Genomic DNA, 72,089 nt, shown 5'->3' with positions numbered 1-72,089 from the left:
GCATATATCGCATGCGTTCTAAACTAGAAGCCATAGCATTTGCGTTGAGGGATGATTTGCTATTGTATATGTGTAGCATGATCGCATAACATGAACGCAATCCTAAGAAGTGTTAGCTGAACCTCTTCTCAATCCGTTCCCCTGCATATTCACCGCATCTCTCGTAATATTAACTCTTTTCTTGACTATGTCGCATACATTTTATACTGAAAACAACAACCCAACAACTCTTTGATTTATTTGTTACTGCAAAGTAATCTAAAAATTATTGTTGCATACTGTTTTCCTTAGTCCCTAAGTTCGACCCTGGGATTACCAGGAAACTCGGTAGGATTTATACTTAGGTCCTGCTGATGCTTGAATTTATGAAGTGTGGAAATTATGGATGATAGGTGTTGATGGATAGCATTGTGCACTCAAGTTTTCCCAGCGGAATCCAAGTATAAATTCCTCTGAGTTTCCTGGTAAGTCCAGGGTCGAACACAGGGACTTGTGAAAATAGTTGCGTTGGAGATTTTTATGAAAACTTGTGGTGACCGGTTAAATAAATAAGTGTTGGGTTGTTGTTGTGTTAATGAAAATAATAATGAATACGACAGAGTTCAAAAAGAGTTGGTAAACGAGAAATACGATGAATATGTAGTGAACGGGTTGAGAAGGGTTTTGGCTAACACTCCCTAGGATGCGTTCATGCTTTGCGATCATACAACATGCATACAATAGTAAACTACCTCTCGGTGTGAATGCCATGACTTCTAAGGCTAGAACACATGCAATAAATATGCGATAAGTCTACAGGGTTTACACATAAACCTCTATCTCTATTTATGCGATGACAACATGACATTCACACAAATATGCAACCACATAATATCACTCCTATTCCTAGAATGCACGCGATGCAAGTTGACAAATAGAGCTTATCTTTAAGTCCCTATCTCTCGTTTATGCAAGTCTAATCTTGCTCTTTCAAGTCAGATTCTAACCTAGCTCTCTCAAGACATTAGGTTCTTTCTTTAGATTCTCTCTCAAGTAACTCTAAAGGGATATTTTACATAGTATAAAACAAGACAATCGCAAGCAATGAACTTCCTAGGTCATGTTAGCTTAGTTCCTCTCAACCCATTCAACTAGTTTAGCTACTCATGCGTATTAAGAGAGTGGGTAGATGTAGAAATAGAACTTCCATTGAATAGATAAAAGATGAAGTACAGAATAACAATGCAAGTATAATAAAGAGCCTGTAGCAAATTCTTGTTGCCAGGCGTTACACTATTTTTACTTGTGCTCTAAAGATATTCTCGCTTTCGCGAGAGTCAAGCCGCTCTCTACCCTTACGCCCCAAGGTTCTCTCTCGAGCCGCCTTGGATGATCTTCGGCGTCACCACTCTTCTCTAGTTCCATCATAAAATGAAAAAGAAAACTATGAACAGAGGTATGAACTTGTAAAGGTGATGAAGTAATCGATTACTTAACCCCTTCTCTGAAGAATGCAATTGGTATTTATAAGGCATCAAAGGTGAAAGGCGGCTTCTCTCTCCTGATTGTACAGATAGGACAACTTTAATTCCTGATTGACGCGTCGGATAATTGTCATCGATAAAGCTAGATGAACTTTGTGATCGTTATCAGCTATTAACTTAATTTGGAGTCACCTGCCGTTAGCTTTCTGTCCCATCGATCTTAATTGTCCTTTCGTCCGGATGCGTCCACCATGTTGCGGTGATTCTTCTTAGGTGGATGTTTGCGAGCACAATCAACGCAAAGTCTTGCAGTGAAGTTGCACTCGACCAATGTATTCCTATGATTGCATTCTTTGCATTGTGTTACCACATTATTCTGCACAAAAATATAAAGATCAACTGCTCTAATACATTAGATGCATGCAACCGTAATATTATAGAATTTATGCTTAATGGACACAATTTAACATATTCTATCAATGCAATCCAACATTGTTTAAGAACTTAGCACTATGATAACGTGCATTTCTGCCTGTTATCATCTGCTAAGAAAACTTGTTGCACAATACATTTTCCATCACCACAATTCGTTCCATTATTTCATTGCATAAAATAACGCATCAGGTATCCCTCCTTTATCCTTATACTACAGACCATTTAGGTTATTACTTAAGGCATGATCCACTTGTATGTCTCACGTACATGCTTAAGTTTACATATAGTAACTACGGATCTTAGTTTATTGGATATGAGTAAATGAAAATAAAATAACTCTTATTTTATTAATAACAATGTGTGTACAAAGTGTTTACAAGCTACGAGTCTTCGGGAGAATTAGGACACCAATCCTAACAATCTTCCACTTGTTCTAATGCCTCAAGATACTAATGTACAATATATAAAACAGTACAATATACATAAAATTAGGGCATACTCTATACCCTAGTATCATCTCCCACTTGCCCTAGATAAGATGTCACATGTCCCGTAGACCCAGACTCTCCAGATGACCCTCGAACACTTTAACCATGAGAGCCTTTGTAAACGGATCAACAACGTTGTGCTTCGACGCAATCTTCGTGACTATCACATCACCGCGATGCACAATCTCCCTGGTCAAATGATACTTCTGTTCAATATTCTTGCCTCTACGATGACTCCGAGGTTCCTTAGAAATTGCCACAGTCTTGCTGTTATCACAATAGAGTGTGATCGACAAAGACATATTTAGAACAACTTCTTAATCTATAAGGAACTTCCTAAGTCAAACAACCTCTTTACCAGCTTTACAAGCGGCTACATATATGGCTTCCATAGTAGAGTTCGTGATGCATTCTTGCTTTATGCTTCGCCAAACTACAGCCCCTTCACTCAAAGTTAACACTGACTCTGATGTCGATTACCAAGAATCTTTATCAGTCTGAAAGTCAGAGTCTGTGTATTCTACAAGGATCAAATCCTTATCTCCATACATGAGCATATAGTTTCTTGTTCTTCGAAGATACTTGAGAATCATTTTGACCGCTATTTAGTGATCTAATCTTGGATTAGTCTGATAATGACTGACAATCCCTACGGCATAGCAAATGTCAGGTCTAGTATATAACATTGCATATTAAGCTTCCAACAGCTGAAGCATAGGGAATCCATCTCATTTCCTCAACCTCTTGAGGTGTCTTTGGACACTGTTCCTTAGACAAAACAATTCCATGCCTGAAGGGTAATAAACCCCTCTTGGAATTTTACATCCTGTACCTGATCAACATTTGGTCAATGGACGATGCCTGAGACAAGGCTAACCTCTTGTTTTCTTACGATCCCGAATGATCTGGATCCCTAGAACATACTGCGCCTTTCCCAAATCTTTCATTTGCAACTGGACGGCTAGCCACGATTTAATGTCAGTCAGAAAATCCACATCATTCCCAATGAGTAGGATATCATCCATATACAGTACCAGAAAAGCTACTGAGCTATTGATGATTTTCTTGTAAACACAAGGCTCACTAATATTTTGATCAAAGCCAAACGATTTGATCGCACTATCAAATCTAATGTTCCATGATCAAGACGTCTATTACAGCCCATGATACAGTTGGGTCAAAATTATCGTTTTACCCCTGTAGTTACATCTAACTCCTTAAGTACCACTGATTCCTCTAATGAACAATAAGTCATAGTCCAACTATGACCAAGTCCCTCTCAGGCCAGGGAGGGTGTGGCCATTATGTTCAAGCCTTAGAATCAGTCCTTAAGAGAACAATTTATCTACTTAATCTGACATCGGAAAATGAGTGAATTTCGTCTTGTGTATTTATGTTTCCAGCTCCCCAATCAGACGAATCCCCAAAATGATAGGCTTATTGAGTTGGCAATTTGGTCACTCTCACCCATACAAATCAAAGGATCATCTTGTTGGGATTGGTGTCCTAATTCTCTCAGAGTCTCGTTGTTTTGTAAAGATACACATTGTTAAATGAATAAAATAAGTGTTATTTAATTCTAGCATTTACTCATATCCAATAAACAAAGCTCCTTGATTATCTTATGTGAACTTAACCATATATATGTGATATACAAGTGGATCATGCCTTAAATGATAACCTAAATTGGTCTGTAGTATAAGGATTAAGGTGGGATACCTGATCTTGGTGATACTACGGATACGGCCCGCTTTGTAGAGATTTGCAAATGTTGTAAATTACTACAGATGGTTGATCCAGACCATTCATGTGGAGACATGGAGCAGAGGTGTCCTATATAAAGAGTTTGTATAAGACCTGGACCACGAGATGACTAGACTCTGTATATAACGTCGTTGATACTAGAGACTTGCATCTCACCTAAATGACCATAGGTGACACAACCTCAATCCTGAGTGTTTTATGAATTCCTACCTTTGAGGGCGGTCTTTTGATTAGTATGGGTGAGAGTGGCCAGATTGCCAACTCAACATGCCTTCCTTTTAGGGGACTTGTCTGATCTGGGAGTTGGGAACTCAATCTATAATATGGATTTCACTCCTTTCTCGAAGCAGTTATAAGTAGAGAGATTGCTCCCTTAAGGGCTGATTCCGGGGCTTGAACATAGTGGCCACAGCTTCTTTTTGGAAGAGAAGACTCAGTCATAGTAGGAATATGATTTATGTTCATTAGAGGGATTAATGGTACTTAAAGAGACAGTTGTAACGATAGAGGCATAACAGTTATTGGCCCAGCTGTACTTATGAGCGATCTGTGAAGGGTTGTCTCACTGCTCATTGGTTAAGATGGGAACATAATATATCTGTAGTGAGGAGAGTTCAACTGTTAGTCTTTAGTGGAGTGTCTGACAGTTAACGAATGGTGGATCTCGTGACTAAAGAGTTTAGTCAGTTATTCACGTATCGTTGGAGCTTCAGATATAAAGTCCATGAGGTCCCCTTAGTAGCTTGAATTTATGTTGAAGGATCAAGTTCTTGGTGTTGATTTGAAATGTTCAAATTGACAAGAGGTATCTTGATTATATATGATATAATCGAATTGATATATAAGATACATCTAGTGGAGGATTGATGTAAATGAGATTTACATTAAATACCATGGAATAGGAAAAGAACTATGGTTTATATGTTTCATGAGATAAAATATTAAAACTATAGGTTATAAATATAGTATGATAAGATGCTTATCATTTATATTTATAATAATATAATTATTAGATAATTAATACTTTTTCTTTTAAATAACCAAAAGTAGTGGGTGGTTATTAATCATGGTAACCATGAGGTTTTAAAAGGAAATCGGTTTCCTATTTTGAAAGAAAGAGTTTTCACAAAAAGTTTGAAAAGTTTTGAGCTTTCTCTCTGGTGAAAAGAAACTCACGGAAGTCGTCAAGTAAATACAGATTTACTAAACGATGGTTGGGCTAGCTAAACGATCGTGCAATGCTTACTAAACGACCGCATAGCTTTGCTAGACGATCGCTGGCCCAAGGTAAACGTTCGTGTAGAATCGATAGAGCTAAACGATCGCATAGCTTTTGCTAGACGATCGCATAGTTTTATCTAAACGATTGGGCATCGACCATACGATAGATCTTCGACTTCTCCCATTTTCCCAGTTGTGTACCCGATTGTTGTTTCCTCCATTCGTCTGCCTCACACCAAGTCCGAACAGAGCCCACCCTCTGGATTCTCACATCGAGAATACCAAGGTTGCCTTGTTGGTGGTGTCAGATTCAACTCGACACTGTCGAGTTTATCCGAAGGCCGTTCATGGTGCTGCAGAGGCCATTTGCTGTTGAAGAGGAGAAATATCAATTCACTCCTCTTTGAATTTATAAATAAAATCTTTACCCTTTTTGAATTTGTAAATAAAATCTTTACCCTTTTTTAACCCATTAATTTTATTTAATGATTTTCTTATGAAATAATAAAAATATCAATTCACTCCTCTTTGAATTTATAAAAAGAATATATAAATATCGATATGTTGATGAAAATATAATATTACGAATTTACAAATTTACCCTTTCAATTCACTTCCTCTTTTTTTTTCACTTTTGTTTCAAAAAGTTGAGCCTATAATTTCACACTCATTCTCTTTATCTCTCATGAAATCTTTGCTAATTTATAAATGGTAAATTCATCGTTTGAAACTTTCGCCTTTTCGAGTAAAATAGGTTTACTTTTTCTGATAAGGAATTGACCAATCGAGAAGCTCAACAAGCTTAAACCAGCTCAAATGAAGAGGAAAATGAAGCTCACCAAGCTCAAACTAGCTCAATTGAAGCTCATGCTGAAAATCTATGGGAGAACTTTTCAAGTCACTCCAATCATGAAGCAATCATTATGCCTCAAGGACCAATGACAAGAGTTGTAGCTAAAAGACTTGAAGAGGGATTAAATGCTTGCTTCCAAGTTAAACTACCAATCCATCATGAAGAGTTGCAACCCTTGAAGCTCCAAGAGTTCCTTGGACATCCAAAAATCATAATAAATCTAAAAATTCAGATTCATCCACATATTTAATGATTGATGTATTGATTTATTTTAATGTATTTACATTTATTAAGATTCATGTATGTAGTTGAAGAGTTTTTGTTGAACCTAGTCAATTAGGTGAAAAGTTGTGCCCTTTCAAGTTGTATTTTTCAATTAGAATAAATACCTATATACTTTGGTCATTTGAACAACACTATGAATTTGAATGAAATTTCTTTGAGTTTATTCTCTCAAGCTTTATACTTTTTCTTTGTATTCTTGTGTTTAGAAGGCATGTTTTAGGACTTCTAATCTAGTTTGATCAATTAGATTGTGAAAAATTCGAAATCTTGAAGTTAGGAACAGGTTCTTCTTTCTTCTTGATCATCGATCAATTTTCCAAGCCAAATCTGTTTATCTTTCTTGGGGTTGCTTACTAAATAGTTAATCGGGGTTATTCTTATTACTGTTGTGGGGGTTCACCTTATTTAGGGGGAGTTCTCAAACATATTGAGGTAGTTCTCTTTATCATTTTCCTTCTTTATTATTAACTTTTAAAAATTTGAGTGTAGACTTGATTTAATGGGATTTAAAGAAAAATAATTTTAAACAATAATAAAATACATCTATGCAATATAATCCTTATTGTACTGGCCATATCATCCTTCAAAATTAATATGTTAAAATTAGATTATAAATTTGGATATTTCTAATGCATGGTAGAATAAGAGAAAAAAATCTAAAAATATATTACATTTTTAAAATATTTACAAATATAGATGATTTTTTTAATTTTCAATTTTGCCCTCCTTTGTCTTATTTTGTTGTACAACTTTTTTTTAGTCTTTTTATTTTATTTCTCTTCTTTGATTTTTGCGTCTTCCCTCCCTATTTTCAATTTTTCATTTTATTTTCTTTCTTAGTTTTTTGCTTCTTCTCCTTTTTTTTTATTCTCTCCTTTATCCGATTTTTATTTCTTTCCTTTATTTTTTTTTTATTTTCTTTCATTTCCTTCTTTTTTTTTCCTTTCTTTTTTTTCTTTTTTTTTTTCATTTTCTTTTCTTTCTTTAGTCTTTTATTATTCTTTTTTTTTTTATTTTCTTTGCTCTTACTTATTCCTTTTTTTAATTTTTATGTTCTTCCATTTCTCCGATTTTTGCTTCTTCCCTTATCTTTTTTTATTATTTTATTTTCTTGTCTTTCTCCCTTTTTTTGCTTTTTCTCTTTCTTTTTCTTTTTCTTTTTCTTTTTTAGTTTTTCTTTCATTTTTCCAGTTTTTGCTTCCTTTTTTCTATTTAATTTTCTTTCTTTTTGTTCAGTTTTTGCTTATTCTCTTTCTCTTATTTTTAAAATTTTTCTTTCCTTTATTTGAATTTTTTCTTCTTCCCCTTTTTTTCACAAAAATTACGAGGTTGAGTTCCATACGCATGACTTGAAAGTATTCAATTCATAAGTGACTTAACATCAATAAGCCAATCATTAAGTTTGATTATTATAACAAATAATAAATATAAATAGCAAATGAAAGTCTATCAGTGATAGCCACTAATATTTTCTATCATTGATAGCTTAATCTTTGATTATATTTTCTTAGTTAATAGCCACTTGTAGAAATCTATCATTCATAGCCAACTTAGTGAATTTAATTAATAAAGTTGAATCTCGAACTAAAATGTAAGTGGAATGCCTAGAAGTTATCACTAATAGAATGTTTATCAGTGATAGAAGATATCATCGAAAAGAAAAGAGACTTATAAATGTTTGGGAAGGACAAGAAAGAGGCAAAAAGGTGTTCAGTGGTTATGATTGATAGAAGCTACTACTAATAGCATGTTAGTTTACTCAAATCGATGCTTCACTCGAGCCTCCACCAACTTTCCTGAAAAGAAAACAAAAGAGGAACAAGAACACTCATACACTAATTTATTTGTCCAGACTGAATATACATCAAACCAAAGTTTAATAACAAAAGTCTGTCTATACAAACGATCTAGGCCTGTATTCGGAGTTTCCCTGGGGTAGTTACTAAAAGTTACCAAAATTTGCCAAAGTCAAAACCTGCGAAAGGATGCCGCCGAAAAGAATGGAACGCTGCTTCCTCTGCTGGATGTGTCGGATCCCATATAACAAGCGAGCTTTTTACCCTCAAATTCAAACATGTGGGCGTAAAATGCTATCCTGCTCGATTGTTGCGTAGCAATAGAAGCCTGCTCATGCTGCTTCGGCGGCATTTTTTCGCCTTCTCTTCGCTCTGGACGGGAGGGCTAGTGGACACGGGGAGGGAGCAGGCGAAGCGTGTCGTTCGTAATGGAAAGAAAGAGACCACTACTTCGCTTCTTTGTTGGACCGCCGGCGCGAACACAGTGGTCTCTGACCAGGATTAGGAACCAATTCGAATTTGGATCTTGATATGTCGGTGCTTTTTAACCGTAGGCATCTTGCCAGGAAATTGGTGGGCTCATCATGAATTAGGTCGGGATGGCTGGTGGTTTCGGGATCCCGTAGAAAATGCTTCTTTTATGCCTCGGGTATTAGCCACAGCTCGTATTTATTCAATCATTTTACCCCTTCTTCATTCTTGGACCTCGTTTCTGAATATTGTGACTTTTCCATGCTGTGTCTCAGGAACCTTTTCAATACGGTCCGGATTGCTAGCTCCCGTTCATAGTTTTACTACAGATGATACATGAGGAATCTTTTTATGGCGGTTCTTCCTTCTAATGACACCCCGCACAACACACTTCCAATCTTCAAACTCCGCTACAACCTGAATCTATGACCTAAACATAATGGGTTTTTATTAGAACTAACCAAAAATAAAACAATATTCAAAATTATGCATATAAACTCACAAAAATACCAAACCTTACCCAAAACAAGGATTAGGGGTGTTCGGCTACAGATCTGGGTGGGGCTGAAGCGATGGAAGCGATTAGGGGCATTCGACTATAGATCTGGGCAGGGCTGAAGCGACGGAAGTGACTGACGAAAGTGTTCAACTACAGATCTGGGCGTGGCTGAAGCGACGGAAGCGGTTGGGGGCGTTCGGCTACAAATCTGGGTAGAGCTGAAGACTTGTGAATGACTTGCATAGCTGGCTGGCTGGCGCCGCTGAGCAGACGACGAGGGAGAGGGCTGGCATGACTGAGTAGACGACGGAATGAAAAACTTAATAACAGCGACGCGAATGGAGGCGGGGGGAGAATAAAGGCTGACAATGGCTAGGGCTCTCGGGCACACAGAAGAAGAAAAAAATTGGGGGGAAGGGGAAGGTCGTGAGTGAGATGGTAAAGAAGGAGAGAAAGAGTTTTTAGTTTGAAAGGGAAATGAAAATAAGAGAGAGAAATATTATTTTTATTTGACAATTTTGGTAGGAGGGAAACCAAAATTGACAGGGAAATGAAAATGGGAGAGGGAGGGAAACAAAAAATAAAGTCTCTACACGATCGTTGAATAAAGTAAAGGAGGAGAGAAAGAGTTTTTAATTTGAGAGGAAAATGAAAATAGTAAAGTCTCTACATGATCGCTTAGTAACATTAGACAACTGTCCACAAACACCCCGCGATCGCTTACTCGGAACTACACGATTGCTTACAAAACATTACACGATCACTTACCAGTTTCTATACGATCGCCTACCAAATGCTACACGATCGTTGAGCTCTGCTATACGATCGTTGAGTAACACTAGACGATCGCCCAAAAACACCCCGCGATCGCTTACCCGGAACTACACGATCGCTTATAAAACATTACACGATTGCTTACCAGTTTCTATAAGATCGCCTACCCAAAGTTACATGATCGCTGAGCTCTGCTACACGATCGCTTAGCTCTGCTATACGATCGCTAAGTAACACTAGATGATCGCCCACAAACACCCCGCGATCGCTTACCTGGAACTACATGATCGCTTACAAAATATTACACGATCGCTTACCAGTTTCTATACGATCGTCTACCAAATGCTACACAATCGCTGAGCTCTGCTACACGATCGCTTAGTAGAAGTAGACGATGAGTGGCACATAATTGGAGGCCTATAAAATATCTAAAATATTCCGTCAATCTCCGCTTTTTTAACCCTTTTACTTGACAGGAAAAAATGTCAAGTAAGAGCTTCTTATACTTGACATGTGAAACGTGTCAAGTAAGACCTTAAATTACTTGACACGAAAATTGTATCAAGTAAGGGTTCGCGTGATAATATCTGAAATATTCCGTCAATCTCTGATTTTTTAACCCTTTTACTTGACATGAAAAAAAATGTAAAGTAAGAGCTAGATCTTATATTACTTGACACGAAAATCGTGTCAAGTAAAAGTTTGCGTGAAAATATCTGAAATATTCCGTCAATCTCCGCTTTTTTAACCCTTTTACTTGACTTTTTTTTGTCTAAAATCGACATTTTTTTTCCATAGAAACATCAAGTAATTAAAAGCTACAAGTATCAAGTAATGTAGATTTTATAGTAGTGACCTCAAACACATATTATTATAATCCAAACTAAAATAATCTATATCCCAAATACAAACTATTATAATACAACTATAATAACCTAGGACTACAATAACTAACTTCTTGCTCCAAACATCTTATACTTTATGTTTGGTATATTAGTCAACTAATAAACTTTATATCTAATAGATCGTCCAGTTGTATAATTGAAATACAAAATTTACAAGTTAAAAAGTGTTCATGCTTGTGTTATTATTCGTGGACTTAGTTTGAATTCTTATAAGTATTATCTTTTTAGTACATCATCAATAACTTACAATTATTCAATTTATCTTGTTGATAACCATTCTAAATGTATGTTGAGATAAACTGTGATAGACCAATGTTACACTTAAAATTAAACTTTGATTGAATGATTATCTCTACTATTAATATACTGGAATAAATGTTTTCTTGAGAATGATTGATATACTAATAATATACCAAAGTTCTACTTAAAATAAATTTGAATTGATGTTGATAAATTACTAATACACCAATATTATACTTAAAATTTGATTTAGAATGAACATAATTGATATATCAACATTATACTTGAAATGGACATAGAATGAGTGCTAATATACTACTAAAATATGATATACTTGACAAGAATTTTAGTTAACTACTTATATACTATTGATACAACACTGTTAAATTTTAAATGAGTTTGATAAACTATTGACACACTAATGTAATATTTAGTATATTACATTTTGAATGAATTATAATATACTATTGATACACTAATTATATACTTGAAATGTATTTTGAATTAGTATTGACATAAAATTTAAATACCAAAATTAAAATTTAAGTACATCATTTTGAATGAATACATCATATTTAGTATATTAGTTCACTTATATATGAAATATAAAGTATAGATACTTTACAATTTTTATATCAAATTAAATGTAATTTACGTACCATAAAAATAGTATTAAAATCTTAAAAAAAAATATAACAAATTAATTGATATATTTTATATTTATTATATTAATGGACAAAATGAATGCAATTAAGATATGCTATCAGATAAAAATTTTGAAAAAAATAAGAAAATTAATATCAAAATTTAAAACAGACCATCAAAATCAAATTAATTTAATAAAAACAACTTCATATAAAAAAGAAACAAAAGAACAAAAATAACTCCCACCATAACAAAATTAAAATCATGCTACATAAATCATGTACTTTATATAAGGCCTATCAGTTTAGTGATATATAAAGAGTAAGTATATCCGTTTATTGATATATCAAATATAATATATATTAGATATATCCTCATATAAATGAGGATAAACTTGGAAGACTAAGAAAATATTTTTTTTATTATTATTATTATTGCTATTATTATTTTGGTATATTTTAATATTTTAGAAAAAAATGTATGATTCACCTATTTTGTATATCCCACCCAAATATTATTATCTTAGAAAACTATTTATTTATTGATTGATTGGTTTTTGCTACCCATTGTCATATTTTTTTCAAAAATATTGTAATTAAAGTGTAAGGTGGGAGAATCGAATCTCTGACCTTAAAATCGATAGTAAAAAACTATACCAATTAAACTATGCTCATGTTGGCTAAAAGTATTAGGGGTGGGAATTCAATATTAAACCAATAGGTGGAAAGATAGTCTAGACATGCATGGCTACCTATCCATTGCCATTTCTCTAAATAAAAGAAAAGCCTTCTCACAAACCGTCATTAAATGAGGACCAGAAATTTGTGACTTTGACGCCTCCACGATCTCTCGGTCTCTACTTCCGTATTTTTAACGCCTTATTGGTTCCTTTCCTATAGCAAAATTCTTAGGAGACCTTTTCGACTCCCACATTCCACGCAAGAATTATTCATATTGCCATCTTCATTCTTCAATCACATTTTTCTGCAAAATTTTGTGACTTCATTCACGATATCAATATTCAAAAAGACCATTCCACACGACACTAGTTATATTAATTAGTTAGGTTTAATTACAACTTTAGACTTCAATTTTAACTTTTAAAAAGTACCTATTTTTTCAGTTTTTTGTCTTAAAAGATCTCTCGAAAATTTTAAATTTTGTGTCTAATTAATTAGTCAGTGACTTATTTGGTATTTTTTAAAGTATACAAATCTATTAAAAAAAACAAGATTAAAGGATTTACGTTTTCATTGGACATAAAATTTAACATTTCATGTTTAGATTTTACCTTTTGTTTATTTGGTTCTTTTTTTTTTTCCAGGTAAAAATCAAATATATGTACATAAAACTAAACATATATAAATAAGTATTATTTTTGGAGTCTTGTAATATGAATATAGTTCAATTGGTTATGACATAAATTTTAACTTTGATAACAAAATATATTTTAAAAATTTGAATCCTCAACTCTTACCTATGGTTGAAACCATGGTATACGTCTTAAGTGATTACGAATTGCTAAAAAGTGTTTTTTTTCCTAAATTAACTTTGAAAGTGTGCATATTCAACCATCTTTAACCATTAATTATTGTCTATTTTGAGATGATATTTAATGCTATTACAAATATATTTCAGGTTTATTGAAAGTACATGAGCTTGGAAAATTGACATAACATAAACTAAAATGAAATAATCCAAAAAAAAAAATAATAAAAAATATGATATTTTACCCTTCTTAAAAATAACATCCCAAACTGCGGGTAAATAATAACACCCGAAGGAATAAAGTTGATGTTTCATGGGTCATCTAGTTTAAGCTAAAAAATAAAAAAAAACTCTCCACAAAACTCACACAACAAACATATTGCTTAGCTTGAGTTGCGGAAAATGGGCTGAAGAAACTGATTTACTAACTCTTTTGGGCTTTGACAAAATGATGCCCTTAAACGAATACCAGAAACCACCTTATTTCTTCACACAAACATAAACAACGTGCTGAAAGCACAATCCGTGTGATGAACGATCTCGACCTTACACTTTGATAGTTGAGATTAGAGCTTCACTCTTCTGCTGTAATGCACTTTGAAATACTAACTTTTCTTTTCTTTTTACAGAGAAAGAACGAGAGAAAAGAAAAGAGAGAATCGCCGGAAGGCTGCTGGAAATCGCAGAGGCAATGAGTCTTTAGTCGTCTAGGCGATAAGAGGTAAAGCTAGGGTCGTCTAGACGATAAGGCACAAGTCATCTAAACGATGAAGGCTTTACTGAAGATCGTATAGACAAGGTCGTCTAAACAATGGTTGTCTACATGATGAGGCTTGCAAAAGTAAACGATCATTGGCTAAAAGCTAGACGATCATTTGCTAAAAACTACAAGATCGGTAGGTCAGAGGTATACGATAGAGGAAGACGATAAGAAGAAAAAGAACACGATAGTTTTACGTGGTTCAGCCAAGGGAGGCCTACGTCCACGGAGAAGCTGACGAGAGTTTTATTCAAGATTTCTTCAAGATAAGTGTGATCACTCAATTACAATATGCTCTCTCTCTATACAAATTAGTTATACAAAGTATTTAAAGATAGCTTGATTTGTAACTGCTTCTGTAACTGAATGAAGTTATTTTCATCTTCTGTATAACAATCTCCACCTTGAAATGAACTTCATGCTTTCTTCAGCTTCTCTGATCTGACTGCCTCTTTCCTTTAACCTTTGTCTCTCAGCTCAAACCCTATTATATCAAGGCACTTCTGGAGTTTGAGTTGAGTGACTGTTTTTGTCAACATGTCGGAGGCATTTTCTGAGGTATGAACTTTCAGAACTTCAATTTGTTTAGCTTCTATTTGCTGTCATATGAAATGATATTTCACATCTATATGTTTTGTTCTATTATGGTACTGAGGATACTTTGACAAATGAATTGTACTCTGATTATCACAAAAAATCTTCACTGTGTTCTGTTTAATTCCGAAGTCACTTAGAAGATCCTTTAGCCATAGGCCTTCCTTCACTACTTCTGATAGTGCTATGAAATCTGCTTTAGTAGTAGAAAGGGCTACTACTGATTGTAAGGTAGCCTTCCAGCTTAGGACACACCTTCCAAATAGAAAGATATACCCGATAATGACCTCATTTTGTCTAGATCTCTGACATAATCTGAGTCTACATAACCATTCAGCTCTGGTTCACTGTCTGGTAGCCGTTTGTACATCAGTTTAGCATTAGTAGTACCCTTTAGGTACCTCATAATCTACTTTGTAGTCTCCTAGTGCATCTTACCTAGACTAGCCATGTATCTACTCACCAGGCTAGTAGCATAGGCAATGTCAGGTCTTGTAGACACCATTAAATACATCAAACTTCCCACAACTTGGTAATAAGGAATTGTTGACATGATTTGCTGAATGTCTGATTCTTTGGGTGAATTCTCTGCTGAGAGTTTGAAATGGTTAGCTATAGAAGTAGTTACTGCTTTTGCCTCTGTCATCTGATACTTCTTTAACAATTTAATGCAGTATTGTGACCGATCAATGCTTAGAATACTTGTTTTTCTGTTTCTAATAATGTCAATGCCCAGTATTCTTGTTGCATTTCCCATGTCTTTTATTTCGAACTCTGATTTCAGTAGATCTTTTACTTTATTCAGTTCTTTCATTGTTGCTCCTGCTAGAAGTATATCATCCACATATAGTAACAACTAGATATGATGAGTATAAGACTCTGTATTTATATAAACACAGCTGTCATAGGAGCTTCTATAGAAACCATTCTTCTGAACAAAGTCACTAAACCTTCTGTTCCAGCATCTTGGGGACTATTTAAGGCCATAGATAAATTTTTTCAGTAGGCACACATAATCTTCCTTCCCTTTGACCTCATACCCCTTTGATTGGCTCATGTAGATAACTTCCTCTAGGAAGCCATGTAGAAAAGCTGTTTTGACATCTAGTTTCTCTAGCTCTAGGTTATTTTGAGCCATAATCAACAACAATAATCTAATAGAAGTCTGTTTTACCACTGGAGAAAAAATCTCATTAAAATCAACACTTAGCCTCTTTGTAAAGCCCTTAGCAACCAACCTAGCTTTAAATCTAGGTCCTTGATCATTAGAAAAACCTTCCTTCAACTTGTACACCCATTTGGATGCAATTGGTTTGCATCCTTTAGGCAAAGATGTCAATTCCCATGTATTATTTCTCACCAGTGAATCAATCTCTTCATTCATAGCTTCTATCCACATCTTGGCTTTAGAACAACTCACTGCTTCCTCAAAGGTTGAGGGTTCTGCATCATTAGTTAAATTAGAAGCATTCAAAGCTAAGTAGTCTTCATACCTTGATAGTGGGACAATGTTTCTTCTCTGCCTATCTTTAGCTAGGCTGTAACTTCTCAACTCTGGTTCTTCTTGCTCAGGATCAATAGTAGCATCTTCTACTTCTTCTTCTAGATGAGGTAGCTGATCAAAGTATGATTCAGAGATTGAAGGATCAGAAGTAGGAACTAAAACTTGCTCCACCTCAATTGTATCATTCTTCTCTTGAGATACTGAAACATTAGGGTTAGTTTTCTACATATACATCTCATCTTCCTTGAAAACCACATTTCTACTAGTTATGCATCTTTTCTCAGTAGGGTGCCACATTCTAAACCCCTTAATACCTTCTGTGAAGCCAAAAACATACACTTCACAGCTCTGGCAGCTAATTTCCCTTTACTCTGATGAACAAAGCCAGTGCAGCCAAACACCCTTAGGTTATTTAGGTTAGGTGGTTGTTTAGTCCATCTTTCTTTAGGGTTAGAAGGTTAAGAGATGCATGAGGGCATATATTCAGTGTATAGACTGTATATGAGGCTGCCTTTGCCCAAAATTTCTCAAGAACTATAGCATCAGATAGTAGGCTTCTTACTCATTCCATTATTGTTTTGTTTAACCTCTCTGTTACCCCATTTTGTTGAGGTCTATACCTAACTTTCTTGTATCTAGTTATACCATGTTGTCTGCAATAAACATTGAACTTCTCTACACGGTACTCAAGCCCATTATCTGTTCTAAGACACTTAATCTGATAGTTAGACATTTTTTCAACCATGATCTTCCATTCTATAAACTTTTCAAAAACTAAATCCTTAGATTTAAGGAAATAGATCCAGCTCTTTCTTGAGTAGTCATCAACAAAAGTTAGGAAATACCTGGCACCACTTAATGAATGAAAAGGTGAAGGACCCCATAGGTCTGAATGCACATAGTCAAGGATGGCTTTGGTTGTGTGCTAAGCCTTCACAAAGCTCTGCCTAGTAGCCTTCCCTATTATACAATGTTCACAAAAGGATAGGCTCTGATGAACTCTCTTAGGTAGAATACCTTGGTTGGTTAGAGCTTGTAGACTTTTGGCACTAATGTGTGAGAGTATTTTATGCCATAGGTCTTCTTCAGTAGGTTGGTTTTGAGTCACAATCAAAGCTGGGTGTACCTGATGAACTCCTTGCATTACATACACTCCATTTATCTTCACCCCTCTAAGGATAGGCTTACTGTTTTTCAAAACTTCACAGTAACCTTCCTTGCCTTTGTATTCACAGCCAATAGAATCAAGCATGCCTAGTGAAATTATATTTCTCTTCAGCTTAGGCACATATATGACATTTCTTAAGAGCTTGACTGTTCCATCTTCTAGTTTCAATGAGACTGAACCAATCCCAACCACTGAACATGAGTTATTGTTTCCCATGTAAACTGATCCTTAATCTTTAAGCATATGGATAATGATGAATATGAATCATACAAGCTCATGTCCCCGGCAACAGCGCCATAAACTTGTGCGGATATGGATTGTATATGATGTTATGTTGTGTTTGTTTTATATTGCTTATACACATTACTGATGGATGAATGTAATACAAGCTCATATTGCCATAAACTTGTTGACTATAAAAATGGAATGTTATCTTTATCTATTGCGCTGATGAATGCATGAATGATGCTCCATATGCGCTCAAGTGCTTTGCGATAAAGAAAATTTATGTGATACTACGTTTTAAGTGTATGCGTTGATAGTGTTATGCTCGTAGTATGCGATGAAGTAGTGTGTGTCATAAGTTTTCTTGCGCTGAAACCAAGTATAATTCCAACACAAGTATCTCAGAATGATCCGAGGTCGAACACGGGGATTGTTGTCGTTAAATGCGATACTTATGTGATACATGCGACCAGTTATAATAATGAATAAAGAATTTTGGTTTGTATAGAAATATAAATTGCACTAAAGTAAAAATGCGTTGATAAAGTAAATTCCTAAACTCTATGAGACATGATACAGGGGTCGAGGACTGGCTATGAAGTTGTACAAAAGAATCTATGAATGCGATGGCAAGTCTTCTGAATGAAACAGAAATAGAATGAGTAAAAAGTAAAACATCGCAAGTTCGTCAATCGCGTTAAGGACGCAACTAAGGTTCCGCTTTCCCTTGGCGTATACCTTTCAGTGATTGACCACGTTCCCATACGTCTATGGTGAAACAGAGATGAATGTGATGAACGCAAGGTTGTTTCCATCTCTAGAAATACTTCTCGCTTTAATTAACGCATTCTTCCAACCTTCTCTCGATAGGCAGAATAACATCTTCACTTTTGCTCTCACAGATGAAGATGCCGTCGAACATGCCTTAGCTAAACTTAATTGATTACTTGACACAGATTAACTCACTCGCTTAATTCTCGCTTTTTACCCTAGGGATTAAGAACACATCATAGAGAGAAAATGGATGATAAATGTATGGAAAGAGACAGAGAGATAATAATGATGACGATGATAACATTTAATTCTAAAATTAAGCGTTTGTTACATGTTTGTGAACGAGGGATTAAAGAAGATGAACATAAAAGATGAATTAGATAATAGAAACAAATACGGAAAGAGTGTCAACATCTTGACACAGATCCCGATCGGAGACTTGCGCTTGTCGGCGTATGAATGTGGTGGAGAGGAAAGCTTCCCTCTCAGGCTTGCTTTCCTGGTAGAATTGACCTTGTGCACAGAGCTTCAGCTTCGGGAATCGGAAGAATTCCTTGCTCGAAGACTCACTTTTCAGCCTTCTCTCGTAGTTCTCTTGGATTTACTCTGTAAAGTCTCTTTAGACCAGCCTCTCTCTCCCCGTTTCAGTATATTTTTCAGCGAATTTGAGGAAGCTATTTAGAGACAAGACCTTGGCTCTTTGAATTTGTGGTCCCCACTGTATAATTATGGCAATTCCTACAATGGCGTAACAGAAAATTCATTTCCGTTCCACGATCAATCCGTCATAATTGCACAAGAAAAAGTTGTACACTTGTCAGAATCGCCCACGAATGCGTTGCTCTTCACATCTTCGATCGATCGCCGCATGCGGTGTTGTTTTTTATTACCGCATGCAGTTGAAATGCATTGATCGTTAAAGCTCTTGATCGATTGTCGCATGCCCCGTCATTGCATTGATCATCTCTTCGTTCTTGATTGATGGGCGCATGCGATGTAGATGCATTGTACATTTTGTCTTCGAGCCATTAACGCATGTGGTGACCTATTTCCTGCAAAACAGATACTGAAACATTCTATTTCACCATCGCAATGTTGTTAGTGGATGCATTTACGACATTTCATAATTTTCGTATTTCTTAGCCAATTCTTATACTATCGACGCAACTTTCCTCTCTTTTTGCCACAATATCTAAATAAAACAGCATAAATAACTTATATTTCTACAAGTTATCACAACCCCAAATTTAGATATATGCTTGTCCTTAAGCATATCTTCAACTAAGGCAATTTCGCTCAATTCCTATCCTGACTTTGCGTCGATTGGCTGCTTCGAATGCTCCACCTCTACAACATTACTTAACAATGCAATTTCCTTCTATCCTTTAACAGTTCATCAACATGCTCTACTTTATTCTTTTATACAACAAACCTCTACCCAAAAATTTCCTTCTTGTTTTGAGAAGAATGTTTACCTCTTCTTACAAAAACAACTAGGTGCGTCTTTATGCGGTGGTCTGGTTTGCGTCATTTTATTAGAGACTATTGATCATGGTTACACCCTTCGTTTTGGCTTGCTCTCACAGGTGTCATGCAAGCATCCAACTATAGTTGTGTACCAATCTCAACTTCAACTCTTGATTTTCAGCTAAGTTTTACTTTTGCTGGTCAGAGGAGTTTTCTCTTGTATTCTTATTTTCTCTCTTTTTTTCTCTTTTCATATTGCGTCGATCTTGGAAACCTACCTTCATTCTGACTTGCTCCCATGGGTGACATGCGAACATCCAACTATGAGCAGGTTCCTTTCACGACTTTACTCTTATCAGGTTGGGATTTTCCCTTTGCTGACATTGGAATTTTTATGATTTTTTTTTTTTTGATAATGAATGCATTTGCCTAATGATGATCGCATCCGCTTGATCACATCTGCTCAGACCTTCCCCACCACCAAATTTAGAGATGCGAAAGGTCCTCATTGCGTTGTTTTGGACAGAAAAGGCAAAACACTTAGTCAAAATTTTGAAAAGAAGGTTTGAGCAGAGTCTTGAAATAGAAAAGGTAAAGCAGTGCTATTGTTATGAATTATCTAAGTGTTAGTCAGAAAGTGCAAAGTGTAAGAAATGCTGCTAAGGGTATGCATACTACTCATCATGGCAGCGCAATTAATAACGCAAAATAAAAGACAAGGAATATTGCAATAATTGACAAAGGATGATAAGTAAAGAGGCTAATGCATACGGAAAGAATAGTTACTCAGTTGTATTAAAATTAACTAAGTATACAAAGAATTACAATTATCGCTACATAAAATTTAAGCATGTACAAAAAATCAAGGTATAGCTTCTATACATAAAAATACTGAAATGAATTTATCCTTTGTATTTTATTCAAATGGGCGCAAGGTTAAAGATTAACGCAATGCATCCGTTACCGCAAATGCATAAGTGCAGAGGACGGGCAACAACGCATGCATTAGCGCAACACACCCCTCAACTCAGTGCATTTCTGGAGGACGGGCACATGGTATTTCTACTAGCGTAACACTACCTTGACATAGTGTGTTTTCGCTAAGAACGGGCGCAGAATACATACGCGTGCAACACACCCCTCAACGCAATGCATTTGTGTAAGATGGACGCAAAGTGTATCTTGTCAGCGCAAGATGCACCCATCATCGCAATGCACATCGGATGTTTATTAAAGTTTATTATTATTATTATTTTTCATCAACAACACAAGTCGCTAAGACTTTGCGGTGTTCATTTTCTTTTAGTCAGTCATTCACAGAGATTTAAGAACAACACAACTAATGCAGAAAAGTAAGTAAATTAAATAAGGCATGGAAATAACGCAATTGAATTAAATTGAAAGTAAATTCATAAAGTAGTAAAGGTTAAATTTAGTAAACAGTAAGTAACACAATGTAGAAAGTAGTAAAGGAAAGCTATAAAGAAAGCATTAAACATAGATTTTAGAGATGCAGATTGAAAGAAAAATTTCTCACGATTACCGTAATCCACACCCTTGCAGACGGTCAAGCTTGCCTGCGCAATGTCATCAAGGATATTGTTCCTTCCCATGAGATCATGGGGCTTCTGAGTTAATTGGCAGCGTTCCCGATGTTTTGTTGCGAAGCTCGACTGCCAATTGCCCAACTTGGATCTCCAAGTTCCTTATTGAAGACGGCTGTGACTGCATGACAGCATCGTTTTTCTCAATATACTGTTTCAGCAAGGACTCCAATGATGATGAATTCACAGAGGCGTTCGATGAGGACGGTTGGTTATGCGGTTGCCTTTGATGACTTTGATTCTGATTTTGGTGAAAAGATGGAGGATGTCCTCGATTCCTAGAATTGTTGTTTTGATGATTACTTTGGCCCCCTTAGTTGTGATTCCCTCCCCAACCGAAGTTAGGGTGATTCCGTCAACCACGATAGTAAGTGTTGTTGTAAGGGTTGTTTTGGATAGCAAACACTGACTGCAGGTTCGATGGGCACATCTCTACGGCATGGCCCCCTCCGCATTGGACGCAACTTATTGCGGTCACTTGTGCCGGCGCATTGGGTTGCGCTGAACTTTGAGAGAGGGCACCTTGATTAATTGCCATCGTTTGTAGGAGAGAGATCACCGTGGCCATTTATGCGGCCAAGGTTGTCATTGTATCTGCTGGTACAATGGCGTTGTCAGTTCTTCTTCTCTCGGGGCCTCTTCCCCCATACCCGTCATCCACCCAGTCATCCATGTTTCGTGAAATGCAATCAAGGATGACCTTGGCTTCCGTGTAGGTCCTATCCATAAATCCTCCTACTACGGAGGCATCAGCAACAACTTGCGTTGATCGATTCAAGCTGTTATAAAAAGTTTCCATTAGAACACAATCGGGAATCCCGATATGCGAGAAATTTTTCACCAACCTTCTGAAACGTACCCAGGCGGTGCTTAGAGTCTCATTATCCATCTACTCAAAATTCAGCACATCCTTTCGTCTCCTTGCGTTGACTGCTGGAGGGAAGAATTTCTTCATGAACCATTCCACCAACTGGTCCTATGACATGATTTCATTTGGCTCCAACAAATGAGCCCACCTCTTTGCCTCATTCCTCAGTATGTATGGGAAGAGGTAAAGTTTAATTCCTTTAAGGGTGACGCCAGGGATGGAGAAAGTGTTGCATATCTTCACAAAGTTGATCAGATGGGCGTGCGGGTCTTCACCTTGTAGACCTCTGAATTGTCTCGCATTTTAGATCATTTGAAGCATGACCAGCCTTATCTCAAATCTTGCATTCTCCGCAACCGTGGGTCTTGAAATTTTGGGCGAGAAGTTATAAAGATTCGATGCCGCATAGTACCTCATAAGGATGTTGCGGTCGGCATCAAGAAAAATAGGGTCTTGCGCTAGCCAATTTACCCCTTGATTCACATTGGGCCTCTCATTATTATTTGCCATGTTTCTTTTTCGCCTAATTTGGTTCTGATGTGCTTTTACGCGAAAAATACACTTGATCTCTGCGTCAGCTTCAAATTCTGGATCAGTTTTAATACTCATAAATCGTCAGCCTGCTCTTCGCGATAAACAGACAGTACAACAGAGATCTGTCCTATAAAATACCACAAAAGTATTCAACACTAACCATTACCAATCCCCGGCAATGGTGCCATAAACTTGTAACGGTGAAAATTAATCTTTAAGCATATGGACAATGATGAATATGAATCATACAAGCTCATGTCCCCTGCAACGGCGCCATAAACTTGTGCGGATGTGGATTGTATATGATGTTATGTTGTGTTTGTTTTGTATCACTTATACACACTACTGATGGATGAATGTAATACAAGCTCATGTTGCCATAAACTTGTTGACTGTAAAAATGGAATGTTATCTTTATCTATTGCACTAATGAATGCATGAATGATTCTCTATATGTACTCAAATGCTTTGCGATAAAGATAATTTATGCGATACTACATTTTAAGTGTATGCGTTGATAGTGCTATACTCGTAGTATGCGATGAAGTAGTGTGTGTCATAAGTTTCCTTGCGCTGAAACCAAGTATAATTCCAACGCAAGTTTCTCAGAATGATTCGAGGTCGAACACAGGGATTGTTGTCGTTAAATGCGATACTTATGTGATACATGCGACCGGTTATAATAATGAATAAAGAATTTTGGTTTGTACAAAAATATAAATTACGCTGAAGTAAAAATGCGTTGATAAACTAAATTTCTAAACTCTATGATATATGATACAGGGGTCAAGGGCTGGCTGTGAAGTTGTACAAAAGAATCTATGAATGCGATGACAAGTCTTATGAATGAATTAGAAATAGAATGAGTGTGAGACCCTAACACTAAATCCAAGGTGGAAGGTTATTTGGAGAAAGAAAATCTTAAGTAATAAAGATATTGGGGCAAGGGTGAAAGCATTAGTACTAAATTATAGCAAAAGGTGGCAAGTGGGCCAATGCATATGGAGGGCTTAAGCACATTGAACAAAATAGTGCGTGGGAAGCTAGAAGCAAGAAGACTTGGGCAATGGTCGTGGGCTTGCATGCAACTAACGCAAGGGCATGCCAAGTACACAGCACATGCGTCGAGCAGGTATGCCAAGTGCCCCTTCCTATGCGTCGAGCGGGCATGCCGGTCGTCCATCCTATGCATCAAGCGGGCATGCCGGACGTCCATCCTATGTGTCGAGCGCTGCCAAGCCTGCCGAGTGGCCATACCTATGCGTCGAGCACTGTCGAACCTGCCGAGCAGCCATACGTCGATGCCTTGCGCCAAGCGCACAGTCCATGCGTCGAACGGCCAGCCTACGCTGCGAGCGCATTGTTGAACGGCCATACATCGAAGAGCTCTGCCTAGCATTAATGCGTTGAGGCACGCCCATGCGGCCGAGCAAGCGAGCGATGATCAGCGCCTATACAGCACGTCCATGCGTCAATGGCCAGCGCCTATGCCAAGCACTATGCGTCCATGCCAAGCAAGCCATGCGGACATACCTAGTGAGCCATGTGTCGAAAATGAGTGGCTACCCTATGCGTTGGTGATGACTGACTCATGCGATGGCTAAGTGAGATTTCGATGGAAGTGAGTTGGCTTGCTATGCATTGTGGACAAAAGAAAGGCTAATTGTTGGGGAAAAGAATTTCAAGGGGAGATGGCAATATTTATGAAATGCGTTGATAAGCCTAACAAATTAGATAGATGAACATGTTAAGTATTTAAGTGATTGAGGTGGCAAAAAGAGGTTCACACAAAGCTCTAAGCAGGAGATGGACAAAGGAGATTACATGCAAAAGAGGTCTTATCACCCTAAGCAGGAGGTGGATGAAGGAGGTTGCATGCAAAATGGGGATTTTGGCTGAAAAATTAAGGTGAGAACAACTCAAGGCTGTGCTAGAATAGGCTAAGTGTTGGCAGCTTCAAAAAGGGACAAATGGGAGTTGAGTTGTCACAAGGGGGTGAGTTTGTAATTAGAAGGGTTGAGCGAAAAGAATTTATTCATGCCATCACCAAAATCTCTGTGTTGAGAGCTTATTTAGAGTGTTACGCTTGAGTATTTAGGCTACCAAATTAATTGGGGTCTGAAGGAGCTAAAGTTGCGTTGGTGAAACAATGGAGCCAGCCCGGATGCACAGCCAGCAAATGTATCCAGCATACAATGTGCACACCTTGCACCTTGCAGCGCGGCGTCCGTCCATCAGCGCGCCTCGCACGAATGCATCACGCACGCCAGCCCAACACAGCAGCCACCGTGCGACGCATCACGCATGCCCAACGCAGTAGCCCACTATACGACACAACACGTCCACCCTGCACCCGGCCGAATGCCCAACTATCTGCCACAGTCCAAATAACCTCTAAAGAGGCTAATTTTAGGATTTTGGCTAAGTTTGGAGTGGGGTGAGCTGGTACTTTCATTATATAATGGTATTTTGGCTATTTTTGCATTATTTATTGATATAACAAGTGTTAATTGAGGAATTTTCATTGTTATGGAGGAACTCTTAGGAAGATATTCTCAAAGTGGTTTTAGTAGGAATCTTGCTTACGGTGAGTGGTTATTTAGTTTTATGCATTGATATGTGAATAAATGCATAGGTAAGTACAAGATGCATGCTTATGATGATATGTTACTTGCCATGATATTGTCTGTGTAATTTTTATGGAAACTAAGATTATACCCAAAATACATAAGTTAGCATGCTTAAAAATGGTACTTGGTGGGAAAAATATAGTCGGCCTCGGTCGGCGGGAAATAATAGTCGGTGACGATCGGTGGAAAATATAGTCAAGATACCTAAGCATGACTAGCGGGAAAGAATTGTCGATGTGCACATTGGTGGGGAAAGTGGGTTATAGGAAAGTTTCCATAAAAAGTTTTTATGATTGTTAATATATGCATGATGTGAACATGCCAAGTATAGCATGAGACTGGAAGATAATGATTGAATGAAATTACACATGATCATGCATAGATTATACTGAAATTTTGATTATGTGATTGACTTCCCAAAAATATGTTTTGTAAAGTGATTATTATTTTAAAAGGCACCACTCACTGGGCTTATTAGCTTTTCCAAATGTTTTCCTCTATGCAAAGTGGCGCGTTCAGGAAGGAGTCTACAAGTACCAAAACACCAGGACTTGGTAATTTCTCAGGGCACGACTCGGATCATGTAATAGAATAGTATAGGAAATTGAGCTATATGTATGAAATTTAGATAGATTACTGTAAACATATTAAGGTTTTTAATAGATAAAGGGGAAAATGTTAAATTAAAATGTTGTCTTGGAATGCTACTAGTATATCCTCATGCTCTCTTCCAAGTCTTGGAGCTAAGGCTTGGGAGGGGGTGTGACAATGAGTAAAAAGTAAAACATCGCAAGTTCGTCAATCGCGTTAAGGACGCAACTAAGGTTCCGCTTTCCTTTGGCGTACACCTTTCAGTGATCGGCCGCATTCCTATACGTCTATGGTGAAATAGAGATGAACGTGATGAACACAAGGTTGTTTCCATCTCTGGAAATACTTCTCGCTTTAGTTAACGCATTCTTCCAACCTTCTCTCGATAGGCGGAATAACATCTTCACTTCTGCTCTCACAGGTGAAGATGCCGTCGAGCATACCTTAGCTAAAATTAATTGATTCCTTGACACAGATTAACTCACTCGCATAATTCTTGCTTTTTACCCCAGGGATTAAGAACACATCATGGAGAAAATGGATGATAAATGTATGGAAAGAGACAGAGAGATAATAATGATGACAATGATAACATTTAATTCTAAAATTAAGCGTTTGATACATGTTTGTGAACGAGGGATTAAAGAAGATGAACTAGAGAATAGAAACAAATATGGAAAGAGTGTCAACGTCTTGACACAGATCCCGATTGGAGACTTGTGCTTGCCGGCGAATGGATGTGGTGGAGAGGAAAGCTAGCTAATACTAATAGCATGTCATCAATGATAGAAGTTATCCGATAACACATTATCGATGATAGAAGCTACCACTGATAGCACGTTATCAGTGATAGAGAACTATCACTGATAGCATGATATCAGTGAGATCGTTGATAGTATCTTATTAGTGATGTTATCAGTGAAAGAAGCTATCACTGATAACCACAATATGAGTGATGTTAGTGATATCGGTGATAAAACTTAAGTGATATCTATATATCGAGTTTCTTTCAAAGGTGATAACTAGTTATAGAAATCTATCATTAATAGCCTTAAGTGTTAATATTTCAAGGTTGATTCTAATTGATAAAAGTCTATCAGTGATAATGACTGATAGTTGCTATCAATGATAGTCATGATAAAATATTATTAGCAATAACTACTATGGTAATCAAAGTTGTTGGTTTTCTTTCAAAGTTGACTACTATTTATAAATCTATCATTGATAGCCACTGATAGCCTTAAGTAGTAATATTTCAACGTTGATTCCAATTGATGAAAGTAAATCAATGATAGTTAATAATAATTGATAGCAAATTAAAAGTTAATATTTCAAGATTGTATTAATTTTTCTAAAATTGAAAGTTATCACTGATAGCAACTATCATCAATAGCAATTGATAAAAGCTATCAACAATAGCAGCTGATAGCAGCTATCAGTGATAGCTGCTATCAATGATAGCTTTTAATTTGAGAAAACCGGGAAGAAGTGAAAAAAAATAGTGGCTAGACATGGGTTTTTTAGTCTTTTACCATTTTTTGATCTATATATGCAATTATTTTATCATTGTACTACATATTCAATTATTTTGAGCTTAAATTCTATTTATGCAAGTAGCCCTATAAATTTATCCTTAAACTATAAAATTCATCTCTAGTTGGTCTCTAAATTCTAAAAGTAAAAGAATTGGAAAGGTTCCTAAATTTTCAATTTTATGTCCAATAAATTCCTAAACTTTTAAAAATGTTTAATTGGTCTCAAATTTTTAATTTTATATCTAGTAGATCCTAGATTTTCAAATTTATTTTCAATAAATCCTTAATCTATTTAATATTGTAACTATCATAGATTGATCTAGTGGTAAATAAAGGACACGATTTAGATAAAAAGGGCTAAACGAGAATGAGTTCAATCCATGATTACTATCGATCTAGGATTTAATATTCTATAAATTTTCTTAACACCCAAATATTGTAGGATGACGTAGGTTGTCTAATGAGTTTAGTTGAGGTGTGCGTAAATTGGCCCAAAATTCACGAATAAAAAAGGTACTATTTGGTATTTTTGAGAATTCATGAATCCATTAGACACACAATTAGAAATTTAAAATTTCATTAAACACAAAGCTCAAATTTATATCTAATAGATTAATCAATTTTATTATATACAAATTTGAAAGTTAATTGGAAGTTTAGAAACCTATTAAATATTTTTCAGAAATTTATAGATCAAATAGATACAAAACTAAAAGTTTAGATCCCGTTTAATAAATATTTCGTTTCAAGTTTTATGATTGTGTTTGTTTCTTTTCAATTTTTATATTCACACTTTTCTAAAGAAACATTTGAATTATTAGAGGAAAAATTTGTAAACTCAATTTTAAAAAATAAACCATATAGATTTTGGTAATTAAACTTACCATTTAACCATATTTTTCTTACACGTACTTATTTTTTGGGTTGTTTTCAAATAAGAAAAAAATGAGACGTATTTACAAATACAGCAAAATTTCACTATTTATCAATGACATCTATCGTAATCTATCGATATTTATCAATATCAATAATAAATATCTATTGCAGTCTATCTCAATTTGTCACCGATAGATAGTGAACATTTTACTATAATTGAAAATAATTTCAATATTTTTACCATTTAAAATAATTTTTCTTACTTTTTTTTTTTTTTTTTTTTTGCAATATAATATAGTATACTAAAAGAAATGGTGGCTTATTCTTCCCAAAAAAAAAAAAAAACAAAAGTGCCTTAATTGAACTGGTTTGATCATGTGGTTTATTTGCCGTTTCACCTTTAGTAGAGAATATTCGAATTCGAACGGCGATTTATAAATAAATAAATAATAACAACGACAAAATGTTGGTTTCTTTGTTTCTAAAAAAATAAATAATAACAAAATAATAAAAAGGAACGGCAAGTTGGCCTCTTTTCCGTTCCAACTGCGAATTATTTGGTATGTGGTCACTGGTCAGAGTCAAAAAAGACATTGGAAGTTGGGACTTTTCCTTAGCTTTTGGAGGACAGCTACACCTAAAAATATGAAACTTTTAAAAGATTATTTGTTTTTTTTTTTCTTTTTTTATTAATTTCTCTTAAAAGGAATGATTTTACTTGAAAATTCTTCCAAAATAAATCATTTCTGTAAGAGACAGCTTCATTGGTTTTATGTCTTCATTTCTTTTCATAAAACCAAGCTTTGCATTTCTGTCTTCATTTCATTGTTTACTTTATTCTTCAAGAATAATCGAGGGTTCCCATCATATTCAACCATCATCATTACAAGGAGCATTTTTTGTAAACCCATTGTAATTGTGATTTGGTATGAGTAATAATTTGGAACTTGCTAAGAGAAAATGACACAATATTCATTCATTTTGCCATCATCATTGGAAGACAAGGCCCATTTCACTACTAACAAGTGAAAGAGGATGTGTTTCCAACATGACATTACTGATTGCACCCTACTAATAGACTCAAATCACCCAAAGGTCAGACAGAAATCAACTATAATTGTCCAGAACAGCAAAAAGAATGCCTAACTACTTGCATTTCGACGAGTTGTCAACAAACTAAACTGCTCGAGTTTACAAGCTAGGGGGAATGTTCTTGCGCTGCAGATCATACCAGATTCTGTGAATGGAAAATGATGAGCTTTTTACAAAGTTGGAAATAGACATACTTTTCATCAATCATGATGAGTTTTTGTCTGCAGAACTTCATCCCCACATGTCGCATCCGGATACGCCATGATGGTTGACTTGGATGATGTTAGCATCCTGTATTCTTTCCTTAGCTTCACCCCAAATCAAAGATGCAGTTGCTGAATCCAAGTTAACCATGTTTTTCTTGCTTGCAACAGGAGATTTTTCCATCGCCAGTCCCCCAGGACTCTCGTTAGAGGTTAGGCAGCTTTCAGTTGAACAATCGGCCCTTTGGCAAGGAAGATTAGCCTGCACTTCTTCCGTGCCATTCACTCTTTCCATCTCTTGCGATTGTGAAGGATAGAAACCAAGTGCGTCGATGGAGGAACTTCTTGGGCTCTTACGATCCTGTCCTTGGGACTTCTTGCTGTCTGAGTCCGAAACTGCACCTCCAATGAATTGATCTGCAAGCATTTTACAAGCTCTCTCAAGCATGGCCAAATATCTTCGCTCGGCATCCTGACGAATTCGTAGGTGCTTCTCTGCCTGCCCAACGATGGTAAGGTAAGATAGCCGAAGAATGGACCCTAAGTCTCAGTATTAACACTTGGGAATTCCTATCCTATCAGCAGGTTCAAAAATCTCCATTGCTAGTTTCAAATCAGTAATTCTAAATGTATTTGACCACGAGGACAGTCAACTAAATAAGTATGCAAAACTTGTCTTTCTCCATTCAAATTATGTTTAGGACCCACCCTGGTATGGTATTCAATTCATTAACAAGGTTGAATCTTCAAGGAATCTGTTCAAAACCATCATCAATTTCCATTTTAATGTTAAGGACGAAAAAATTACCTCAACTTGCAGATGTAATTTACTTTGTACTTCCATTTGCGCTCTTAGTGCCTCCTTGACTTCATAACCACTGAAACAGACGTTTAAGTTATAAACACTTTGAACATTATTGAAATCTTATAACACAACATTCAAGGCATTATCATAAATATCTTAAAGGAGGGGAAAAAAACTCTTATCTTACTCGGCCATTTCAGAAATTGGCAAGTCAGGAGAGAAATTATTGGTACTTGGACTTTCTAAAAGATATGCACCTGATGTTCATTGCACCAAGCGATAATTAAAGATTTAAATATTTGGACCAGACAGGTTAAAAACTTTCAAAAATTAGTAGTAGCTAGTGCAAATACTGGTGGTGAAAGGAGAGCAAGCTCTTTTGGATAAGAACTCCATGACCCAACACTAGTTATGTAGTTGAATATCAGCAGACTCATGGAGGCATCACATGATATGCAAGGACAAAAATCGAGATGTATAGCTTACCATCTTTAGATGCCTCACCCATATCCTTCCCTGATTGCTTACCTAATCTGTATTTCTGTAATGAAAAAAACAAGTATACATAAACACAAATTAACCATGAATTCCAACATCAGAATTCCTCCATAAAAAGATGCATTTTCATGTCATTGTGAGTACCTGAAGGTGGCTCTTCAGATGGAAGAGAGTCAGTCCTTTCACATTCATTGTTCGCATTATTGCTTTTGGAGTAGCTTCTGCACCAAGTGTTCAAATGTCAAACCCTTATCATTGATTAGAATTCAAATATGACCCATATACTCCCCACCCTTGTCCCCACCAACAAATTAAAAGAAAGATAGTAAGAAGACCTATCAATCAAAGCATGGAAAGCAGATTCTCCATGCTGCAAACAAATGGACTGATGTTTTTTCATTTTCATTTTTTTTGAAGTACAACAAATGTGGGGAAATATAACTTCAAAGAAAAGAACAGACACCTTAACCGCTGAGCTACATTGGCAACAAGTGAATTAAACGATTACAATCCAAGTTCTGACTTTTGTAAAGCTGGAGTCTTATGGTCAAACATGTCGACCACTCTCCTGAAGAAAAGAAATAACAGGATCTTCGAAGAAAAGCACAGGAGTCCAATTGATTTTTGTCAGATTGTACAATTTAAAACCTTAATTGGAGTGGATCACACAATTCCTGTTATAGTTACTGTGCTCTTATTATCAATCATGATCGCGGTGTTCTGTCTAACCCCTTTCTGCTAGCAAGGAGACACCTTGTCTCCTTGGCCTCTAAGTTGTTCTTTCGAGTGTTTCGATAATGAAAAAGTTTACTTCTTATCCCAGAAGAAATAAAAAGTACAAAATAAAAAGTGAGAAAAAAAAGTGTTTTTTATTTAAAAAAAAAAAAAGAAAAAAGAAAGAAAAAGGAAATAAGAAAAGAAAAGAAAAGGCTCTGGTTTTGAAGAAGTCCATATGTAAAACTGACAGATGGCATGTTAAATGTCTGCCACACAGCACAAACCATATTATGAGGAGATTCACATTGATTCTGATCTGATATTAAAATAGTGTAACAATAATTACTGACTGGCTGAATTGGATAAAAAAAAAAAAAAGAAAAAACTAAATCCATATCAATTTTAAGCAGCTGGTTAATGTGGACCTTAGTTTCATAATGTTAAAATTTTCATGATTTTCCTTATGGTTATATTGTAGTTACAATCCAATCTTTTGGCTGGAGGAGTTGAAATGTTTAAGAGTAACTTCAACGCAAAAATAGAATATGTAAAGATGGAAATGTCGTTCCTATTTAATCCATATAACTTCTTTCAATTGTGAAAACTAGATGGAATCATGATGATATTTTATCCTTTTATATTCTTTCGTGTGCCCTCACCAGCATACAGATGGACTATTTTCACAAACTCAATTAGATCTCAAATCTTTTCACCTTCAATTATCTCTATGGAAAACAAAAACTATCTTCAAACTGATTATGGAATTTCTTGCTGACAAACTGACTTCATACTCCATTAAGGGCCAAAGAGGCTAACAACACCCGTACATTATGATAAAACAGGATAACTTCTGTAATTGGGAAAATTGTACATTAATACCGTTAATTATCACTCCTGAGACATGACCATGAAGGAATCTTGATATGTACCTCACCACCTAAACCATCAAGATAACTTGTGAAGACTTTCAAACTACGAATTACGAAAACCTCAAAGTTGTATACAGTCAACTTCCAAATCAGGCTCAGTTGCATTAACTTTTCTATCAACATCCAAATCTTGTCTGGTTCCATTAACTTTTCTATCAGGCAATTCATTCATGTATAAATTTGAAGACTTGAACAAAGTCAAACAAACTGCAACTGCAATCAGGGTCAGTTGCAGTCAATATGCGAACATGAAAATGATGAGCCATGCTACTACTACTAAGGAATCAATCAAATTTATTTATAGACTTTTTTAGTCTAACTTCAGATCTTTTAGAATTGTATTTTAATGGTTTTCGATGTTTAATAAGGTCATCCTGCCAAATGAAATAGATATCTAGTTGGAAAGAAAATCTAAAGGTGCATTGACATCCTAATTATACATTCGGAATTGGGTTTAATACAAAAAATTTATACAGAATTCTTAGCCGAGATACAATTTAGATTTTTAGAACTAGAGACCCTGCAAGATTTGGAAAGAAGGTAATATAGTTTCCTGGATCAATTTTTTATCCTCTTTCCGTTTTCACCCTTGGAGGTTTTCTCTGCCAGAGTGTCTTTTCGAGCTAATTATCAGATATTTAACTCAAGCATTTCAGCTAAAAACATAGAGAAAACAACTGAATCTACTCAATGAATTGTTGCCTAAAAACTTACTCCAATGAATTTCCCATCAGAATTAAGGTTAGACAAAACAACTGATACGATCAGAAGTTTCTACTCGGTAGTAAAAAGGAAAATAGTAATCAAAGAAAAGAAAAAGATTATAAAAAGAATTCCATGTAAATGACAACTAGCAAGCAATAGTTTATTACATGTGTTGAGAAATGTATTCTTTTTTACAAGAAAAATGAACGATTGTCTTAATTTCCAAAAAAAGAAAAATGAATGATTACACACAAAAGTCATACAAACAGCAGGTTGAAGAAACCAAGGAAGCCAATCAAAAGTTGCAGGGATTCCAATCATCAAAAATAAAAAGCAAAGTGACACCCCTATAATATTTGAAAGCTAGAAAGACTAAAATTTGTCTTTCTGACTACTCTATATGTTACAACAGCAAGATTGAATATCCGCTATCTAAATCTACTCTCAAGTTGTGAGCCAAATAGAGCATACCCTCCCCAAGCAATAATCATTTATGAACATTCTTCAAACCACTCTAACACAGAATCCCCATTCAAACTTGGACCCCAAATTCCTGAAGGAAAAGAGTAGAAACCAACGGAACTTCCATGGCTTCGAAAAAGTCATGAAATTTTGAAGATTGATTTTCTACCGAATTTAACTATTCCAGAGGAATTGAGCTCGGCCTCCATCCCATTTCTCTAAAGTCTAAACCCACGTTTTCTCTTCTGTCATAAGGTACCTAATTTATACTTATTTTTTCACCAGGCTAAATGCTTAATGATTGTCATCGATGGTAATCTTTCAACTGGATAAAACTTCCCATTCACATTGTACGCATAAGTGAATAGCAGAACCAAAATGTCGGCGTTCCAATGGCTGACCATCAGGGGAACACAATTCATTTCAACGCATCAACCATTTCTCCTAATTCAAGAGTACTTAAATGAAAATCGAAATCCTACTCAAAATCATCCCAGAAATAGGTACTAAATAGACCATCGCCGCTATTTCTCAGTAAAAAAAGAGAAACCTAATTCAAGGTAGTTGAGTAAACAGCTAGTCTGATACAAGTAACACGTCTATGGCAGCCAAACAAAAACATCCAGATTAACGAGACTAAAAGCTAAAAAAAAAACTCGAGAAATTAAAGTTAATGGAGAAAGGAGCACTGACTGCCAGCACCGCCGAGTTGAGTGACGGCATCGACGAATCGCTCATGAAGATCGGCAGTCCAGCGGAGGCGAGGTTTGGGATCTGAAGTCAAAACAAGACAAGGGTCTCCTCGGTGAGTGTGGGTGAGGTCGGAAGCAACAGAACCACGATGGCCATGGATCTGAATATCTCCGTCGGGATTAACAAGTCTGGGAAACATAACCCTTGTTGTGAAATGGGCAGAAAGAAATGGAGAAAGTGGAGCTGCAAGAACAGAAGAGAGAATGGATTTTTGTGTTGGTGTGGGAGTTGATTAGAGAAGAAGGAAGGAAGAAGATGAAATCTGGTGATGGGGTATGAATGATTCACAGAGAAATTGAGAGTTCATTGGATTCGTTGACGAAGAAGAAGAAGAAGGTGAAAAAGAAAGAAGTGCGTGAGAGAGAGAAAGAGAGGGAGTTGGCACAGATTTCAAAGCTTTGTCTTTTTCTGTCATCATCGTCTTCGATGCAGCAATTAGTCGTCAAATTTTGGAGAATGTAATAAACGACGACGATTCCACCATGGAAGGGCAAAAACGGAATTAACCCATTTCTTCTTCTTTTTCAATAGTCTATAATTGATTAGGATTATAATTAGTATTCCCGAATGATTAACAAATAATTAATTTTTTAGTACATGTATGATTAGTTTTTTATTAATTAGTATTAATTTATTTTTCAATTTTTGATAGATAGAAGTTGTAAGACTTTGATTTTATTCTCGAAAATTTCTAAATCGAATCCTTTTTTTTCATGCAAAATCTAGCATAGATCAACTTACACAAAATATATTAATAAATTTTCCCTCTCTATTGTACTAAACAAAAAAACAAAAACTTTTTTTTTCCTTTTTTGAAAAAAGCACTTCATTAATAACAAAGAAAAGTGAGATACAAGATAATAAATCTTCCATTAACCAAAGTCGAGGAGATAACAGAACCCCATCAAAAAAAAAAAATTACCTTCCCATATAGAGGGAGGCACCGACTCAAAACACCTAAAGGATTAAACAAGGTGAGGTCTCAAGCTTGCACCCAAGTCTGTACAAACCTTTAAACTTTGAAGTTGCAGTAATTGGTAAGAACTCATCCTTTTGGAGTCAGAGGTTGAACAAATGTGTAGAAACTAATTAATTTTCTTTAAAGATTAAAGTTAAGAATTAGTAATTTTCAACGTTGAAGAACTATATATAAAAATTTCTATTAAATAAATGTGTGGGTCAGTACAAACATAGTTAGATACAGACAACAAAATTTTAAATTAAAGATTTCAATTTGTATTCCCTACATGTACTAAGATATAAAAATAACAAGCTACAAAGTTATATCATCTTTTAATAGAGAGTGTGAGCAATGGTGATTGTGAATATTGTTGATGTCGACCCAATCTTGATAGCTCAGTCACTTTTTTATTTTTAAAAAAATGTTTCTAGGGTTTGGCACCAAATAAAGATTACTTTTTAAAAAAGAAAAAGCTTTTAGGAGAAAAGGAAGAAAAAAGATTGAAAAACGAAACCAATTGATATAAACACAAGATTTTAACTTAACCATAAAAATTTGTACTATCACCTTCAAAATTAGAGCTTAGATTATTCATCTCTATGTATTGTAGAAATACATATATTTTAACTAACATGAACATAACTCAAAATATAAAAATTTATATTATCGTCTACTAAAGTGGAAGTTTCAATTATCCATCATTACATATTTTTAGATAAAAAGATGATATATTTAGTATATTTGTTAAATATGGATACCCCAATATTGAAAAATTGTCGGAAATAATATTATTAAGTATTCATTTTTCAAAATTAATATGTTTTTTGAAAAATCTATTATCCGATCCATCTCGTCCATTGAGATTTTGTTAAAAAAAAAAAATAACTTTTTCTAATTCATATATTGTGTTGGGCATTCTCGGTGAAATCTTGGGCAATTTTTTCAAATGTTATATAATCTTTCCAAATCTTATACCAAATATTATATCTTTTCAAATTTTCTTCAAGTTTGATTATTTTTACCAAATCTTATATCGAAATTTAACATAAATTTTCAAATCTTTACCCTAATTTCTGTTTTCATAATTATAAGAATTTTTAAATTTTCAAATCAATTTACCGTTATGATTTTTCAAATGAATCTCAAGTGCATTGTGTTTTTAAATATTTGTAAAAGATCAAATTTTGAAAATAAAAAATTAAGATTGAAAAATATAAAAAATCTCAATGTCAATATGCTTGAGGTTTCACCGAAAAAACTCAAATATATATAATGGCGGTATTAAGTTTGCTCGAGATACACACAGATTCTTTATATCTCCCAAATCTTACTTGATTTTTTTACAACATTTGATCTTTGGGTGATAGATTTGAAAAATTAGATAAAGTTTAATATAAAATTTGGAAAGATTACATAATATTTAAAAAAATGGATAAAATCTCGATGTTAACGGTTTGAAATTTCACCGAGATAACCCAAAACCATCAATATATTAGAAACAATTAAATTTTTATGTAAATTTCGGTGATCGATCTCAGATAAAATGAACAAAAAATTAATGAATTTTTAAAAAGCTGCTATTTTTGAAAGATAAAAACTTGAGATGATTATTTTTGACAATTTCGCTCTCAATATCATTATACAAGTTATTATTATGTTTCATTTTCATTAGAACAAAATTCCCAATTTATCCCCTATTTTTGTTTCTGTGTCTCCACCAATAATCTTGTCCTATTGATGACATTGTGGAGTGGTAGTTGAATCTTCTTTGCTTTTTGACTTCAAGTTAAGATTTTTTGTTTTTTAGGTAAAATATTAACCAATTATAATCATAATCATTTATTTCATTTATTTGAATCCATTACCATATCATTTCTTGAGCTAAAACCCTCCTTCCCCACATATCTCAACTTCCATCCCTTTCAATTAAAGTCTTTTTACCATTATGCCCACCACCTCAATTTTGTTTGAGTACCCATTTTGATTTTTCAGGTTAATAGGACATTTTTCAGGTTAATATACTTTTTAGTTAAATATATATTTTTAAAAACATTTTAGTTCTTAGTTAATTCCTTTTACTACCAAAATATATATATATATATTTCTTCTGTTTGATTGCCAAAATTTTGGTTGGATTTTTAGGGGAAGTATAGTTTATAAACTTAAACTAAAAATAAAAAACCAAATACGGATCTTAAAGATTTTTCGCTATTATATTTATCATTGTTTTTTTGATAAGGCATCTCTTATATGTTCCTTTAAAAATAGATTTTACACTCATGACCATCTAAAATCACTCAAAAAAAAATAAAAGTATATTAACTAAACTTCAAAACCCCGTTTGATAAGTGAATAAACACGACTTCCACCTCTAAATTTCTTTATTTGTTATCTATTTTTTAACATTGATTTAAAAGATCAAACCAAATTTATAAATTAAAAAAAAAAAAGTAACTTTTAAAAACCTTTATGTCTTTGGAATTTGATTAAATTCAATCATTGTATTTAAGAAATATGCAAAATAATGTAAGTGAGAAGAAAATGGGTTTAGTTTTCAAAAACGAAAAACAAAAAAAGAAATGGTTACCAAACCAAATGAGACTAAGTTATTAGTTTTTTTTTTTTTTTTTTTTTTTTCTCTAAAAGTTGGTTATGAAAAAATAAGTTTTATGTAAAAAGCATTTTGTTTTAAAAAAAATTATTCCAAACACATAATAGATAGAAACACACTATAAATAGAAATCTTAGAACTCAGATATACATATCTTAGAACACCAGGAATCATAATCAAATCCAAACAAAGTTTATATTAATTAAACTTTAGTGGTTGAATCATCACCAATGAATTTTAACCCCTTGATCTGTTAAACAAACATTCCTATCATTAACAAGTATAATAAAGCTCAATTACCAAACATATGGAATAATTTCTCCTTTTTACAATGGCATCTTATGGTTCTGAAATGATAACCAAATCTCAGGAAGTCACACCAAGACTCTATAATGCTGCTGTTTTCCTTCAAGAAGGAAAAAGAATAGCTTAGCATTGAATCTCATGCCACCTCATTATCCAATCACTTCAGTATCAGATATTGTGTTGCTCTAAATTTTGAAGCTCTCTTCTAAAGCTACGTCTGTGTGTTCCATCTCTGAATTTAAAGCCGATAAGAATGCAAATGCTTGGCCCATCTTCTAGCCATGAACGGGTCGTGATACTCCCATCTTTCGACGCTGCTAATCCTCCCGCCCATACTCGCATCCTCTTCCCGGTTTTCACGACCAGCTTCGTCGAAAGTAACAATGTTGCTGCTCTTGTTTCCTATACTTAGCAGGGTTTCGCCTACTTTCATACACTCCCCATCGTTGACCTCCCCATCAACATAGCTGTATCTCACCCTGACATGTCCTTCGTTATCACTGAACAGATTGTCGATTACAATTCTCTTTTCTTCGTCGCCTCTCAATTCTGCAATACCAATGATGGTTGATCTGCTGTTTTCCTCTCCTATTCTTAGTTGGATGTCTCTGATGATTCCTCTCAGTACTTTTGTCATCAGGAACTCTTCGAACTCCTGCATTACAAAACCAGTTGAAATGCTGAACCCCAATCCTACGTGAAACCAATGGATTGGGACAGCGGGCGAGTCCAAGTTGATGAGATGGCACGGCTGAGTTCGGCTATCAGATAGGTGCAGAATGGAGGAGTTGGGATTCTTGTGGATGCTATCCTCAAGTATCTTAACTGCTTTCTTCAGCCCTTCCACGGCATCTGGTTGCCCCATGTAGAAAAGACGGTCAATGACTTGTAAGGCAGCTCTCTTTCCATAAGAAGTCATACGTTTCAAGGGAAACACACGGGTTGCAGCAGACGAGTAGGTAACAATGGCCAGGCGGTCGATGGAACGGAGGGAGGAAACCACCAAGGCCATGGCTTGCTTGAGGAGCCTCAGGTGCGGGCCATTGGCACACACAACCAGGACCAAGTCAGTCGCTTGTTGATGTGCCAATTTTACTGAAAGGTAATATCTCGAACTGTTCCTGGGGTTGCCTGTAATACGTGATGTTTGCCGAGCTGGTGATTGCAATAAGGGAGAGAGGCTTCTGCAGGGGAATTGCTGACGCAGTGGTGGCCGAGTGTGGTGGTTGGAGTATACATAACCGGGGGCGCAACCACTCACTTGAATGGGAGGACAGAAGCTTGATGGGGTCGTATGTACATAGAAAGAGAGGCGAGAATCATGAGCAGGTGTATGGTCAGGCTCAACAGGGTCATCATCATCGTAACGACCGGAGAGCAGGAAGGAGCGACGGTTGATGCGGAATGTGGCGATGGAATCATCAAGAATACGGAGGATGGGATCACTTTGGGTGCAAAGTGGGGCTGAATTCCGGGGCAACTGGGTCCATTGAGCTCGACAAATGGGGCATGTGACACTGCCATGGCGGACGTTGGAGGAGATGCAAGTGAAATGGAATGCATGAGAGCACTGTGCGGTGAAAATGGCCTGCCCTGGACGACTCCCTTTGGTTTTGTAGTTCAGAGGATCAAGGCATATGGCGCACAGATTCTGAGATGCGAATCAAGACAAATATGCAGGTAAGATAATTGATACTGGAAAAGAAAGAACCTTTGACTCAAATTAGAGCTCAACTTTTCATAACTTTTTTTATTCATTTATTAATCATACAAGTGTATTTAATTGCTAAATATTAAATATGTCTCATTTCAATTTGACACGTAAACGATTTTTAAATAATAAAACTATGACATGACAGATTAAGCAAATAATTCTTTTCTGGTCCAAAAATAAAGTTGAATTTTCTCTACTGGATATTCATTTGAAGCAGCAATCGAACAATGGCTTAAGAAAAGCAGGAGAGGATTTGACTGGCTTTTTGCTCAGATATTTAAAGGGTAAATGTAATGCTTAACTCCAGTAACCAGATTCACATCAAAAGCATAAAAACAAAGAGCAAGCAATAGACAAAAAAATCCTCAAATTGATACTGGCTCAAAAGCTGTGCAAGGATTCCACCATAATCAAGAAATATTTTCCATGTTCCAATAATCAAATCTGTATGACAATGTTGGGAAAAACAATAAGAGATTTTAATTCTGGGAACCAGGAGTTTCAAATGTGCATAATTCTGAAGAATAAACTAAAAAAGACAACGACTTATAGTTAAGATTATTATATACTTGAAAACAAGAGAGAACAAATTTCTAAAAACAGTTCATGGAAAATGTTCGCTCAATTGTAATACTAAATAAACAGAATCCTTTAGAAACCATCTTCCAAACAAACCAGACAGGATGCAAGACTAAATGGCTGCAAGAATTGAAATGGGTTTCTACACTTAAACTCAAAAAGCTATAAAGTTACATATGGAGAGCGTACTAGACAAATTGTTCATATGGCCGGTGAAGTACCTTAGAAGGCAGATTGTTCGGTGTTATCGATTCTGTTTCTTCTGCAATTTCACCTTCTCCAACTTCTTCCACAGCGTGCCTTGGTTTTTCAGCAGACAGAGAAGACAAATTCGAGACCTGTCAAACAAAGCAGAGTCGTTACAGAACAAAATCAGGACTCATAAGACATAGTAATCGAAAAAGAAATCCCCCACATGAAGAAATGAAAATTAGGAACGAGAAAACAACGGCATTTCAGACAAAAGAAACGAAAACGATGAATTCACTCATTCAGCCATGAAATCTAACAATTGAAGCAATGTAGGAGCCATAAACGGGAGAAAGAATCTTACAGAGCGAGCTTTTCTGGGAGAGAAGGAGCGGCAAGCGTATGCAGCAACAACAATCTTTCTAGCAGCTTTCTTAAGAATTGAGGCTCCTCGTCCGCCGCCTCCGCCGGCCATTCTGCAAAAGCTTTCACCAATGCACCGCCATCAAAGCTTAAAGAAGAGTAGAAAGAAGCGAATGAAGAAGAAGAAGAAGAAGAAGAAGAAATGAAAATGGCGAATTCTGCAAAATCCCCTGAGAGTGAAAGAAAGGGAAAGGAGAGGAAATGCGCCTGCCTAAGGATGCGAGTGGAGAGGGTCCCCACAGCTTTAAATTATTCAATGGCGTCCTTTCGCTTTAATTATCATTTCCCCCTTTTTTTTCCAATTAATTTATTTTACTTTTTTTTTTTGGCATTTTGTTTTGTCTGTTATAAATTTATAATTAATTTCATTAACAGAATAGTGAGACCTTATTGTTAAAACAGAGCAAACTTATTATTATCAATATGATCAACGCGTTATTGTTTGGAGAAATTAACCTGTACAACTTTACTATGAATATGTGGATACTTTAAAAAAGTCATTCCTTTTATGTTGTATAAAAAAATGATTCAAAATATTTATAAATATAGTAAATTTTTACTATCTATGTGATAGACCGCGATAGATTATTATCTGTATCTATCTTTATCATGATAAACTGTGATATTTTGATATTATTTATAAATATTTCCAGTAATTTTTTATTTAAAATAATTTTTCAATACTTTTAAATATAACAAAATGTTACTGTGTATGAGTGTTTATCAATTGTAAATGATAATAATCCATCACAAATAGACATTGACATTTTACTATATTTGTAAATATTTTTTGTTCATTTTTTATATTGGAAAACAATCCATTTTAAATTTTGTTTTACATTAGTCTTGTATTTTTTTTTTATTTTTCAATTTTCATCTCTATTTCAATAAATATTAAATTTAGTCCTTTGAAGTTTTTTTTAACACTAAACCAGGGGAGTCATGCTTATTGTGGCTTAGTTAGTTCAACTTAATTTTTATCAAAATTAGTTAAATAATAAGAATAATAACTTTCCTGCAAGAAAAACAATATATGAATGTATTTTGTAAATTTATAAAGGGGATAGTAATAATTCCTTTTTTTAAAAAAAAATAACAATAAATTAATTATATAGATTAGTTCTAAAATTTATTTGTAGTACAAGAAGTAAAAATTAGACATTTAAAAGTAGATGGACTAAAATATAATGAAATTCAAAATACATAAATCAAAATAATAATTTAACCAATTTTAAATTAAATTTATAGACTTTCAGATTTGTGTATATTTAATCCTTGATGTTTTAAAATATAAACTTTAGATTATTTTTTTTTTATAAATTCATGTGAGTTCAATTATGTCCATATTGGCAATTGAAAGTTTAGGATTGTATTAGATAAATTTAAAATTTATATATATGATAAATCAAGTAATTTTTGAAAAACAATGAATTTGTTAGATATTTATTACAAAGTTAAATAAATGTTGCACACGTTTTTTGTAACTCAACTCAAATTGGCTGTATATTAGTGTGTGTAATATATATATATATATATATTTCCTTCAGAAAATGCACGATTTTCAAGATCTACTTTATTTTCCCCTCTAAAGTCCAAACTCTGCTTATTTTTAGCCTTTATTTTATTTGCCCATTTTGAAACAAAAGCACTGTTGAAGAAGATGGCCTTTTTCTTTTTTGTTTTTGTTGTACAAATATTCATGAGAAATTATTCTAAATGTCATCCGTTATATTTTTAAATATAATAAAATGTCATCGTCTATTAATAATAAATGTTAATGGATATTTGTAGTATTTATCAATAATAGATGATAGTAGTTTATCAATATCTATCACTATTATGGATGGACAATAATATTTTGTTATATTTTTAATATTTTAATCATTTTTTTCGTATTGAAAAATAACCTAATATATATTTTTTATTATTATTATTATTATTGCAGGAAATGTATTCCAGCCAATGAACCATTGAGAACTCTAAGTTATATGAAAGTTCAATTACAATTTTCACCTTTCATACAATAGTTTTTTAATTTTAATTTTTGAGAAATTAAGCTTATAACATTACTTTCACTCGTGAATTACTTTGTATTGGTATCTATTTTATAGTAAAATTTTCAAAATCATGTTAAAAATTAAAAGAAATTCTTTTTATTTTTGAAATTTAGCTAAATATTCAAATATTTCTTTTTTTTTAAAAAAAAAGTAAAATTGAAAGAAAATTTTCAAGAACAAAAACAAAAAAATATAATTATGATTAAACAAGATGTTAATTGAGAATTTTGAATAATTTTCAACTTTGTGTTAAACTTTTATTGTTGTGGCTAATAGATCGTAACTAATAGATTATGGGTTAATTCACATTATTTGGAATTTTTGGATAAAGTAAACATAAAACTAAAAGTTTAAGATCCTTTTAGACCCAAGATTCAATTTTGATTTAATAAAAATTTGAAATATTGATATAATTAAATTTACTATAATTCCTTAGTTAAACTTTCGAGTTTAGCAATAATTGAACTATTAAAATTTTATAATTTTACAAAACGTGTAATTTAACATAATATTTACGTTTCCTTAGCTTTATAATTCTATTTACCAAACATTTCAATTTCATTGTTTAGTTGAGAATTTTATTTCTACTTTTTTTTTTCCATGAAAAGAAAATAAGAATTGATTCATTATTTTATCCGTAAATGTGAAAAAAATACAATGATGTGATATTGATAAAAAGGGGAATTTGGTAGGCACGAGGATGCGTTTCTCATGCGCTTCATAGTCTATTCCTTCATTTGATGAATTTGTTTAATTTTTTCATTAATAATTAAATAGTAATAATTATATAAAACAATATATTTTTATTATAAATCTTTTATTTTAAACTGTTATTTTTAGAATATATGATATTATTATACAACAACAAGTAAATTACCATTGAACTAAACTCACTTTTATTTTAGACTGTTTTTGTAGTTTGAAATAATTAGTTAAATAACATTAATGGTTATTTATTAATAATTTAATAAAAAAATGCATCGATAATAAATTCTCTCTCAATAAAAAAACATTTAAAGATTTATACAACATAAATAAAAAGCTAATTTTTTTTTTAAACTTATGAATTTTAAAAATATCATTCTATAAATAATCTGTACTGAACTTATTTTTGTACAAAACTTTATTTTATTGAAATTAATGAGTTTATGAAAAAAAAAAAAGTGTTTTTTTATGTGTTAAAATTAGTAGGTGAATGAGTTGAAATTAAATCAAATGTCAAAAGTTTTTGACAACTTTATAGTCAAAATTGACGTTTTTGCTAATTTTTAAATTTTGTGGTGATGAAATTGATGAGGACAAGGTCATGGGTGGGTGTTCTCTAACCCTGTCTATGTTACTAAAATCTGAAAAACCTTTTGAAAAATTTGTACGAATGAACACTTTTGAGGGACCTAAATGAAAAATGGTCCAAGTTTAAAAATCGCCTGTGACCTTCTTCTTACGTTAGTAGTGTGTGAAACTACTCATTTGACTTCAAAACACGAACAAGAGCCCGAAGTCTCATTTTTTTTCCTTCATTCAGATTCTCACGCTTGTATCTTCCTCTCGCTCCTTGGTCTCACTCTTGCTTCTTCCTCTTACTCTAATTCACCATCAAGGCAAAAGTTGCACACGAAGAAATAATCGTTGATTTATAAAAAATTGGGGTGATTGCAGAAGAAGAAATAATCGCAAAAGGCAGAAGTTGTAAAAAAAAAGATCGATAATCCAAAAAAAACGTAGATTGAGAGCGAGAAGAAGCAAAGAGATGGAAGAAAGAATTACGGTGAATGACTTTGGTAATTTCACAAGAGGACGATGTAAGCAAAAAGCCAAAAAAAACGTTTGTTTTCAAAACCTAAATCAAATTTCATCCGAGTCTTCTATTTTAGGTTATCTATACCATTTTTCCAAAACTTTTCTTAGATCTTTTAGATTATAATCATTGGACTTTTAAAATTTGTGTTGCATAATATACCAAAAAACACACAAACAAAAAGTACAAGTATAGAAATCAAATAAAGGTTTGGGTTAATGAAATGAAAGGCAAATGAAAGAAAGAATCCGTTGGATTTGAAAATTTGAAAGTTTGAAAGGACAAAGAAATGAAAAGGTTTATAATAATGATAGATTTGGCATCGATCCATTCCCCCACAGCTTGAGTGCATTGCATCATGGAGGGAAGCACAGCACTAAGCAAAAAGGCAAAGGCAAAGACAAGGCCAAGCTCAATTTGGCAGTCAAAACAATGACCAAAACTCCAAAACATCTCAAATGCTTTTAATTTTCTTCTGCCCGTTCCCTTCCTTTTGGCACTTTTTGCCACACTTTCATCTATCTCCTTTGACATTTATTTAATGTTTGATTGCTTCATAGGAGTTTGTTTCTCATTCATTCCCTCCAACCAAACACATGCCTTCTTTCTCCTACTTGCATTTTACTTATGAATTTGAATGTCGTTTTGAAATGAAATCGTACGGGTAAGAGACATGCATAAACGGTCTATATTCGTTTTAAACGATGATATGTATAAGTGAGAGATAATATCTCTATTAACATGGGACCTTTTAGGTAGAATTTGAAAATTAAATCATGCAAGCTTAAACTAAGTTTTTGTTGAAATCAATGTCTATGTATTTAAAAAAGTATTTTTCAGTATTTAAAAAGTCATTTCAAACATGCCTCTTAAAGTAGATTATATCATATCACGTGGAAATATGAAAAAACTTGTTGTCCTAACAATCAAGATCTCCTTCTATCATGAATTCTTAGGATATAGGATTACTTCATTTGACACGTGGATTTGAATATCAATTTACTTCATGATGAACATGTGGAAAACAAAGGTTAGTGTACAAGTTTAGTGGAATTTTTGTACAAATTCAATTGCTATCAATTGGAAGTAGAATACAGAAAATTGAGCATTATCATTGTGAGAGATGAAATATACATATGGAAGGATCTAGAGGAAGAAGACAAGGGATGAAGTTTTAGAGAAAGAAATAGAACAAGAATTGAGAAAGGAAAAAAAAGAAAATACCAAAAAAAAATTGAAAAGGATTATAGAACTTTATTTGAAAAATTGTGCCAAATAACATTTTGGCCAATTTTTCAGGTCAATCTATCAAATTACTAACAATTTTTTCTAAAAAAATTAACAAATATTTTAGATATACAATAAAATTTTTGTATGAATTTAAAAAACTACCGAGTAAATAAATAACCACCTATTAAACACAAAATTGAAAGCTCAAAGACTTATCGACACAAAATTGAAAATTTAAGGACTTGTTAGATAATTTTAAAAATTTAGAGATTTGTTAAAGTTCAAAAAAATTGTTCGACGTTTTTTGAAGGGTAAAAACCTAATTAACAAACGCTTAAAAATTTATGGACTTGACTTATAATTTAACCCGAAAAGATAAGATGGATAAGGTTGAAGTTACTATCAAGGGTGCAAACACAACCTATTTAGTATTTATTCCCCTAAACAATAACCAAGATCTCCTTCTCTTAGTAATAGTCTAATTTGGGTTTTTAAGGATATGGGTCTTATTAGGTAAAAACCTAAACTTGAACAACTTTTTTAAAAAGAGAGAGAACCCAAATTGCAGAAAAGAGCACTCTGTGACCAGAGGCTAAGCTAAGCTACTGGAGAAGGAATCTCTCTTTAACCATATGGAAAAGCTTTGGCCTTTGCCTTTCAATGATCTCTCCTCTCCCTCAGCCCTGCACATGAAAAGAAGGGAAGAAGAAGGGCCCAGTAGACAAAGGTTACTGCTGTCTGAAAAACAAAAGGAGTTGAAAAAAGATAGTTTGATTGCTTGAATTATATGTATTCTCAAAACTCAAAGGTCGTTCATTTTGATCAATTTCAAAACCAAGCATCATAGTCTAGGCTTCAAACATCGAGGTTGTTTCATGTTTGGTTTAGGTTTAGGCCAGCCTAAGAATAATAAGATAAGGTAAAGCTAATGAATGAATGAATGAACCACCTTATTTGCCGGTGTCTTTTTTTCAGTGCCCTTTTCCTTGTTGGTTGACTGTCTTTGTTCGGTAACAAAAATGAGCCCAAGACTGATAGGCACATCATCCGTCTCTCATAGTTTGGGCGAACCATATGTACTGATCAGAAGTAACTTCAGTCAGATGAAGATTGGTATTTATCATTATTAATCTAGATGGAGATTGGTGTGTCATGGATAAAACCGCTGTCTTGAAAGCAAGAACGGTGCGACCTTGGTGCTATATCGTAAGAAGTTAGTTGCTCCCCAAGATTCACACAACACTCGGACTCTGACGTGCACTCGTCAGAGAACGGATTGGAAACATTCGGAAAATTTAGCTAAGCAAGCTTCTCCAACCTTTTTTTAGAAAGAGGAAGAAGAAAATATTTAATAACAAAACAATAATATAATTATTTCTTTTTCGCACAAGCACGGTTACCTAAACCCAAATGATCGGACAGACAACGGCAGCAGTGTGCGCATATGGTGAAAGGGTTATACTTCCACCATCACCAATTTGAAAGCTCCCTTGTACATTTATACATATACCCACTTGCTAAGCCTAAATCTTCTGATGTGGGACAACTCTTACCTTTTTTCTCTCAAAAACTACTTTTCTTTTTGTTATGGGCCAAAAGTTCAAAGTCATTCCCAACAATCACAACTCAAACTCAATACATAAACTCCTCTGTTAGTTACTTTCACTTTCTAGCTTAGGTTTAATAATCTAATAAATCTCAGCATAGCTCAACTGTCATTTAGTTAAAAGCTTTGAGCCTCTCACCTATCAAAGAATTTAGATAACATCTTTTTGTTTGTATTTTCATGTGCCTAAAGTTTGATGGTCTCTATTGTATCTTTTTTAACTTTAGAAAAGTTTTTAAGCTTATAAAATTTAATCCCTAAAATGCCCAAGACTTAACCAACACTCAAAATCCAAATTTAATGATGCCCAAACCTAAAAGAGCACTCAAATTCTGGCCACAAAACCAAGTAGTCACAAAGATATCTAATCCAACTTCAAAATACCTAGATCTTATCCAAACACAAACACCCAACTCATGTAAAAAGGGAATTGACATTAGGCTAAATCATGAAAAGAAATTCCTAAACTTAATACTTTACACTAAAATACACAAGTTGTTTCAATAATACAATATTACTCTTAATCTTTCATTAACACTTCAAAATTACCCATAGAAATTTGTTAGAATGTTGGATAGAAATTGAGACTTGAAATGAATGTATCGTTTCAAATCACTACCATACTATTCTAGATCATAATTTCTGTCTAACATTCTAAATTATTTCTATTCCAAGTATAGTTTTCAAATGTTTTAGAAAGATCAAAGATAAGAATAACTATATCTTTTAAACAAGGGACAAAGCTTAGAGGCATTTTTTTTTTTTTTTTTTACAATTCAACCTCGATATGATTATAAATTGATGGGCGAGAACGAGGAGAAATGGTCAATGGCCATCTAGCCCTCAATTGAAGCATTGCATCTAGCAATAATGGGATATGGTTGGTTTGATCTAATTCGATATCTAGGTACAATCATTGATTGTATGGAGGCCAACGTTGCTCAGATCATTTGGACCTCTTGGTTCCACCCAAAAAGGTTCAAATCTTAATACACTTTCCATAATTCCTTACCTCAACTATAGGACTGTAACTCCAAATAAATATAAAAGAATCAACCAAATCTATTGAAGCCGGTTGATTCAATCTATTTGGCTAAATAGATTTCTAGGTTTGTTTTTATGCAATCTAAAAAGTGATTGAAAAAAAAAACCCTTCAGCTCTTTCAATCATTGTTGATTTGATTAGTTTTATGCTTTAGGCTATTTCAATCAATTTCAGCATTTGATTCGATTTGTTAACAGAATTGGTTCTTTGGTCAACTTTCTTTTGTATTTTTCAAATCAACATGTTGATTTGATATTGATTTAACTAATAATCAAGCCCAAAAATCCCACTTGCATTTCACCTTAATTCACCTTTTAATTTGAAGTCCTTCCAATGGTAGAGGTTGAAAGGATACAAACATAAATTTATCAGGCTTAACTTCAAGGAAGATCTTAATTATGAACATTTAGATGATTATTTCACCTCTTTACTTCTTGTTTATCCTCTTCCTTTCTCATCCCCTCCAATCTCACCTCCAAAAGGGATGGATTAGTTTCATTCTTGTCATCTTTTAAACATTCGTTCGTTCTTTCTCTTTAACACCCAACACAAGGATTGACAAGATTAATTATATTAAATATAATTAGAAACTGTTTGGATCTCAGATATTGTTTTATATGTATAAATATTATATATCTAAAATTTAAATGTCTGAATTTTAAATGCCTGAGATAATCAATGTCTGTATTTGGATATGCAGAATAATTAATGTCTAAAAGTTAAATATATGTGTTCAATTTACCAATTTTATATATAGAAATCAAAATTAAATAATTACTTAATTAAATGAAAGAATCCACCGATGAAGTCATCAAATAAATTTAACATTATTTAGTTTATTGTGATATTAATTCATTATTTAATCAATTAAAATAAAAATAAATTAATACTTTTATAATATTAATAAAATTATTTTAAATTAGTTTATTGTGATATTAATTCATTATTTAATCAATTAAAATAAAAATAAATTAATACTTTTATAATATTAATAAAATTATTTTAAATAATTAAAATAAACTATTATCCTTGCCTATCACAACACGGATAAACAAAAATTGTGATAGACACAGATAATAATCTATCGTGGTCTATCATAGATAGATGGTGAAATTTTACTATATTTGTAAATACTTTAATTCATTTTCCTTTATTTGAAAACAACTCTTTATATTAAACATAATCAAATTATTTAAATTGATTATTAAAATATTTAATTAAATAGACTATAGTTTTACTATTAATCTCCAGGCATAAAAATCTCGTTTCTCGCGTAAGAGAGCAACAAGTTCAATTAGTACAATTTTTTTAAACATCCTCGAGTGTCTGGAATAACTTATACACACCTCGAAAATCTCACGAGACAACCCACCTGATCTTACAACATTCAAATATCAAGATACCTGTGACCTCCTAATCCTTTATCAAAGTAATGTTTCCTTATTTACCACTAGGCCAATCCAAGATGAATAAATCAATTAATACAAATTAATCGCATAAGTTCACAGAGATGATATCAACTTTTGATAAAAGTTCTAATTTGAGTTCAATGCAACATTTGTTATGAGGAATTCAAACCTTTAACATCTAGGTCGAGAGCATACATACACTTTAACCAGTTGAGCTACAAAGAAGTTAGCTTTAACAGGAGGTTTAATTATATTTACGTAAGCACATAAAGACAATAATACCTCGGGGTTTTGCCTTGTTTTTTGGTCTATTGCCCATGAATTTAACCCATCCAACCCCGTCTGTTTCAAAGAGGTTATGGAGCTGCATGGAAAGAGAGGGTTAGATATGCAGGCCGACCTCTACTGGGCCCTGAAGTTAGTGGCAAGCAAACGACTATAAATGAATAGTTAAAATCCAAAATCCAGATATGAAACAGGTATAAAACATTGAGTCATGTACAAGAAAGAATTATATCCACACAGTTTGAAATTTGAATCACATATGGGCGGCATTTTCAACAGGCCCCACGGAGAAGTATTCAATCAATCAAATTGAAGTAAAGAAGGCAAAAGATATACAATACACGCGTGATTGGAGGAATAAAGTGGCAGGTAATAAAGCCAGCTGCGCACATAATGCCACAGCCACAACCCAGCTTGCTTTTTCCCTCAACTCACCAACCCTCAACTGCCACCGCTCTTCTCATTATGGAACCAACTCCTAATTACAAGCTACAACCCAACCAGTGGCCTTTCTGTTTGTGTAAAATCATGCCAAATAAACCATTACACTAATACAAATTTAAATTAAGTCGATCAAATGCTGATTATCAAATAAAGAATGAACTCAATAGACACGCAGCGGATGTAAATCTAAGAAAGAGCCATCGGGAATGCTAACGGTGCATGATGAGTTTGAGAAATCTAGGAGAAGAAAAGGGGAAAAAAATTAAAAAAACAAATGATCATCAATGACACTGAAAGGAATTTTATTTTTGTCCTGCTATGATTGTCTTCGTACCCTCCAAATGAAGTACTAACACTGAATCTCTCTCTCTCTCTCTCTCTCTCTCTTTCAATTTTTGTAATCTCCTTTTGGTAGAGCCCATTTGGCCTGTTTTGATCATACTTTTTTCATTTTACATAACAGAAGTTTCAGACAATACAAAATAAAAAAGATAGTACGAGAGAGAGAGCTACCATTTTTTTTTTTTTTTCGAATTTTCAACTTGCAACTGACAATATTTGAGGAAAAGGATTTGGGTAAGCAGATTTTGTACAGTAACAGAATATAGAGACCCACATATGATATACATCTAAAGTGGGGGAATTTAGAATAGATAACATCGGTTAAGTTCTACTTTACATAACTAATAAACGAATCAAGGAGAAGGGAACAAAATAAATTAGAGAACCAACAAAAGGAAAATGCAGAGATCCGGACCTGGAAAACTATTGTGGATGTTGAAATCATGAAGGAAACTTCGAAGTCCAAAAGGACCATTCAAGGATTAATGTTGCATTCTCTTAGATATACATTGTCAAAATCAACATGCTTTGCCCAATAATTTCGATACTTGGGTATGGCTATCTCAAGCCATGGCTTCATGTTCCCATTATAGTGTATGACGGCAGCTCGTTCAATTTCCTTCTGCGCAACATTAGGATTGTATCCAAGGCCTAAAACATGCCAGGATTTGTCGAGCTGATAAGTGCGCTTCCAAAATGTGATGAGACCTGGTGGTAACGTTCCCAGCTTCCACAATTGCCTGTCATAATTCTGAAGAAAAAATGCAATGTTTTGAGCAGGAATAGCGTGGGTAATAGTAATACTACTTCCAAGGAGCTAGGCTACAAGCCACAACAAAACAATACTTCCCAGCACTCAATAGATATGCATTACTATCCATCTTCACAAAAATTTTCTTCCAGACGTATTTTCAGTATTTTCAGTGTTGAAAAGGGTTATCCGCTACCAATTTAATTGAAGGTTTTAAGTTACATGACAAGTAAAATAGATATCCATTCATAAGAACTTACCAGCTTCTGCCAGGAGTGGTACACCTCTGTAATATTCTGCCTCCTCCATTCATCCAAATCAAAGATATTCATGCCAAATGCCCAACCACAGGCATGAGGATCAAAATTTTTTGAGATGAGAGGGTTTGAGAAATTGAGATATCTATCAAACCGATGAAAGTTTTCTCCACAAGTCTCTACAGCACCATTAACATTTCCCTTCAAATCAATGAGCCAAAGTCTCGTGAGATCTTTCTGCACTACTATATCATCATCCAGGAACAAAACCTTTTTGAGCTTCGGGAATAATTGTGGGAGGTAAAACCGTAGATGGTTTAAGATGGACAGGTACTTCGGATTCCGGAACTTCATATTTGAATCAGAGCTAGCCCGATGAGCTCGGAAGTAATAATCTATCATAGATGAAGAACCCAACTGCTTCAGTACTGGACTATAACTGGCGTTTAACCATGTAAATTCTTCAATATTCTGAATCTCGATCGTAGCTTTGTCAGGTGGATTTGCCTGAAACCACATCCTCATTGCTGCATAATTAAGTCTATCTGTAATAATGTGAAAAACATGTTTTGAAGGCTCCTGAAAATATCAAATACATGAAATCAGTTATGAACTCAAACAAAGGGAAAGGTTTTCCATAGTTGTATAAGCTTCAACGATGACAAGATATCAGATTCTTTCTACCAATCCCAACCAATTGGGAAAAAGAAATTAATGTATAAAATATAAAAAAGACAGCATAATTCCACGAGAAATATAATACCTCTGCATGAGTAATTGTTGAGTTAACAACTACTGCTGCTGCCAATACATTATCAGAGAATAACGCATAATGATATAGGTCTGGATCTTCTAGTTTCTCTTGACCTGGGAAATCCTGTTGGGACCAATTCAGAGAATAGTATTCGGTTGTCAGGCGCAAGGGAAGGCAATGAAGGCCTTTAGGAAGTGTTTTTGCTGTTAACTGCGTCAAAAACAAGGTTTGCTTCTTGTGCACTCGTAACTGCTCTTCAGTTGAGTGAAGCATCGCTCGCAGTTTCTTTACCACAGTAGCACAGTCATCCTGAGTTTGTTTCCCTTTTGCAAGAGTTTGCTCCATTGTCTTCAATCTCTCAAGGGCACTGCAACATAATAGTATCTGAGAATGAGCACAAAGACCCTCTCAAGTATGTCCCATCCCATTAGATTTAAACAGATAAAGAAAAAAGTAAAAACAATAACTCATTCTCAGATGGAAAATTAACGTGAACATGGCTGCCATCAGACAGAAAATTTACTTTTTAGGTAGCTCAGAATCCTTGCTTGCATCACCTAATGTTCGTTGAACTTCTTTTATCCTCAGTCGAAGTTCTCTTGTAAGGTGGGGATTGTTCCTAGTGCCTGGAAGCGAGAGGTAAACTTTGGCCCTTATGAGCTGATCCTTAAGATGTCTTACCCGAGCATTAGGAAGAGCAGCTTGAACATTGTTGTGTTCAAATCTTGATCTTACTATTTCTCCCCCATCAGCTTTTTCAGAAGTTTGAGTGTTCTGGAAGATTCATTGTATATCAGTTTTAGGAACATTCTAAATAAATCAAAAAGTTAACTAGTTAAGCCAATTAGTTAAGAAGCAATGAAGGAGGAACATCAATGACTTATTTGGCATAGAACTGGAGCCGGAAAATGCATTGCAAATTTGCTATCTAGTTACAGCTATAGACTTCCCAAGAGAATGGTAACATTGGTAAGTATCACCATACTAAAATTTGCCATCTAGCTAAAGTGATAGGCAGCTTTCGGTAGGAGAAAAAAACTTGCTGAATAATAAGTTAATCAGAATTATCCATGCAAAAATCATGAAAGAACTATCAAAGGCTTCTAAATATAACCATGAACATGCAAATACAGTACAACTAAAGAGTATAGAAGAAATGACAAAGACCAAGATTCATACAGGATCCACTTTGCTGTTCTTTTCACTGGTACTATTGGGATTCCCTGAAATGATATTTGGCAGCCCAATGGGGTCCGTAACCTGTTTGATGGGATTCTCGTTTTGAGAACGACCTTCCTCATCAGTTGTGGACAATACTCGAGTAGATTTACGCTCTATTACTCCTAGAGATTGTGCACCGCAAGAAAAAATTAACAAATCACAAGGGAAATAAATATAAAAAGCCAGAAAGCAATGATATAAAGAAAAATATATATATTTATAGAGCACATCCTTGGCCAAACCTTGGACGCCGCCATTGCTCTGCCAAACCGAAGCAGCGGAATCTGGAAGCAACTCGTTGTCGGAGTAAATAATCGCGACAGGCTCTTTTACGCTTGATGAAGATTTCTATTGCCATGAATCAAAGAAGAAACATCAGAAAACTTAGTATCTAAAATATGCAAAAAAACAGAACAAGTAATTTGGAAAAAAACGAACAGTGAATCCAGAAATAGAAATAAAATATTATGGAAAATTGATAAATAAATACCCCATCAACAAGATTCAGATGCCCATAGTTGCTATTGAAACCCTGGTTTAAGAAGGCAAGGGGGGATCAGAAGAAGAACTGAGAGAAAAGAGCCAAACGATCCAACCATACAGACGCATTTACTTACAGAAGTCGCAAAACCTTCAACAAGATCGCCTTTAGCTGTAGAAACAAAAACCCTATAATTAAAATCCATGGGTAGAAACATAGATGAACAGTAAGCCAAAACTAAAACAGTGAGTTAGAAGAACACTAACAGGATAACTTGACGGTGGCGAGGCGATCAGTGTAGAGCACAATCGGAGCAATAACCGTGACAAAGAGCAACAAGGCCACCAGATTTCTGATCATCATTTTTCATCAAATCACGAAATTTACAGGGTAACCAAATCCTCCGTCCGGCGTTCGGCTCGATCGACGAGGCAAAGAAATGACACGCGTCTCCGTCGGCAAAGATTCGATCAGAATCGTAGGTAGAATAAAGGGAAAAGGGAAAGAAGAGAAGAAAAATACAGCAATAGTTAATGGAAAGATAAAATGGCTTTTGGTTAGGGCGAAAATGTCTTCTCTGTCAGACTACAGCACAGCACACAGTCTTGCGGTTGAAGCTTTTTTTAGGAAAAAATGGCGGATGAGGACAGGAAGAAGAAGATACAGAAAATTGCTTTTGATGAGCATTCAGCAATTAGCGTCGGCCTTTGCGCAATGAGAGTGGCAGTTTTGCGAACAGAGTGACAACTAAGACCCAACGATGTCATACACGTGAAAGAAAGAGAAAATTACGGACAGCCCAACCATATTATATAATTTCACTTTTTTTCCCCTTTATTTTTCTATAATATTATTTGTTTATATAGCAATTATTTTATTAGTGAGAGTTGTAAATCTCTCCGGTTATCTTTTGAATAGATTCGTTGTAGCTGCCATTTTTTCGAAAATCATGAGTGTAGAAAAGTTTTGTAAAATATCTGGTTCATGACCATAAACTAAGTTTAGTGGCGAGTCTTTATGATAAGCTACTATTCTAATATGTATAAGTGACGCAACATGCAAAATAACATGTCCCGACTTGATAACTTTGTTATTTGAGCAAGTAATCTTGCAAATGCAAGGTTCCAACTTGATAATAAACACACATGTAGCCATCTGCTCGATGAGTCTATTAATACTATAAAATATCTAAATGATCCACTTCGTAGGTTAATAAATCCACATATATCACCATGAATTCATTTTAAAAATGCAATTGATTCAATCCTCACTTTAGCTAGTGATGGTCTAATTATTAATTTTCCTTAAGAGCAAATATCACATGATAATTCATCATATTAAAGAATCTTCTGACTCTTCAATAGATGTCCATGTGAATTTTCAATAATTCTTCTCATCGTTATAGACCTTAGATGACCCAATTGGTCATGTCAAATTGTAAAAATATCTGAATTCATGAACTTCAGGTTCATTGTTGCATATATTTCAGTTACTCATATATGAGTATAATATAATCCAGAAGATAAAGTAGACAACTTTTCCAATATCTCTTCATGTGAGAATCTATAATACAAAGATATTCTATCTCATTATTTCTATCCATCTCTTGAAGGAATTCTAAATAGAGATCCTTTGAGTAGTGGAAGTGGATCGTTCCAAATCCCATTCAGAATGAACACAATAGTTACAGTCTTAAACGAAAACGAACAAATTATGCATAAACAGAAATTACAGTATGCTACAAGAAGATACAAGGGATAAAGTATACGTACATTTGAATAATTCTTCTTCAAGTATCCCTTGATCATTTAGCAAATTGTTCAGTCAACACGAACACGAACACGAACACAATGAACGAAACAACCAACAACACGAACAACTGGATGCACCTCGAGTCCAACTCGATCCTCGAACTAAATTAGAACACCACCACAAGTGTTATCTTGGTATTCTCAATGTGAGAATCCAGGAGTTGTGGGCCCTGTATGATCTTGGATTGAGGAAAACATGAGGTAGACGATCGAGTAAGTGGAAGATAAAAACTGATAGACGATGTACTCGATCGTTTAGAAGATGAAAGCTATCGTATAGACTTTACTACTCGATCGTGTAGCAACGATCAAGCGAGTAACTATCGTATAGTCAACTCGTAGCTCGATCGTGTATGCTCTCAGCGCTATCGCTTAGTAAAAATACCTTTTACTTGATAGCCATTTCCATGAGATTTTTCGAATGAATCATCATCTAATTTTGAAATACAATTTTCCTTTTTATCTCACGGTTACCATAAAACTTCCAATAACCTCCTATTCAATTCGGTTATTAGAGAAAAAGAATTAATTTTCATATAATTAATATATTATAAATAAATATGATAACCAACTTATCATGTTATATTTATAACTCATAGTTTTAATATTTCATCATATGAAACATATAAACTATAGTTATTTTTTTATTTTATGGTATTTAATATAAACCATGTTTATATTAATTCCTCCAATTAATGTATCTAATACATCATATCAATTATATCACATATAATTGAATTTCCTCTTGTTAATTTGAACACTTCAAACTAATCAAAAAACTGATTCTCAACTTGAACCCATTGAGCTACCAAGGGGACCTTATGGACCTGTAGCTTGAAACTCCAACAGTATGTGAATAACTGACTAAACTCTTTAGTCACAAGATCCACCATCCGTTAACTGTTAGTCACTCCTCTAAAGACCGACAGCTATACTCTTTGCACTACAGATATATTTCTCTGTCCATATGACCAATCAACAGTGCGATGACCCTTCACAAATTGCTTGTAAGTACAACTGGGTCAATTTACCGTTTTGCCCCTGTAGTTACATTTAACTCCTTAAGTATCACTGATTTCTCTAATGAACAATAAGTCATAGTCCTACTATGACTGAGTCCTCTATTCCAAAGAGAGAGTGTGGCCACTATGTTCAAGACCCGGAATCAGCCCTTAAGGGAGCAATATATCTACTTACCCCTGCTTCAAGAAGGAGTGAATTTTGTCTTGTGTAGTTGAGTTCCCAGCTCCCCAATTAGACGAATCCCCAAAAAGGTAGGCTTGTTGAGTTGGCAATCTGGCCACTCTCACCCATACTAATCAAAGGACCGCCATCATGAGCAGGAGTTCCCAACTCACTCAGGATTAAGGTCATGTCACCTATGGTCATCCTAATGAGATGTAAGTCTCAATTATCAACAGCGTTATATAAAGAGACTAATCATCTCGTGGTCCGGTCTTATACAATCTCTTTGTATAGGATACCCTCTTCGCATGTCTTCACATGAATGATCAGGATCAGACTATTTGTAACACTTTATTACTTAAGGCACGATTCACTTGTATGTCTTCACATACAAGCTTAAGTTACATGAAATAACCACAGATCTTAGTTTATTGGATTTGAGTAAATGTATATAAAATAACGTTTATTTTATTAATAACAAATGTGTACAAAATGTTTACAAATTACGAGACCACCGGGAGAATTAGGACACCAATCCCAACATCTCCATATGATAACCATTGCAACATATATCTTTAAAACTTAGTAGATTTCTCTTTGATTGACTAGAGAACAATGTATTATCAATCGTAAATTTTGTTCCTCTAGGAAAAATAAAATTTGCTTTTCCAAAGCTTTCAATCAAATTTGCATAACTTGATATTGTATTGACTTTTACTTCCAATGTTGTCAATTTAGAAATAAGTTCTACTAGTAAGTATCGTGTGCGTAGTTACACTGGCTGCCAGACATATATCTTATTTGCTAATTTTTAGTCACTAAACATATGAAAATTGTCCATGCTTCTTCATTGATCAAAATAATTACAACAAGAGAAACAAAACTTTGAATATTAAAAGTTTAATTTTAGCTAAAACAATCAATAACTCGTTATTTTGTTCAACCTCAAGAAGACATGAAATGAGTTAAGAATACTTTTTAGAATATTTTTCTCGATATCGCTATTGCAAGAGCATATATGAGACACGAAATGTAGAAAAAATATCTTCTATAACATATTGATTTAAAATCTTAAAGCCTCAAGTGTATCTATCCACAACGAGCTTTAAGAATAATAGTTGTTTTTCGATGATCATATATTTATGGCATCCAGGTGTGTTTCAACATCAAGGATTCATAAAAATAACTACTACCATTAATATCAAATGATACAAGTTCTAATTTTGTAAAATTTATCATGGTAACACCATTATAAAACATTGTATTTATATTAGAAATTATATATATATATATATATATATATAACAAACATACAAAACAATATTTAATTTATTAATTATAATGAAAAGAGAGAAAACGACATACTTTTAAGACCTAGGAAAATGAGTTGTAAAATTGATGAGCAAAACGAGGTATGACGAGAATATGAAAACTAATAAAATATAATATTAAAATAAATATAATATAATGTAAGGAAACAAACAGATAAAATAAAATAACCAAAGTGGAATGGAATAAATTTCCAAATTTCTTCAATTTTTTTGGATTTCTCTACAATCTTCACACTTCCACAAATAACACGAATGACCACTACTATTTGAGTTATAAATTTCTTAAATATTTATAGTACAACTAGATTGAACTATTTAGATATCTTATTCATCGTGTTAAGTATTAGCTAACAACTAAGGTTCTTTCTATTAAATATTTTATTTTTTGTTTTCTATTTTAAAATTTATCTTTGTTTCGTTTCAATTTTTAATTATAGTTTTCATCTCTCTGGAAAAAAAATACCAAATTTATCGATTTAATTTGAAAAAAAAATTAAAGATTATCTAATGAGATTTAAAATTTAATTTTAAAAGCCATGTGAAAGTAGAGATCGACAAATATTAAATATTTTAATTGGACTAGTTAAACTTATTTTCGCACTACAAGTCTAGGATACGCAGTCATAGTCGTCAATAAAAAATAGCATTTTTCAAAACAATAATAATAAAGAAAGAAACAGACTGTTCCAATATTAAATTATTCCTATTACTAAAAAAAAATTAAAATTAAAATATTTCTGACACACTTTGATCTCACATTTTATTTTACTTGCTATAGACTCAAATCGTCAGTCAAGAGTGTAAAATTAAGATTGTTCAAATATCATGGTCTATGACAGATGGATATAATTGTTATTATTTATAAATATTTTTAGTAATTATTTTATGCTATTACATTCTATATATTTATAGATTTAACGTGACAAAGAGTCTTAAAAAAAGTGATAAAAAGTAAATTATTTAGAAGTAACACATAATGTAACATATCGCATAATTAATATAACATATTATTTTTATTAAAATGTATTACAGAATAAAAATTTTTACTTATTACATCATTTAGTTAAAAAAAAAAAATGGCACTTCAAATAAAAGTTTAAAAAATGGGCTTTTGGTTCAATTTTTATAGACTGAAATTTACGGAGGATGGCTACAAAATTGATAAACCGAGAGAAAAAAAAAATACTACATTTTTCTTGTCTCTAGAATTTTGGGATTGGTTTTTATATTGTGTGTATGATAAATGGGTATGAGTTGTTGGGTTGGTATCTATTATCCATATTTGTTAAACTTATAAAGAAAACCTGTGGGTTATTAAAACAACATTTTTACCCACTTAAAACTAACTCTAAAAACCAGTGATATTTTCATTTCTTTCTCTCTTCCTTCATATTCGCCGTTTGGATTCTCCCCATATCTGATTTTTTTTTATCGTCAAAAGAATGATAACTTTTGCATACGTCATGAAATGTAATTTTTATGTTTGTATTATGACACAATATTATAAGTATAGAAAAGAACATATATTTTGTGATTTTTTCTTGGAAACGGCCACATGTTCGTTCGGTTCATATTATTTTTGTGATCTTATAAAAAATGTTATTGTACTACATCACATTCTCACCATCATAATCAAATGAAAGGCAATTATCCTATGTACAATTTCAATTCCAAATATACTATCCATATTATATAAAAATAAATGGTATGATATGTGAAATAAGAATGTTAAGTTAGCAAGATTCAATATATATACATATAATATACCAATTAATAATTGAGATAATTACATTCAATATACATACAATATACAATATACCAATTAATTGAGCAACAATATGAAATGTATTTTGTTGGTATGTTTTATAGATTGAAGAGAATTAGAATTATTACAGTTTTTGACAATAATATATGGAAAAATAATTTATTATGTTCAACAAATTGAGAAAAAAAAATGAAATTGTCCAGTTTATGTCATACATGATTTGAGAAAATACGTGTATATTTGAAAATTAATCAACAATTGCAAAGTATAAAACTAAAAAATAAAAGAATGAAATAAAAAACAAACAGAGAAAAATAGAACTAATCTCGTTCACAAAAAACTGGATCAGATCTCCCAACTCAATTCTGCACAACAAACACAAACAATAATTACCAACTCAACTCAACTCTGCAAACCAACACAGACAATTTAACTCCCCGGATAATTTAACTCTCTAGATAATAATTACCAACTCAACTCAACTCAACTCAACTCTCTACTTTTATCATGCACCAAACACACCCTTAAAATATTACAATGTTACCTTAAAGTTTTCAATCAAATTCTTATTTGGTTTCAAAATTTCAAATAGTTATATTTTTACCATTAAATTTTGATTTTCGATTCAAATTGGTCCTTCGACTTTAATATTTACATTTTTAATCTTAATTTTTTAACTAAATATTCACGTCTAGTTCTTGATGTAAAATCCTAAATTTCCAGGTAATTTTCATTAAACTATCTTGAGTTATTTAGGTCTTTTTTATTTTGTTAAATTGAGGCTAAAATTGAATTTATGAGGTAAGATAATTAATTTAGGTGATTGTAGTCACAAGGTTTCCAGAGAAACATGTTTCGTGGAGTTGAACTCATGTTGATGTTGATTGGATACGAATGTGGTTTGATATAGTACTTGATCCTCTAATTTTCTCTCAGTTGAATGTACGCTTGACTTGGGGAAGTTGAAGTCTTGGAAGGGACTTGTATTTTCAAGGAATGTGTAGCTTCAGAAGTCTGAAAGTCTTCTGATTATTGGAAAAATTATCTCTAGGCTTCCTAGAGTGCCAAATTTTTCTCTCCCACAAAGGGAACTCCTCTAGAGTTCTCTGGTAGGCTTTGTGGGTTTGGGCTAGGGGTAAGCATGTTAGACTGAAAAATCGGTACAACCGACCCAAACAGATCGAAATGGAGTCGGACGGTCGAAAATCAAACAAAAGTGTTCGTTGTCAATTTTTGGTTTTTAAAACCGATTCTAGCGGTGGTCGGAGCGAGTTATTGATCTGACCCGACCGGTTTATTATTTTATTTTTTTTAAAAAAATTATAAAATGGCATTTTAAAAATTTCGGGATCTTCCATTCCACTTCCAGGCTAAGCCCTCAACATGATCGATCTTCTTCAGCGATCGTTCTTCTTCGTTCTAGCCGCTAGCTAAGCCAACCATCTTCTTCATTCCAGCCGGCCAGCCATCGCCGATCTTCTTTCTTCTTCGTTCTTCTTTGATTCTAGCACCAGTCCTGCAAATCCGTTCCAGCCGTCATCGATCTTCTTCGTTCTTCCTTCCATTCCAGCGCCAGCCAGTCGTATAGCAGCCTGCAGGTCCATATCCGTAAGTAGATAAATTATTGTTGATGGGACCAAATGTGGAGACTATTTAGGTTTAGTTTGATTAATTTGATGTATGAAGTAGATTAATGTCTGGTGTCCAAGGTTGTTTAATCAATAAATATAAATGATCCTATTTCACCATGTCAAATGTGGAGTCTGTTTAGGTTTAGTTTGATTAATTTAGTGTATGAAGTAGATTAATGTCTGATCGCCAAGGTTGAAGAAGACAAGAGAACACTATACTTTTAGCAGAATATAATTGGTTGGTTAAATCCATGGTTGTTCTCTAACCACTCCTACAAATATATATATGTATAATGTATATGATAAAATAAAATATAAATACTCACATTGCTATTATAATTAATTAGCCATCCCTTAATCTATTTCCATATTTTCTTTTCTAACAAATATGGGTTTGATGAGTTCTCTTTTTTTCTCCCTTAGATGTGTTTACTGTTTAGTTCACAATTTTAACAAATTTGAGTTGCATAGTTTCTTGTATTGAAAGTTTACATTTATGTAACAAATTGGAGATGAGTGTTGGTTGTTGTTCTACTGAGGTGAGGCAGTGTACATGAAGATTAGAGGCACTATTACTTCCTTTATTATCTCTTATGAGTCATTTGTGAAACTTGTTGAGGTATTGTGTGTTATGGTACGGATTCCTTATTTGCTCATGTTTCATGCATAAGGTGATAAGGGTGTGGGTATATGAGTTTTTGTAAATACTTTGAGACTTGAGTTTTTGTAAAGCTGAAATACTTTGAGTTTTTGTGAATTGTGTGATACTGACGTCTGACATGGTGTGGTTCAGCTACATGGATTCAATGGATATGGAGTTTGATGGAATTGCAACTGATGCTTCAAAAAATGAATGAGATGCAGAAACGGATGCTAATACAAATATCGTTGATGTTGATTCAGCAAATAAGACATCGGATGTTCCAAATCCACCAAAAAAAAGGAAGGTTGTGAAAAAAATCCATGGTTTGGGATCATTTTGAAAGGTTAAAAGGTGATCCTAAAGACCTTCATACTCAATGTAAGTACTGTGGAGTTGTTTATACATATCATTCTAAACGTAATGATACTGGAACTATGAAGAATCATTTGGAAAATTGTAAAAATTACCTTTACCAGAAAAAGAGAGATCCAACCCAAATGACATTAGCTTTCAAAACTAAAGACAAATACAATGTTGGGGATAATACATCACAACTTGTATGTGAGTCATATAGTTTAGAGAGTTGTTGGGAAACGTTGGTTGAACTGGTAATTGTTGACGAATTGCCATTCAAGTTTGTAGAGGGTAAAGGATTTAAGAATTTGTCTATAAATTAACATGTGCAAGTCAACCTAGATCTGTTGTTCCATCTCGGTTTACTGTGGCTAAAGATGTGTTTAAGTTGTATGTTAATGAGAAAAAGTGTTTGAAAGACATGTTTGTGAACAAGAAGTATAGAGTTTCTCTCACTACGGATTGTTGGAGATCGGGACAAAATAAAATTACATGTTACTAACTGCTCATTTCATAGATTCTGATTGGAGATTACATAAAAGGATACTTAGTTTTTGTCCAATTGAGAATCATAAAGGTGATACTATTGGTAAAACCATTGAAAAGAATTTGAAGGATTGGGGCATTGAAAGGGTAATGACTTTGACAGTTGATAATGCAAGTTCAAATGACACTGCCATTGCTTATCTTCTGAAAAGATTCAATAAGGGATTATTGTTTGGTGGAGAATTTCTGTATGTTCGTTGTTGTGCTCATATATTAAATCTCATAGTATGTGATGCTTTTAAGGAACATAATGATTGCATTTAAAGGATTCAATATCCTGTACGATTTATAAGATCTTCTCCTGCACGTTTTTTGAAATTTAAAAAGTGCATTGAAATTGAAAAAATTTATTGTAAGAGTTATGTGTGTCTTGATGTTCTCACTAGATGGAACTTTATATATTTGATACTTGAGGTAGCTGTGAAGTTTGAAAAGGCTTTTGATAGATTAGAAGATGAAGATGCTTCTTATAGACACGATTTGTCACCAAATAAGGAAGATCGGACAAATGCTTAGATATTGATTTAAGTTTTTGAAGGTCTTTTATGATGTGACGTTGAAAATTTCAGGGTCTTTGTACACCACTTCGAATATGGTTTTTCATCAGATTACAGTGGTTCAAAATTGTATACGTTTGAATGCTGGTCGTGCAAATGCAATGCTAGTTGGAATGGCCAATAGCATGAAGGCTAAATTTGAGAAGTATTGGGGGAACAATGGAAAAAAAAATAATCTATTGTTGTATGTTGCTATTGTGCTAGATCCTCGAAAAAAGCTACGGTTTGTATCTTTTTACCTTAAAAAATTTTTTGGGCCAGAGGTTGCGAAATCTATGGGAAATATAGTGAAGCAATGTTGTAGACGTCTCTTTCATGAGTACAGTACTACTCAGAGTGGGAGTGGGAGTACTATTACTAATACACCAATTGTCTTATCCTCAGAGACCATGATTGATTGTGATCCAATTGAAAAGGTGGGTGAAGACATTGTCTATGATACAATTGATATTGATTTTGAAGGCGATGAGACTATACCTTTCAAACAGGGGTCAAAGATTGATATTTATTTGTTGGAAGCCAAAGTTAAGAATGAAGGTGATTTTGACATACTTCAATGGTGAAAGATGAACAGTCATCGGTTTGAGGTTCTTAATCGTATGGCTAGAGATATTTTAGCAATTTCAGTATCTACTGTAGCGTCTGAGTCGATTTTTAGTACAACAAGACATGTTGTTGATTCATCACGTTGTTCATTGGCTTCAAAAACAATGGAGGCTCTCATTTGTACTCAAAATTGGCTAAATTCTGTCCAATAGATCTTGAAGTTCAGCATGACATGAAAGAAGCTTCATTATTTGAAGAAGGTATTTATTCAATTGTTTAACTTTAAACTTTATTCATTTGTACTTTGTAGTTGTAACTTGTTAGTTTAAAATCTTAATGAGGTTGTCTTTATCTTCTTAATCTTAATTATATAGGATTTAGAGCGGTTATGAACAATGAAAAAGAGATTCAAGACCTTCCAGATTTTGCAAAGTTTTCAGTTATCGATTAAGCATTTATCATGTGATTTTATTGTAATTTAGTTGTATTTGACAATTGACTTTATGTTTTATTGTAATTTGGTTGTATTTGACAATTGACTTTATGTTGTAATTTCTAATTTGATTGTATGTGACTATATGTCGTGTGACATTTCTATTTGTGACGTACACTCTCAACTCTCATATTAGTTTTGTTTTCAAATATATATGTATTATGTATTAAGGGTTCTTTAAGCAATTAAGCGAAGCAAACACAATCCTAAACAATGGACATGTTAATGGTTAAATATTAAGGGTTTTCAAATCAAATTATATCAATATTTTGTTTTTAATACCTCTATTCCATAAGTACTAAAATGTGAAATAGTATCTTAAATTCTGAATCACAATCACAAATTAAGAGAGAAAACTAAACATGATTGATAAGGAAGTTAACAAATAGTTGATTTTTGATTTGTATTAAAAAATTACTATTTATAACGATAATGATTTATAACTAAATATAACTTTTACCTAATAGTAAATACTAAATAGTACTAACTATTAAATATAGCAATTTTTCTAAGAATTTTAATAAATAAATATAATTTTTAAAATTAAAAAAATGAAAAGAAAAAACCGACCAAACCGACCGACCGATCGACTAGTCGGCCGGTCGTGTTTCTGCTCAGTCGACGCACGGGGCCGGTTTGATTAGATTCTGAACCGATTCTGGTCGGTTCGACGTCGATCTGGTCGGAAAACTGACCCTGACCGGCCAATGATCACCCCTAGTTTGTGCTAAGTTGGTCCATGAACTTGGTCCCTTGAGCTCAACTAATTGGACTTGGGTCTATTTGACATTTGATCCAAATTAAGTCTATTTTTTACTCAATTGGACTTTAGCCCAAATTTAATATCCAATTGAATCAAATTAATTTTATTCAATCCAATGGTCATGATGAAATCACATAATTTTTCAATTTATGTCTTCAAGTTCAAGTTTGGATACATTTTAACTTTTAATTGATCTTAAATTTAGTGATTTGTAATTTTGTCATTAATTTGGGAAATGACGTGACAATTTATGATTGATCCAAAATTTCTTATTCAACAAATGCCCTCTTTTTGAGATTCACTTTTTGAGATTTATGCAAATGTACGGGCGGATGAATCTTGAAAAAAATAAAGTTTGAAATCAAAATACAAGTTGTGTGTTTCTGAGTTTAACTCTATTCGATGTGTCGATTTAATCAAACTATGATTTGGTACGTAAGCTTGACTAAAATTTTACATCCTTGACACATATATCGTAATTATGTCAACTTATCGAACCATGAATTTAAGTCAAAGTTTTGATTTTTTTATTGACATAAGTTTTAATTTGAATTTAAGTAGAATTTATGTTCTACATAATTGATAACTCAAAGTTGAGCTACGAGTAAAATTGAACTTTTACCTAAGATGCTTGACTTGAATTTGGAATAGAATGTGAAGATGAGATTTGTACTTCACTCAATTTTAGTTTGGGATAAAATTTTGGATTATGCCCCTATTTAAATTCGAGATAAATTGGAGGTATTATCTACAATTTAATTTGATTGGGGATAAATATTTACATTTAGGATAAAATTTGGAATATGGCCAAAATTTTGAATTTGAGGTTTAATTTGATTTAAGAACATAAATCTCAATCAATTTGAACTCGAGATAGAATTTGAGTTTTATTTGAAATTTGATTTGGATATTAAAATGAGCGTAGCTCGAGATATGTAAAGATCAATTCAACCAACCTAAATAAACATTAAGCAATTAATTTCATGCAATCAAATATAACAACAAATTAATTGCACAATTAAAGTAAGAAAGGGGGAATTTTATAGTCGTTCGACGCAACGTTTTTTTTCTTGGTGCAAGAACAAACTCAATCATTTCCATGGTTGAGGATAACAACTCTTTTTCTTTTTCTTGGTGCAAGAACAAACTCGATCCTTTCCATGGTTGAGGATAACAACTGGGATCAAGGGCCAACCCTTACAAAGATCTGAGAAAATAAAAGAGCATACTTACAACTCTCTCAATAGAGTAGATTTACAAATTGTAGCACACAACAAATCAATCATCACAAGAAGAAGATAATTGAAGCTTGGAGAGAGCAACAATGGAGGCTTTGTGTTGTTTTGAGAGGATTGAAAATTAATGTAATTGTTGTTGTTCAAATTGTGGAGAAGAATGAGAGTTTAAATAGAGAGAAAAGTTGAAAACCAAATTCAATTTGGACGGTTGGATGTTGGTAAAAGAAAATTGAATGGTTGAGATTTAAACTTAACTAGTCATACAAACAAAAAATAATATAATAATATATATCTTTTAAAATCATTTCTTTTAAAACCCAACAAAAAGCAAATGCCGTCCAAAACTAGCTTTAGACACAAACATAAAATATTATTAAATTCATTTTTTAAAACCAATCCAAAAATCAAAATCCCACCATCTCCTCATTGCTCCAAGTGGCATATTTTAATTGGTCTATTTTGATGATAAAAATTTTGTTATGTCATCATCTCGAGATTTTTTTGTTAAGATTATTTTGGCCATATCTCCTTCGTTTACACTCCTATTTGAGTGATTCGAATTGCGTTTGAAACTATTGTTCTAAGTTTTATACAATGGACACTTCAAAATATTCAAATTGTTAATAAATAAAAGTAGGTTTGTGATCATCAAAATTTTACTGAGATTTGGGAGGAAAAAGATGAGAGAGAAGGATAATGGGGAAGGCGGTGGCTGAGAAAAAGAAAAAAAAAAATGAGATTGGTTTTTTTTAAAAATATTTTATTCGTTTTTTATCCCTTATTTATTTATTTGTTTTCAATTTTTTTCCTCAACTTCAATTTTTTCTTCTTCACGACGTTCTTTTCTTCATTCTTTTTCTTCTTCACGACGTTCTTTTCTTCATTCTTTTTCTTCTCAATTGCATTTTACGTTCTCTTTCTTTCTTGTTTTTTTGTTTTCTTTTTCTACATTTTTTGTACGTCTTCTGCAATCTCTTTTTTTTGTCTAACCAAAATCTTACTATTTTCTTCTTCTTCTTCTTCTTTTTTTAATGTTTTTGTTTTCCTTCTTTTTTAATTTTATTTTCTTCTCTTTTTTCTTCTTTTTTCTTCTTCCTTTTTTTTTTCCAAATAAGCCAAAAGACTTTGTTTTTTCTTCTTTCTTTCTTTCTTTTCTCCTTTATTTTCTTCTTCTTCGTATTCCTTTTTTTTTTATGTTGGAGGATTTCTTTTCAAATTTACTAACTTGCCCCCATTGTATTTTTTTAAGAACTATTGCATTTGAGGGAGTAACTTTTTTGTCTTATCGACTTTCACATATTTTGAAAAAGGTGGGCCTTTTTTAGGCATGTTGAGCGTGTTGGTGCATTCTACTAACGGAAGTTATAAGCATGTTGGGGCGTTTGTTAGCAGACGTCAATACGTCTCGCGCTCCTTACCATGCACTCATGCGCCAACTTAGGGTGTGACACACTGGTCCTCCTATTGTAAAATCACTACATCAACTCTAATGGTGGCTATGAGGGACGTTGGGGGTGTATGATGACAAATGTCAATGCTTCCCGCGTTTCTTACCATACGTCCGTATGCCAACCTAGGGTATGACACATTAGTCCGCCTTCTGTTGTGAAGTTATTGCATCAACTCAATTGGTGGCTGTGAAGACATTGGAACGTATGTTGGTAGACATCCATGCGTCTCGCATTTCTTGCCATGCACCCGTATGCCAACCTAGGGTGTGACACACTGGTCCTCCCTTTGTTGTGAAGTTATTGCATCAACTTCGATGGTGATTATGAGGGACGTTGGGGCATATGTCGACAGATGTCAATGCGTCCCATGTTTCTTGCCATGTGCTTGGATGCCAACCTAGGTATGACACACTAGTTATCCCTCTATCGTGAAGTTATTGCATCAACTCCAATGGTGGCTATGAGGGACATTGGGATGTATGTTGGCAGATATCAATGTGTTCGCATTTCTTGCCATGCCTCTCTGCGCCAATCTAGGGTGTGACACATTGGTCCTCCCTCTGTTGTGAAGTTATTGCATTAAATCTGGTGGTGGCTGTGAGGGACGTTAGGACGTATATTGGCAGACGTCAATATGTCCCTAATGGGCGCAAGTGCACACGTCGAGTTATAATATAGTAAAACGGTCAAGAGACCAAGTCTCGTCCTCTGAAAAATTGGTTTGATTCTTTTAGCTATTAAGAGATTCTTCTAATTTTATCTAGGGGACTGAACTAAGATGAATTAAAATCTAATCTAATCTAATCCTAAAAAGCGAATAAAAGATAATGCCAGGGCAAAACTAGACAAAGACATGTCCTAGGATGATGGTTTCATTAATGGATCAACTAAATTAATTATTTAGCCCTCAATTTCGTTTTATGCTAACCATAAACCTAAGAGTCTTTTATCTAGGTATCCTCTATCGAGCTTAACCCTTTCTCACACCTAATTATCAATTCACTCTCATGCAATCAATTAATTAGGTTTAACACTAGGTTCCTCTAATATCTATCACTATTAACCTCCTATCATTCTCATCATAGTTGATTAATAGTTTGACATGCTAGTTCCAATCTAATGCCCTATTTCTCAAGCACGACATCAAATTAAAATCATTCAAACAGTAGCTAATTGTTCAAATGCATTATACATAAGCATGCCAAAATAGTTTATGCATTCAATAAATTCAAGAAAAATCAACACAGTTTCACAATCCAAAAATTATGTCAAAACCCTAAGGAATACAAATCAGTTACTCGTGATAGTGATACAAATAATGACTATTCATATCATGTCCAAAATACAAAGGAATAGAAAATAAAAGAGGGAAGGAAGTTGTCCTCAAACTCGGGATTGCCCTTCAATAATCTCCTCGATCAACCACTCCTTTGGAAGCTCCGAGATATCGCCTCTTTCCAGGAATCGACTCCCTATGGAGGCCTTGATGGACTCTAACTAAAACCCTAAAACCCACCTCCCCCTCTTAGTTAGCAGAAATGTGATATTTATAAAAGCTATCGCAGTGTTGCAACACTAGGATGAGCGTAGTTATGCTGACTTGTTCTTATCGTAGCATAAGGCGCAAGGTAATCACTCTAATGTATTACACTTTTTGGATGAGGCATGCATGTTTCCCCGTCAAAGTCATAACATAGTTACGTTGTGGACAATGTTGTTATGCTATGATGAATCTTCAGCTACTACCTTGCAACGTAATTTTGGAATGTAAAGATATCGTCACGACACTCCCCTGAATGTATGATTCTGCCTTTCAACATAATGTTATGCTGTTGAGAAGAACCTCTTAACATTACACCACGGAATCCCCAATACATTGTCTATTGGTAGCCTTATGTATGCAATGTTATGTACCAGACTTGACATTTGCTATGCAGTAGGGATTGTCAGTCGATATCAATCCTCAAGTACCTTTGAAGAACAAGGGACTATATGCTTATGTATGGAGATAAGTTTTGATCCTTACAGGATACACGGGCTCTATCTTTCAGACTGATCGAGATTCTCAGAAATCCACATCAGGACCAGTGTTTACTCTAAATGGAGGAGCTATAGTTTGGCGGAGCATCAAGCAAGGTTACATCACATACTTCACTATGGAAGCCAAATATGTAGTTGCTTGTGAAGCCACTAAAGATGCTATTTGGCTTAAAAAGTTCCTTATTGATTTGGAAGTTGTTCCAAATATGTCTTTGCCCATCACTTTATTGTGATAATAATGGTGTTGTGGCAAATTCTAAGGAACCTGGGAGTCATCGAAGAGACATACACATTGAGCGAAAATATCACTTGATTCGGGAGATTATGCATTGAGGTGACGTGATTGTCATGAAGATTGCTTCAGAGCACAACGTTGCTGATCTGTTTACAAAGGCTCTCATGGTTAAAGTGTTTACGGGTCATCTAGAAAGTCTAGGTCTACAGGACATGCGACATATTGTCTAAGGCAAATGGGAGATGTTACTGGGGTATAGTATATGCCCTAGTTTATTGTATTTTACACTTTATTTGTATTGTATATTTGGCTCCCTAAGCTTTAGGACAAGTGGGAGATTGTTGAGACTGATGTCCTAAATCTCTCTTGTATTCTTGTAATTTGTAAACTATGTATAAACAAATTATTAATAATAA

General features: G+C 33.9%; 3 protein-coding genes and 1 pseudogene across 4 annotated transcripts; 1 reads left to right on the top strand and 3 right to left on the bottom strand.

The window, feature by feature from the left end:
- Positions 1 to 29,408: 29,408 nt before the first annotated feature.
- On the bottom strand, positions 29,409 to 35,145 carry LOC120074148 (protein PHR1-LIKE 3-like). The gene is made up of 6 exons (XM_039027165.2): positions 34,562 to 35,145; positions 31,200 to 31,276; positions 31,044 to 31,098; positions 30,745 to 30,814; positions 30,561 to 30,630; positions 29,409 to 30,251 (listed from the first exon to the last, which is right to left on the bottom strand). Exons 1-6 carry the CDS (start codon positions 34,758 to 34,760, stop codon positions 29,781 to 29,783), a joined length of 942 nt encoding a protein of 313 aa, XP_038883093.1. The 5' UTR covers positions 34,761 to 35,145; the 3' UTR covers positions 29,409 to 29,780.
- A 3,221-nt stretch (positions 35,146 to 38,366) lies between these two features.
- Positions 38,367 to 41,670, bottom strand: LOC120074615 (putative E3 ubiquitin-protein ligase WAVH2). The gene is made up of 3 exons (XM_039027784.2): positions 41,346 to 41,670; positions 41,014 to 41,130; positions 38,367 to 40,150 (listed from the first exon to the last, which is right to left on the bottom strand). Exons 1-3 carry the CDS (start codon positions 41,454 to 41,456, stop codon positions 38,738 to 38,740), a joined length of 1,641 nt encoding a protein of 546 aa, XP_038883712.1. The 5' UTR covers positions 41,457 to 41,670; the 3' UTR covers positions 38,367 to 38,737.
- An 8,936-nt stretch (positions 41,671 to 50,606) lies between these two features.
- LOC120074001 (putative galacturonosyltransferase 4) lies at positions 50,607 to 55,917 on the bottom strand. Of its 2 annotated transcripts, XR_005480864.2 has the most exons (10): positions 55,351 to 55,917; positions 55,221 to 55,255; positions 55,094 to 55,135; positions 54,846 to 54,951; positions 54,562 to 54,725; positions 53,906 to 54,156; positions 53,392 to 53,749; positions 52,632 to 53,207; positions 52,036 to 52,371; positions 50,607 to 50,913 (listed from the first exon to the last, which is right to left on the bottom strand). XR_005480864.2 is itself a non-coding variant. In XM_039026961.2 (9 exons), exons 1-9 carry the CDS (start codon positions 55,445 to 55,447, stop codon positions 52,096 to 52,098), a joined length of 1,905 nt encoding a protein of 634 aa, XP_038882889.1. In that variant the 5' UTR covers positions 55,448 to 55,917; the 3' UTR covers positions 51,903 to 52,095. The 2 variants fall into 2 exon arrangements, 1 of the variants encoding a protein (XP_038882889.1); XM_039026961.2 differs by lacking the exon at positions 50,607 to 50,913 and having other exon boundaries at positions 51,903 to 52,371.
- A 6,952-nt stretch (positions 55,918 to 62,869) lies between these two features.
- Positions 62,870 to 65,904, top strand: LOC150037056 (zinc finger BED domain-containing protein RICESLEEPER 3-like; annotated as a pseudogene).
- The last annotated feature ends 6,185 nt before the right edge of the window (positions 65,905 to 72,089 follow it).

This window comes from Benincasa hispida, chromosome 3, assembly GCF_027475165.1.
Source record: "Benincasa hispida cultivar pf3 chromosome 3, pf3_genome.v1.1, whole genome shotgun sequence".
In the NCBI taxonomy this organism is placed as follows: Eukaryota; Viridiplantae; Streptophyta; class Magnoliopsida; order Cucurbitales; family Cucurbitaceae; genus Benincasa; species Benincasa hispida.
Note: the sequence above shows the minus strand (reverse complement) of the source record. Positions and strands in the feature narration are given on the sequence as shown.

Coding starts and splice junctions, on each gene's coding strand:
- LOC120074615 (XM_039027784.2), bottom strand. CDS start 41,456: ATGGCCGGCGGAGGCGGCGGACGAGGAGCCTCAATTCTTAAGAAAGCT. Junction 41,131..41,345: donor CTCCCAGAAAAGCTCGCTCT/GTAAGATTCTTT, acceptor TTTGTTTGACAG/GTCTCGAATTTGTCTTCTCT. Junction 40,151..41,013: donor CGAACAATCTGCCTTCTAAG/GTACTTCACCGG, acceptor TTCGCATCTCAG/AATCTGTGCGCCATATGCCT.
- LOC120074148 (XM_039027165.2), bottom strand. CDS start 34,760: ATGTTTCCCAGACTTGTTAATCCCGACGGAGATATTCAGATCCATGGC. Junction 31,277..34,561: donor TCAACTCGGCGGTGCTGGCA/GTCAGTGCTCCT, acceptor CACTTGGTGCAG/AAGCTACTCCAAAAGCAATA. Junction 30,815..31,043: donor GGGTGAGGCATCTAAAGATG/GTAAGCTATACA, acceptor AATGAACATCAG/GTGCATATCTTTTAGAAAGT.
- LOC120074001 (XM_039026961.2), bottom strand. CDS start 55,447: ATGATGATCAGAAATCTGGTGGCCTTGTTGCTCTTTGTCACGGTTATT. Junction 55,256..55,350: donor CGCCACCGTCAAGTTATCCT/GTTAGTGTTCTT, acceptor TTGTTTCTACAG/CTAAAGGCGATCTTGTTGAA. Junction 53,208..53,391: donor CAACAATTACTCATGCAGAG/GTATTATATTTC, acceptor TGATATTTTCAG/GAGCCTTCAAAACATGTTTT.